The following is a 69,315-nucleotide window of genomic DNA, read 5'->3' as shown; positions in this document are numbered from 1 at the left end:
AGATGCCATGTTGCTATAAAATCCGTTAGAGAACTTTGGATTGTATCTAAAAAGGAGACAGCAAGCTCTGACGCCTCCTCTCTAACTCTGTAAGAGAAGGGCGCAGAGATCGATGGTCGATTAAAAAGGAGTTCAGTCATGGACGTATCATAAAAAACTGATTTAAAAGGATGGTGAGGCATGGATGAAATTTTAAAAGCATAAAGGAGATCTGTGTAAGCTCGCTGACGTTGTAGGTTCCATTTGTTGCACTCCACATAGAGGCTTTCGACCGGGCTAGTGCGGAAGCCGCCACACGCCAGGCGGAGCCCGAGATGGAGCACTGGGTCCAGCATTTTGAGGGATGTTTTACTTGCTGACCCATAAACAACGCTACCATAGTCCAATCGTAAACCTATCAAGCTGGTAAAAACACGTAAGAGAAGTTGTTTGTCAGCACCAAAAGAGATGTGCGACAGAACCTTCAGGATATTCATTGTTTTTAAGCATTTATGTTTTAGTTGTTTTATCTGTGGGATGAATATCAGCTTTTCGTCAAAGATAATACCCAAGAACTTGTGTTCGTTTTTTACACGAATAGAGACACCGTGGAGTTGAATGTCTGGATCCGGCCGGATACCACGCCTCTTGGAAAACAAAATACAAGTGCACTTCCCGGGATTAAATTTAAAACCATTGACATCTGCCCAGCCAGCTAGCTTAACACCAAGCTGGACCTGGCGCTCACAGACAGACAGGTTACAGGATTTAAAGGAGAGTTGAATGTCGTCTACATAGATTGAACAGGAAATCGACGGTGGCAGCGCCTTACGAAGAGAATTCATTTATACAATAAAAAGGGTGCAACTTAAAACTCCACCTTGCGGCACGCCGTTTTCCTGCACATGAACCCTAGAGAGTGCAGTTCCAACTCGCACGCGAAACGTTCTTTCAGACAGGTAACTGGCAAGCGTGTTCATCATGTTACCCGACATGCCAAAGGACTTCAAGTCGCTAAGGATGCCGTACCGCCAAGCAGTATCGTACGCCTTTTCAAGATCAAAGAAGACCGTCATGCAGTACTGCTTGTGGAGGAAAGCATCTTTGATATAAGACTCCAACGCAACGAGTTGATCATTGGTAGATCGCCCCGCCCTGAAGCCCGCCTGGCAGCTCTCGAGAAGACCATTGTACTCTAAGAAGTACACAAGTCTCCTGTTTATCATCTTCTCGAAGAGCTTACACAGGCAGCTTGTAAGGGCAATGGGGCGATAACTGGCAGGAGACGAAGGGTCCTTCCCTTCCTTTAGGACAGCCACTACTATGGCCTCCTTCCAAGAGCGAGGAATGTGCCCCGAAAGCCATATTTTATTGTATAGGTGTAAGAGTGTTTCAAGAGTGTCTGGGTGTAGGTGTTGTATCATGGTGTATGTGATTTTGTCTGCACCTGGAGCTGACGTCTTACATGTGCTCAGAGCAACCTTCAGCTCATGAATTGAAAAACAAGAATTGTAAGAAGTGTGCGACTTGTTGTTATCACGCAGGGACTTCTTTTCTACAGTTGTTTTGTGTTTCATGAAAGTGTTTGTGTAGTGTGCTGAACTGGACACGTGTTCGAAGTGTTGTGCAAGTGTGTTAGCCTGGTCTTCCAGTGTGTCCCCTGTTGTACTAACCAGGGGCAGGCTGTGTGTCTGTTGTCCTTTTAGTTTTCGTATTCGTGTCCAGACTTTGTGTGCGTCAGTGTATGAATTGATGGAAGTGAGGAAGGTGCGCCAACTCTCCCTTTTCGCCTCACGACGCACTCGCTTCCCAAAAGCCTTTGCCCGTTTAAAAGAAATGAGGTTGTCTGACGTGGGGTAGCAGCGAAGGACACCCCACGCCTTGTTCTGGGCCTCTCGCGCCCGCCTGCAGTCCTCGTTCCACCAGGGCCTCCTTGGGCTGCGTGACCCACTGGAGGCCTGGGGAATGGACTTTTCGGCGGCGTCGAGGATGTGCGCCGTGACGAGTTGGGCGGCTTCCTCCACGTGTAGGTGTGTTATGGATGTGTGGTGTAGTTGAGATGTTTGTATGAATGTGCTCCAGTTTGCTTGTGATTCATTAAACCTTTTATGGGAAGATGGACTGCTCGGGCCTATACCTCTATACGTTAATGAAGTGGGGAAATGGTCACTACCATATGGGTCTGTGCCCACACCTCACTCAAGACATGGAAAGAGAACTGCGGAACCAATAGCCAAGTCAAGATGCGAGTATGTATTGTGTCCTAGGTTATGGTATGTAGGCTGTTTTTTGTTGAAAAGGCATGCTCCGGAGGATGTAAGGAACTTCTCTATCAGGCGACCTCGGGCATCCGTTCTGGGGGAGCCCCAAAGAGAGTTGTGCGCATTAAGGTCGCCTGTTAGTATGTATGGTTCGGGCAGCTGGTCAATCAGTGCCTCGAAATCAGAGCTCGGAAGTGCAAAATCAGGAGAGGTGTAAATGGAGCATACCGTTATCAACCTATTAAATATTATGGTACGGATCGCTACAGCCTCGAGGACAGTGTTTAAAGTGACAGGGTGGCATGCTAATGATTTCCGGGCGATAATGGCCACACCTCCTGAAGAGTGGGTGCAGCCAACCCTGTCCTTTCTGAATACCATGTACCTATTTAAGAAATTTGTTTGTTTAGAGTTGAGGTTGGTTTCCTGGAGACACATAATACTTCGCTGACTGGCATGCAGAATCTCATACACATCGTCAAGATTTTTAAGGAGGCCTCTGCAGTTCCATTGGATGATATTTTCTGTTCCCATTATTTAAATTTAAGAATGACTGGAATGTGTGTGTTCATGTGTCGTCTTTCGGGGCTTGGATTCGGCTTTTTGGGCCTTTCTGTAGGCTTGGAAGTCGGTGGCCGCTCCTTGCGCTGCGTTGCAGGCAGGAACGGCCCAACATCCATCTCGTAGTCGGATGTCCGAGGGGTGCCCGACGGACCGGGCCCCCCGGACTTGGCCCCCCGGACTTGGCCTCCCTTCGGGAGCCCTTCGTTTGAGCCGCCACCGTCGGGGGCGCCAGAGGTGGCACAGGCGGTGCGGTGGCGGTGGGAGCCGGTGCCGGGCCCGTGGTGTCCATCACCTCGGTACCCTCCAACGCGCTGGAGGACGGGGAGACAGAGGCGGGAGCGGCACCGGTCCCGACAGGAGTGGTTTGCGCCACAACCGCTGCTGCCTCAGCAAGCGGCGTGGTGCCGGGTTGGGCTGCGTGAGGCAACCCAGCGGGGGGCGGGGGCGGGACCAGGTCAGAATCGCTGAACTGGGTCCCTGTGGACACCAGACGCCGCTCCGCCCCCCGGCGAGCCGCGTCAGCGTACCTCCCCAGAGGGAAAGAGGCGAACCTCTTTCTCGCCTCCGGGAAGGTGATGTTCGCGGTTACCTTGATCTTGATTATCTTTTTTTCGAGTTGGAACTTTTCGCACTTGCGGGAGTACGCTGCATGCGGTCCCCCGCAGTTTACACAAGTGAGGGTATCAGATTGGCAGTTGTCACTAGGATGATCGTGCGACGCGCATTTCGCACACGTCGTTCGGCCACGGCAAGAGTTCGTACCGTGCCCGAACCGCTGGCACTTAAAACAGCGCCGCGGGTTCGGGATGTACGGACGTATTGAGCACCGGATAAAACCTGCATATATATGTTGTGGGAGAACTGCGCGGTCAAAGGTCAAGATGATGTGCTTGGTGGGAATCTCCTTGTCGTCTCTACGGATAGTGATGCGTCTCACGGCAGTGACGCCCTGATCCTTCAAGCCGGCAAGGAGATCCGCATCGGTTTCGTTCAGGAAGTCTGTCTCGGATATCACACCCTGCGAGCTGTTGAGGCTCCGATGGGGTGTGACCCGGATGTCAAGATCAGCCAGTCTAGTCTGAGCTAGAAGCTTTGCAGACTGCCGCTTGTCATTTATTTCAATTAAGAGTTCACCAGACCTTTGTTTTTTGCATTTATACGATTTTCCTACTATGGCTTCAAGATACTTGGCGATCAAGAAGACTGACTGAGATGCAAGAGGGTGGGTTGGATTGAGGGATTCTATCAAAAGAAATCGAGAAAAATGATCCGGTTCAGGAAAGGGTAACGACGGCAATGGAGGAAAGGATACTTCGGTGCGGCCCCTTTTCAGGGACCGATCACGGTTGGGGGCGGTTTTAGACAATTCCATAAAGCATAGTATAAAAGCAGGGGACGGGGGTACTTTCTCCTTTGAACTTATCCTGGTAGTCAAAGAGGTCCCGGAGCTCCCTGCCTGGTAGACAGGCAGGGAGCCCATCGGCCGGAGCTTGACCAAGGCTCCGACGGCCACCGTTTACGGCTTCTACCCTTCACCTTTAAACACGTCGCCACGGTTGGACACGGCTTATGTTGGGAGCTCGGGGTCCGCGGTGTCGCTGCTCACCGTCACCATGAATACTCAAGGTGCCCCGTGCGGGGTTTGTGTGAATGTGATTGTGCTGTAATTACTTTGATGCTTCCAGCTGTACAACGTATACTTCAACTAAAAATGTAGGCCCAGCAGGACAAGCGAAGAGGACAACATGATGAGTGTTTCAGTGATTGGCTTTTTGCAGGTTTAGTTATGCATATATACCAACTAGCCCACCTTGCCATTCTGCTGCACGAAGTATACGTCCATGGTAGTGACGCTGTCCATGTTTGTGCATGTCTCCTTTTGCCACATTTTATGGACATGGCTTCGTCCGTGCATATATTGTCACTTCTATTAACCAAACGGTTAGGATAGACCCAGAAAAATATTTTCCAAGTTCAGATGGGACCTGTAGTTCGCAGATGGGATCTGTGAAGGAGGCATAGGGTGGTGGGAAGCACACGGTAGTGCTTTGTTGCTGGTTTTTCGCCTGCTTCTATTAAGGGCACAGGGTAAGCCCTATACTTCCCATGCATTTTTGGCCATATTGAGGTGCATTTTTCTCGGGATCTAATAAAGGTATCTACTTAACTTATATATCATTTTCTTTCCAATTTTGCGTTCTTTTAACTGTACTAGCATCGTAAAAATTCCTGAAAAATTCAGTTTTTTATAATTTTTTGTCCGTTAGTACCTAAATTTTGGCATTATTTTCGTATTAAATGTTGTGTACCAAAAAAACTCTTACGTGCATATTTTCAATTCTAGTACAGCAGGTGTGGCAAGTTATGAATATGACAGGGAAAAAACATCAGCTCGTTGTCTTGGAAGATATAGGAAATAATGGTACCTATGCAAGAAAAAACATTATTTTCAGATAATTGAGTTTAAAGTACAAAGAGAGGTGAAAAACAATACTTTTTTGCCATAAACACCACTGGAGCCATTTAGTTAAAAAGCACTGCACCATCGTACAGATCTGTTCACAAGGTATTTTGCTTGTGGTCAGCCTCTTTAGGCCACTTGATGGTGGTGTTGCACCCAGATTTTGGTCTGAATGATTTCAAAATGCTGGCTCATGCATTGCTTCCTCATTTATTGAAAGAAAATGATCCAATTTCGCAATCATTAGAGTGTGAAGCCCAAAAAAGATGTTTTCTTGTGCGCAGCTTTGAAGGTCAAATGTGGAAAAAACGTGCAGCAGGGTTTTTAGATTGCCCTCACTGAAAAATCGGCTATGCAATGGTTGCTAAGCAATTTGCTACTACAGCTGGTTCCAGAAAAGCATTTTGATCTGAAACTGGAAGTTTTTTGATGAAAAAAAATGGCAATACACCCTGAGAACATTCTTAAGAGCATGCGGGCACTTACTAGTTGCTTACGGAAAAACTGCTTTTTGGTGAGAAATAAGACGTTTTAAGGCAAGTGTGAATATGAAAAATGTGCACAAGGAATTCAACTTCCCTAATTACGAAGAAAAACAAAAAGTCATTTTTTCAAAATTTTGCCTTACCCTGTGCGCTTAACGGTTTGATTTGCTAGGGTCAAAAACGAAGAGGTGAGAACCGTGCAAACGGCGCGGCGGCTCCCCTCTCTTGTTTCAAATGAGTTGTCAACTGAACTGACTGGGCGACGCCCGTTTTTATGGCATAATTCCAGCATTATGAGATAGATTGTGTAAAACTTCAAACAGATGTCGCTAAGGTGTTTAAGGTATAGCTTCAAGTCCCAATTAACGCAACCACGGGAGGTAAAATAATAAAATGCTTCCTTTGTATAGTCATCAGATATTCATAATGAGTCACAGATTGGTTTCAAATTCAAAATGGTGCCACGAGGGAGTGTAAATATTATATTCAAGGCCCAAATCAGGGGGATCACCTAGGACAAAAATGCGTTATCTTTATATTATGACCTAGTCATGGCAACCAATAGAGTCGGCAGATTAAAACGCATAGCACTAGGGCGTGTGGCGTATAAAATAAAGTACTCAATTAGGGGAATCATGTCTGACAAATGCAGAAATTCTTCCTGATTAAAAACCCCGCACGGGGCGCCTTGAGTAATCTTGGTGATGGTGAGTGGCGACACCGCGTACCCCGAGCCCCCCATACTTAAACTGTCACCTACCGTGTCTAGAAGTTGAAAGGTGAAGGGTTAGAAGCCGTGAACGGTGGCTGTCGGACCCTTGGTCAAGTTCCGGCCGATGGGCTCCCTGCCTGGTAGACAGGCAGGGAGCTCCGGGACCTCTTTGACTAACAGGGTAAGGTCAAAGGAGAAAGTACCCCCGTCTCCCTGCTTTCCAATGTATCATATGGCATTTTCCAACCCCCCCCCCCAGACGTGATCGGCCCCCGAAAAGGGGCCGCACCGAAGTTTCTTTTCCACCATTTCCTGACTTGAGTCCTCCGAAACCGAACAACTATCCTCGCTTCATCGTGATGGAATCTGTAGACCAATCAAAACCTCTTGCTTCACAGTCCGTATTTCTGATTTCAAAGTTTCTTGACGGTATTGTTGGAGGGTCGTATAAGGCCAAAAAACATCGAACCGGTGAAATCCTTGTCGAGGTTAGTAGCCAGGATCAGGCCAAAAAACGTCTTGCTCAAACCAGCATCGCCGATCTGCCAATCCGAGTCATGCCCCACCGTAGCCTAAACAGCTCCCAGGGCATGATTTCCGAATATGACCTACTGAATGAAACTGAAGCCGACTTGCTGGAGGGCCTTCGTAACCAGGGCGTAACAGCGGTCATGCGAATAACTATACGAAGAGATGATAAACACATACCAACAAAGCACCTCATCCTAACCTTTGGCAGGTCGAGCCTTCCGGAATACATCAATGCAGGTTTCGTGCAATGTCCAGTCCGGCCTTACATCCCGAACCCCGCGGCGCTGTTTCATGTGCCAGCGGTTCGGGCACAGCACGAACTCCTGTCGCAGCCGACTTACCTGCGCGAAATGCGCCCAGCACGACCACGCGTCCGAAAATTGTAACGTGCAACAGCCTCTTTGCATAAACTGCCAGGGTCCACACGCGGCCTACTCCAGGAAATGTGAAAAATTTCAACTTGAAAAGAAAATCATAAACATCAAGGTAACTGAAAACATCACCTTCTCAGAGGCGCGGAAGAGGTTCGCCTCCTTCCCTCTGGGCAGGTACGCCGACGCAGCTCGCCGGGGGGCGGAGCGGCGTCTTGTTTCGGCGGGGACCCAGTACCGCGAGTCGGACTTAGTCCCACCAACGCCCCCGCCTGGGTTGCCTCTTGCAGCCCAACCCGCCTCCGCACCGCTCGTTGGGCCAGCAGCGGCTGTGGTGGCATCCAGGTTCATTGGGGTTGCAGCACCCTCTTTTTCGTCCTCTCCGTTGCCCAAAGCACACGCGAGGGCCCGGAGGAGATGGAGACGGAGGAAACCGCAGCAGTTCCCACCTCCGCAGCACCGCGAGTGCCACCCGGGGCGCTCCTGACGCCTTCGCCGGTCGCGGCCAAAACGAAGGGCACCGCAAAGGGTGCCAAGTCTGGGGGGTCCGGTACGCCGAGTACCCCTTCGAAATCAGATGATGAGGTGGATGTGGGACCCTTCCTGTCTGCTTTGCAGCGGAAGGATCGGGTCCCTTCATCTAAACCTCCAGAGGAGGTAAAGAAAACCCTTCCAAGAGTCTACATAAATAGTCACACTCCAGTAGCTCTAATACATCATAATGGGAAGAGAAAATATCGGTCAATGGAACTGCAGAGGCCTTCTAAATACTCTTGACGACGTGTATGAGATTCTGCAAGCCAATCAGCCAAGTTTATTGTGTGTCCAGGAAACACATCTGAATTCCAAACACACAAATTTCTTGAATAGTTACCTGGTATACAGGAAAGACAGGGATGGCTGCACACACTCTTCTGGCGGTGTGGCCATAATCTCCCGCAAATCCTTAGCATGCCACCCTGTCACCTTGAACACCGTCCTTGAGGCTGTAGCCGTTCGCACAACAATATTTAATAGGTTGATAACGGTATGCTCCATATACATTCCTCCTGATGTTTCACTTACGAGCACCGACTTAGAGGCGCTGGTTGACCAGCTGCCCGAACCATACATCCTTACAGGCGACCTTAATGCTCACAACTCTCTTTGGGGCTCTTCCAGAACGGATGCCCGAGGTCGCCTGATAGAGAAATTTCTTACATCTTCTGGAGCATGCCTTTTCAACAATAAACAGCCTACATACCATAACATAGGTCACAACACATACTCACATCTTGACCTGGCTATTGGTTGTGCAATTCTCTTTCCATGTCTTGAGTGGGGTGTGGGCACCGACCCGTATGGTAGTGACCATTTCCCCACTTCATTAACGTATATAGGTACAGGCCCGAGCAGTCCATCTTCCCATAAAAGGTTTAATGAAGCAAGAGCTAACTGGAATACATTTACAGAGACATCCCAACTACACAACACAGCCTCTGGTGCCCCGCGCAACCAGCGGAGGCCGTGGTCGAATGAGGGCTGTAGGCGGGCGCGAGAGGCCCAGAACAAGGCGTGAGGTGTCCTTCGTCGGTACCCCACGTCGGGTAACCTCATTTTGTTCAAACGGGCCAAGGCTTAAGGGAAGCGTGTGCGTCGTGAGGCAAAACGAGAGAGTTGGCGTTCCTTCATAAGATCTATAAACTCCTACACAGACACACCAAAAGTATGGACGAGAATATGGAAACTCAAAGGACAACAAACACACAGCCTGCCTCTGGTCAGCACGACAGGGGGCTAACTTTAATACCAGGCTGACACACTCGCACACCGCTTGCAACACGTTTCTAGTTCAGCACACTACACAAACACTTTCATAAAACACAAACAAAAGGCCGAAAAGAAGCCTATACTAGATAACAATAGATCAACATCTTCTTATAACTCAGAATTTTCACTGCATGAGCTGAAGGCTTCTTTGAGCAAGTGTAAACCCTCAGCTCCAGGCCCAGACAACATCACAATACACAATGATACAACACCTGCACGCAGACACTCGTTTAACACTCTTACACCTATATAACAATATATGGCTTACGGAGCACATTCCAAACTCTTGGAAGGAGGCTATAGTTGAAGCTTTCCTGAAGGAGGGAAAGGACCCGTCATCCCCCTCAAGTTACCGTCCTATTGCCCTCACGAGCTCCTTGTGCAAGCTCTTCGAGAAGATGATAAATCGCAGGCTCGTGTACTTCCTCGAGTACAACGGTCTTCTCGAGAGCTGCCAGGCAGGCTTCAGGGTGGGGTGATCCACGAACGATCAACTGGTTGCACTTGACTCATACATCAAGGATGCCTTCGTACATAAGCAGTACTGTTTAACTGTCTTTTTCGACCTCGAGAAGGCCTACGACACCGCTTGGCGTAATGGGATCCTTAGTGACCTCAGGTCAATCGGCGTTTCGCGTAATATGTTGAACAACCTTGTTAGTTATTTGGTAGAGAGAACGTTCAGAGTAAGATTTGGTTGTGCACTTTCAAAGGTTCACGTCCAAGAAAATGGCGTGCCGCAAGGTGGCGTGTTGAGTTGCACTCTCTTCATAGTAAAGATGAACTCTCTTGGAAAGGCACTGCCAACAACAATCTCTTATTCTATGTATGTAGAAGACGTGCAAATATCTTTTAAATCATGTAATATGTCAATATGCGAACGTCAAGACCAGCTTGGTGTCAAGAAGCTTGCCGGCTGGGCAGACAAGAATGGGTTTAAATTGAATCCTGCAAAAAGCTCATGCGTTGTGTGCTCCAGGAAGCGCGGGGTTCATCCCGACCCAGACATTACTCTTAATGGCGTGTCGCTTCCTGTGAACAAGGAGCACAAGTTCTTAGGTGTTGTGTTTGACCAGAAACTCACATTCATTCCACACATCAAGGAAGTTAAACATAAATGTCTGAAAACAATGAATATAGTTAAGGTTCTCTCCCATGAATCGTATGGTTCCGACAAAGAACTCCTACTACGGCTCTGTACTGCTATGGCTGGGTCTCGTTTAGACTATGCCAGTGTGGTATATGGGTCGGCGACTGAAACAGCGTTGCGAATACTTGACCCAGGGCTACACTTGGGGTTACGGCGTGCTTCGGGTGCTTTTCGCACTAGCCCTGTCGAGAGTCTGTATGCCGAGTGTAATAAGTAAAGCCTTGAGAACCCACGGACGTACATTGACTTACTTTATGATTTAAAATTTCACTGCTGAATAACCATCCTTTTTAACCTGTCTTTAATGACACATCCACATCTGTGCTTTTTGTAAATAGCCCGTCCGTTCCTCTGCCCTTTTCACTTAGAGTAAGAGAGCGAGCCTCGGATCTGAGCGCTTCGTTTTTAGATGTGTACAGATCATCCTTTTCATACAATGTACCTCCTTCGAAAGTTCGTCCTGTGTCCTCCGACCTTTCTTTTATGAAACTTGACGAAAATTGGGTACCGCGAGCTGCAATACTGCAGCATTTTCTGTCTCTGCAGTTTAAATACCCACTTGCAGAATTTTACAGTGACTCGTTTAAAACCTCCAGTATGGTCTCCTGCGCTGCTCATTGTCCGAATTTCAGTGCAGCCAGAACCATGAGCGTCCACACAACAATTTTGTCAGCAGAAGCATATGGAATTTTTGTGATTGTACGACACATACACGAAAATCAAATTCCGAAGACAATCATCTACACAGATTCCTTGAGTGTTGGTCGCGCACTGTCATCGCATACACCCCCCAAAAACCACATAGTTAATCTTGTATTTAACACTGTCAGGTCTGTGTATGCACAGAAGCATCAGCTGCTCCTCTGCTGGGTCCCAGTACACGCTGGGATCGCTGGGAACGAGTTGGCAGACTAGAGGGCTGCTGCTGCTGCACTCAGGAACATTGTAAAATAACAACCGTACCATATACAGACCTCAAGCCACACGTAAAACAACACCTGCGCAGAACATGGCAAACACACTGGACTGAACAGACAGATAACAAGTTACACGTTATAAAACCACGCTTGGGACGGTACACCACTGACACACGCAACAGACACACGGAAGAGTCCTTGGGTAGGCTGCGGATAGGGCACATCAACGCAACGCACTCGTATCTGTTGATGGGATCCTCTAGACCCCAGTGCAGCAGGTGCAAAGAGGCCCTATCCGTAGTGCACATACTAATCACATGCAAGGCACTTCACACACCACGACACAAACACTTCAGAGAACTCTACAGACAGCATATTCCCCTACATCCATCTTTTTTTCTAGGTGACGATGCCATTGTTTTCGTGAAACGTGTGTTTGAGTATTTGTCAGACGTCAAGTTTTTAAACGTCATTTCCTATCATGCAAAATCAAATCTGGTCCTAAACACAAGCCATCTGCATTGCCATTAATTGATTTTATTGTTGTTCTGGCGTTAGTAGCCACTATTTTTTTAAGATACCATTGTTTGGCACTCTTTGCCCCAGCTGGCTTTGCGCCAAAAAACTCCAACCATCATCATCATCATCATCATTCTTGGTTAAAAATATGAAATAGTCATATTAGGTCATAAATGGGGTAAAATTCAAAATGATGCCACTAGGGTGTGCGGGGAATCCAATTTAAGGTGGCTGTGAGTCAAATCACATGGCACAAAAATGCCGTATGGCTAAATTTTGAGATAGTCATGGTTAGTCATTGTTTGGGTTAACCTTCCATTTCGTGCGACTAGGATGTGTCTGGTATCAAAATCTTGATCTCGATAAGAGGAATCTCGTGGGACAAATATAAAACTCCTTACTGGTTCCAGTCATGAGATAGTCATAGCGAGTATTATATTTGGTTGAAATTCGAAGTGACCCCGTTCGGGCGTGTAGGGTATCAAATATGCGATCTTGATGAGGGGAATCACGTGGGACAAATAAAAACGGCTTCGTTGGTCTAATGATGACATAGTCATGGTTAGTCATAAATTGGGTTAAAAATCAAAGTAAGGCCGCTAAAGCAAGTCGCGTATCAAAATCAAGGTCTCACTTAGGGAATCAAGTTGGACATATAAATAATGCGTCCTGATTACAGTAATGTGGATCATGGTTAGCAGATTTGAATACAATTCCATATTATCCTACTAGGTTGAGTGGGGTATCATAATTTATGTCTCGTTAAGGTCAATCACGTGGGACAAACATAAAAATGCTTTCTGGTTATAATTGTGAGGTAGTTGTGGTAAGTCTCAGATTGTGTGGAAATTTAGTGTGACCCTAATAGGGCTTGTGGAGTATTAAGATAAAGGTCTCGATGAGGGAAATCGCGTGGAATAAATAAACAAATGCGTCATCATGATATCACAGTCATAGTAATAGAAAGTCAATGAATGATTTGGTTAAAATAAACGTGATGCCGAAAGGGCGTGTAGGACATCAAAATGTAGTCTTGGAAAGTGAAGGTGGATCGGTTGCAACCGCCAGAAATCATGGCACTGAATAATGACCAAATAAGTAAATAATATTATTCAGTGCCCGAAAGTTATAATTGTACTCGTTAAATGTTGGCCCGCCTTATTTAAAGCGTGGTTGGTGCGACACCTTGCAGCACTGAACATCCACCAACAAGCCTGATCACTTGAAGCAGCTTAGGAACTACTGGTCTGATATGCCTCCTACGTATACGCTAAGAAGTAAGTGGGTGGACGCAATCAGATCGCGTGCGAAATAGTGCGAATTTCCAAGCACATGGCTTGGTGCGGTTTTGCGCGAAAGGGTTGACATTTATTACGCGCTCACATACCTCATTCTGAGTTGGTTCTTAACCAATGCCATGAAATACTGCATTATTCTGCAGGTCATAGACGTACATGCTCATAAAAGTAGAATAAACACTATTTCACGCTACGAAACAGGGGCAACTCTTTTGATACACGAAGATTTCTCAGCCATTTGCTTGCTAAGAAGAACTTGAGTGTTTAAGTACTAAGTACGAATTACTGCTTACATTTTCAGTTTTAGTACATTCCTAGTTTGGAGTACATTTTGAGTTTGAGTACGTTTTGAGTTTAAGAAAATTTTGAGTTCTTAGTACATTTTGAGTTTGAGTACAATTTCTGTTCTGGGTAAATTTGGAGTTGGAGTAACATTCTGAGTTTTAAATACGTTTTGAGTTTGAGTACATTTTCAGTACTGAGTACGTTTTGAGTGAGAGTACATTTTGAGTTCGTAGTACATTTTGAGTTTGAGTACATTTTGAGTTCTGAGCACATTTTGAGTTGGAGTACATTTTGAGTTTTGAGTTCAGTTTGGTTTAAAGCCCGAGTGAGTGTGTTTTGTGCTCACTGTGAGTTTGAGTTTGAATGGTTGCAGGTCTGCTGCTCAGCATTGAGTCTGAGGTAAAGTAAGTGTTCATCGGGAAAAAAAATGTGTGAGTTAGTTTGAGTGAGGCGCGCCAAATATGCCGAGGTATGGGACTCATGGGCGGGCAACTGCTACCTTCGCATTACGGCTGCTGGAACCGTGACTCTTGGCAGCCTTTTCGCAAAATATCATCATCATCATCATCATCATCATCATCATCAGCCTATCTACGCCCACTGCAAGGCAAAGGCCTCTCCCACTATTCTCTAATTACCTCGGTCCTGTGCCAACTGTGACCAATTTATCCCCGCAAACTTCTTGATCTAATCTGCCCATCTAACTTTCTGCCGCCCCCTGCAACGCTTGCCTGCTCTAGGGATCCACTCTGTTACCCTTAATGACCAGCGCTTATCTTGCCTTCGCTTTACATGCCCTGCCCAGGTCCATTTGTTCTCCTTAATTTCTACTAATATGTCTTTAACCTCAGTTTGCTCCCTGACCCACTCCGCTCTCTTCTTGTCCCTTAATGTTACACCTATCATTTTCCGCTCCATTGCCCGCTGAGTCGTTCTCAATTAAAGTCGAACCCTCTTAGTGAGCTTCCAAGTTTCTGCCCCGTAGGTGAGTACCGGTAAGATGCAGCTGTCATACACTTTCTTCTTCAGCGACAATGGTATGCTGCTATTCATTATCTGAGAATGTCTGCCATGTCCACCCCACCCCATTCTGATCCTTCTAATCATCTCTGCCTCATGGTTGGGATCTGGGGTCACAATTTGGCCTACGTATATAAATTCGCTTACCACTTCCACTGCCTCGCCATCTATCTCAAACTGCTGTGCTTTCCCGAGGTTATTGATCATTATTTTTTTTTTCTGCATATTAATTTTCAGGCCCACGGTTCTACTCTGTTCGCCCAGTGCGGAAAGCATGCTTTGCCATTCGTCCCCCGAGTTACTTAGCAAGGCAACGTCATCAGCAAATCTGAGGTTACTGAGGTATTCCCCATTACCCTTACTCCCACCTGTTCCCAATCTAACGTTCTGAATACTTCTTGTAAGCAAGCTGGGAATAACATTGGAGAGATTGTGTCTCCTTGTCTGACACCCTTCCTTATGAGTATTTTACTGCTCTCCCTATGGAGGATGATGGTAGCTATAGACCGATTATAGATATCCTCTAGTATTCTTACATAATGTTCATCTACCCCCTGGTTCCGCAATGCCTGAATGACTGCTAGGGTTTCGACCGAGTCAAATGCTTTCTCATAATCTATGAAGGCTATATATTGGGGTTCAGTATACTCAGCGCACTTCTCTATCACCTGATTGATCGTGTGAATATGGTCCATTGTTGAATAACCTTTACGGAACCCTGCTTGTTCTTTAGGTTGACTGAAATCTAAGGTTGCCAAAATTCTGTTAGCGATTACCTTGGTAAATACCTTGTAGACGACGGACAGTAAGCTGATTGGCCTGTAATTTTTCAAGTCCTTCATGTCGCCTTTCTTATGGATTAGGATGATGTTCGCGTTCTTCCAAGATTCCGGTACCATTGCGGTCATTAGGCATTGCGTATACAAGTTTGCCAGTTTTTCAAGTACAATTTTTCCGCCATCCTACAAGAGGTCTGCTGTTATCTGGTCCTCACCAGGTGCTTTGCCGCCTTTCATTTCTTTCAAAGCCTTCCTTACTTCTTTGGTGGTTACTGGTGGGATGTCTATCTCCTCTGAGCTACTGTCTCGTTCGGCCGAGAAAGATAGATAGACAGTGTGCAACACCAAAGGAGGCAAAGGGCTGTTGGTAAGCACTTTTATTCTATGGTAATAAAAGTTCAAATTTATATTATCCATAAGAAAGAAAAACCGAACTGAACCCAAGAATTTCAATATGATCCTGCACGCCTTAGCAATTCGGCTATCTGGGCGACTCTGTTCTCTTTCAGTTTCTGGGATATTTGTATTTACTAGGGTTATAACTCATGCTTGAGGGTGGTAGCCAGCGCCACTTTGAATACAGGGGGAGAGGGGTTCTTCTTTTTATTCCTCGGGGCGTGAATCGAAGTTCTACAGCCTGTCAAGAGCAGGTAACTGGCGGGAAGTTCTCTTGTGGTACCTTGGCATCAAGACTGCCAGAACCGAGACCCACGTCAGACGGTAATGAGGGGCTCGCTGAGGGAATACAGAAAGATATGTATGCAGTTTACAATGCCAAAGGAAGCGTGGGGCTTTTGTTAGGCACTTTTTTTTATACGGTTAGTGATATTAACATGTTTAACTATACGTAAGACAGAAAGTAAAACATGCGCCCATGGCAGGCACCGAACCCACGAATATCGTTTTTATCTCGAATGCCTTATCAATTCGGCTATCTGCGGAAATGTGTTTTTCACTTCCTGGGGTATTTTTATTACTAGTACTGTATCTCACGCTTGAGGTTGGTCACCAGCGCCACTTTGAATACACGAGAAGATGGGGACCTTTTTACCCTTATGGCGTGACTCGAACGTCTGCAACCTGTCATGAGCGGGTAATTGGCGGGAAGCCCTTTACTGCTACCTTGACATCCAGACTGCCAGAATCGAGACTCTCGCCAGGCTTTTCGCCAAATTATATAGTTAGAAAATGAGGGGCTCGTTGAGAAAATAGAGAAAGATATGTCGGCTACCTACAACGCATAATGAGGCAAACAGGTATTATTAGGCTCCTTTGTTTACTACAGTCCGTGAAGTTAACATTTTTAATATACACAAGAGCGAACGAAATAAATAAATAAAGAAAGAGAGAAAGAAAGAAAGTAAGGAAGACAGGAAGAAAGAAAGAAAGAAATAAAGGAAGAAAGAACGAAAGGAAGAAAGAAAGAAAGAAAGAAAGAAAGAAATAAAGAAAGAAAGAAAGAAAGAAAGAAAGAAAGAAAGAAAGAAAGAAAGAAAACACGCGCCCAGAAAGGGGACAGACCACGCATTTGTATTTGATCTCGAATGCCTTACCAATTCCGCTATCTGGGCGACTGTGTTCTCTTTCACTTTCTGGGGTATTTATATTTACTAGGACTATATCTCACGCTTGAGGGTGGTAGCCTGCGCGACTTTGAATACACAGAGAGAAGGGGTCCTTCATTTTAAACCCCGGGACGTGACGCGAAGTTCTACAGCCTGTCAAGAGCGGGTAACTGGCGGGAAGACCTCTCATGCTACCTTGATATCAAGACTGCCAGAACCGAGACCCTCGTCAGGCGGCAATAAGGGGCTCGTTGAGGAAATACAGAGAGATAGGTAGGCAGTCTACAACGCCAAAGGAGGCGTAGGGCTGTGGTTAGGCTCTTTGTTACTACGGTTAATGTTGTTAACATTTTAAACTTTTCGTAAGAAAGAAATAAAGTAAAACATTGGTCCAGTGCTGGTACCGAACCCACGCATATCGATTTGATCTCGAATGCCTTACCGATTCGGCTATCCGCGCAAATGTGTTTTTCACTTTCTGGGGTATTATTATTTATTTGTACTGTATCTCACGCTTAGGCGTGGTCACCAGCGCCACTTTGAATACACGGGGAGATGGGAATATTCTTTTTAACCCCTGGGCGTGACTCGAACGTCTACAGCATGTTATGAGTGGGTAACTGGCGGGAAGCCCTTATTTGCTACCTTGACGTTCAGACTGCCAGAACCGAGACCAACGCTAGGCTTTTCGCCGAATAATATAGTTAGAAAATGAGGGGCTCGTCGAGGAAATACCGGAAGATATGTCGCCAATCTACAACGCAAAAGGAAGCATAGGAGTGTTGTTATGCTGTTTTTTACTACGTTAGTGAAGTTACATTTTTAAATATACGCAAGAAAGAAAGAAAACACGTGCCCAGAGAGGGAACCAGACCACGCATTTCTATTTGATCTCAATTGCCTTACCAATTCGTCTATCTGGTCGCTTTGTTCTCCTAAACTTTCCGGGGTATTTATATTTAATAGAACTGTATCTCATTAGTTAGGGTGGCAGCAAGCGCCCCTCTGACTACTCGGGGAGATGGGAAACCTTCTTCTTAACCCATGGGGTCAGGCTTTAATGTCTACAGCCTGTCAGGAGAGGGTAACAGGAGAGAAGCGCTATCATGCTACCTTGGTATGAAGACTGCCAGAACCGAAACCCTCGCCAGGCTTTTTGCAAAGTAATATATTTTGAAAATAGGGGCTTGTTGAGGAAATACAGAAAGATAGGTCGACATTCTAAAACCTCAAAGGGGCCATAGCGGTGTTTATGGGCTCTTTTTTACTGCAGGTATTGAAGTTAACATTTTGAAATATATGCAAGAAAGAAAGAAAAAAAGAAAACGGGTGCCTAGAGAGGGGACCCTACCACGCGTTGATACTTGATCTCTAATGACTTACCAATCCGGCTATATGGGCGACAGTGTTCTGCTTCACTTTCTGGGGTATATATATTTACTAGAACTGTATATCATGTGTGAGGGTGGTAGCAAGCGCCACTCTGACACACGGGGAGTTCGGGGAATTTCTTTTTACCTCCCGGGGCGTGACTCGAACGTCTACAGCCTCTCGAGTGGTTGACCCGCGGAACGGCATTTTAAGGCTATCTTGGAATCAAGGCTGCATGAACCAAGACCCTCATCAGGCGTTTAACAGAACAATATACATAGGGAATGAGGGGCTCGTTGAGGAATTACAGAAAGATAGATCTGCATTTCAACGTCAAAGGAGCCATATGGGTGTTATTAGGCTGTTTTATACTTCAGTTAGTGTAGTTAGGAATTTCATATACACGCAAGAAAGAAAAAAAGTGAAAGAAAACACGCGCCCAGAAAGGGGACCGAACAACGCCTTTCTATTTGATCTCGAATGCCTCGCCAATTCGTCTATCCGGCTGACTGTGTTCTTCATTTTCTGGGGTATTTATATTTACTAGTACGGTATCTCACGCTCGAGGGTGGTAGCAAGCGCCACTCTGACAACACGGGGAAAAGGGGGACCTTATTTTTATCCCCTGGGGCGTGACTCCAACTTCTACAGCTTGTCTTGAGAGGGTAACTAGCCGAACGCCCTTTTTATGCTACCATGGCGTCAAGGCTGCCTGAACCGAGACCCTTGTGGGGCTTTTTGCCGAACAATGTACATAGAGAATGAGGTGCTCGTTGAGAAAATGCAGAAAGATAGCTTGGCATTGTACAACGCCATGGATTCCTTAGGGGTGTTATTAGGCTCTTTTTGGTACAGTTAGTCAAGTTAACATTTTGAAATATACGCAAGAAAGAAATAAATAAAGAAAAAAAGGACATAAAGAAAGAAAACTGGAAGGAAGAAAGAGAGAAAGAAAGGAAGAACGAAAAAAAGAAAGAAAGAAAGAAAAAAACACGCACTCAGATAGGGGACCGAACCACGCATTTCAATTATCTCGAATGCCTCACCAATTCGGCATTCTGGGAGACTGTTCTGTATCACTTTTTGGGGTATTTCTATTGACCAGAACTGTGTCTCATGCGTAAGGATGGTAGCAAGCGCTACTCTGACTACACGGGGTGAAAGGGGACCTTCTTTTTATCCCCTGGGGCATGAATCGAACATCTACAGCCTGTCCTTAGTGGGTAACTGGCGGAACGCCATTTTTATGCTGCCTTGGCACCAAGTCTGCCTGAACCGATACCCTCGCCAGGCTTTTAGCAGAATAATATAGTTAGGGAATGATTGGCTCGTTGAGGAAATACCGAAAGATAGGTCGGCAGTCCTCAACGCCAAAGGAGGCCAAAGGTTTTCTTTAGGCTCTTTTTTACTATACTTAGTGAAGTTATTATTTTTAAATATACGCAAGACAGAAGGAAAAATACACGTGCTGAGAGAGGAGACCGAAACCACGCATTCCGATTTGATCTCCAATACCTCGGTCTTCATATCATAAATGATCTGTTATGGCAGGTGCATGTTGACTATATAACAAACCATTCTAATCGCATGCTCGGATATTTACACCATAATTTTTCATCTGAACCTTCATAACTCAAACTAACTATTTACAAAACGCAAGAATATCCAAAATAAAATACGGATGAACCATCTGGGATCCTTTCAAACATACTCTCAACGTCTCCCTCCAATCGATTCAAAACCGCGCAGCTGGTTTCGTATTTTCTAACTACTCTTGCCATTCCAGAGTAACTGGAATGAAGAAGTCGATAAACTTGCCTGATCTGTCAGTCCGTCGTAAGTGTACACGGCTTTCTCTTTTTCACAAAATCTATATTCACAACCCCATTTTAGAAGAACAGCTTTTCACAAACCCATCCAATATTTTGTCCCGTTTGGATCATCGTTTCAAATTTAGTGTGCAATCTACTGGAACTAATTGTTATCATGATTCTTTCATTCCACGAAAAAGCAGAGACTTGAAGCACCTTCCGGGCGCAATCGCCTCCACCACGGACGTAAATAATTTCCACGTCATCACCAATCAAAAAGTGCTTTGCATATATTGTTTTCACATTTTTATTTCTCAAACCCCACTACTTTCTGTAATGCCTCGGGCACTGAAAGTAAACAAACGAAATAAACTTACATGAAATGAAATAAATATCTTACCAATTTGGATATCTGGGCGGCTGTGTTCTCGTTCAATTTTAGGGATATATATATGTTTACAAGAACTGTATCTAGTTCTTGACGGGATAGCAAGTGCCACTCTGACTACACAGGGAGAAGGAGGACCTTCTCTTTATCCCCCGAGGCGTCCCTCAAATGTGTACAGCCTGTCTTGAGCGGGCAACTGGGGGAACGCTCTTTTGATGCTACCTAGGCATCAAGGCTGCCTGAACGGGAACCCTCGTAAGGCTTTTTTCTGAAAAATATATTTAGGAAATGAGGGGCTCATTGAAGAAATACAGAAAGATAGGTCGGCAGTCTACAACGAAAAAGGAGGCATATGGGTTTTTGTAGGCTGTTATGGGTTTTGTAGGCTTAGTGAAGTTAACAATTTTAAATATATGCCAAAAAGAAATAAAAAAACACTCACAGAGGAGACCAAAACCATGGCTTTCGATTTGATCTTGAATGCTTACCATTTCGGCTTTATGGACGACTATGTTCTCCAAATTTTGGGTTATTTATATTTACTAGGACTGTATCTCACGCTTGGGGGTGGTAGCTAGCGCCACGCCAACTAGACAAGTGGAATGGGAACTTCTTCATAGCCCTCGGGGTGTGACTTTAACGTCTACAGCCTGTCATGAGCGGGTTACTGGCTGGAAGCCCTCTCATGCTATCTTGGCATCAAGACTGCCAGAACCGAGACACTAGCCAGGCTTCTCGTACAATAAAATAGTTAGGAAGTGAGGGGCTTGTTGAGGGAACACAGAAAAATAAGTCGGCAGTCTACAACGCCAAAGAAGCGTAGGGTTGATGTTAGGCTTTTTTTTACTGCGGATATTAAAGTAAACATTTTTAAACCTACGTAAAAAAGAAAGAAAGAAGTAAAAACATGCGCCAGAGTTTGAACCGAACAAACGGATTTTGTTTGATCTCAAATGATGCACAAATGCGGATATCTGGGCGACTATGTTCTCTTTCGCTTTATCATTACTAGAACTGCATCTCATGGGTGAGGGTGGTAGCAAGCGCCACTCTGACTACACGGGGATGAAGGGGAACCCTATTTTATCCCCCGGGGTTTGACTCGTAAGTCTACAGCCTGTCTTGAGCGGGTAAGCGGCGGAACGCGCTTTTTATGCTATCTTGGCTCAAGGCTACCTGAACCGTGACCCTCGTAAGGCTTTTCGCAGAACAATATAGTTAGGGAATGAGGGGCTCGTTGAGAAAAAATAGAAAGGTATGTCGGCAGTCTACAGCACGAAAGGAGACATAGGGTTGTTGTTAGGCTCTTTTTGACTACGGTTACTGAAGATACCATTTTAATACACGTAAGAAAGAAAAAAGAAATACGCGCCCAAAGTTGGAACCGAACCACGCATTTCGATTTGATCTCGATAGCTTTACCGATTCGGCTACCTGGCCTACTGTGTTCTCCTTAACTTTCTGGGGTATATATATATATGTACTAGAACTGTAGCTCATGCTTGAGGGTGGTAGCAAGCGCCACTCTGACGACACGGGGAGAAGATTGACCTTCTTTTTAACCCCCGGGGCGTGACTTGAACGTACACAGCCTCTAATAAGTTTGTAACTGGAGGAAATCCCCCTTATGCTACCTTGGCAACAAGGCTGCCAAAACCGAGACCCTCGCCAGGCTTTTTGCAGAATAATATAGTTACGAAATGGGGGGCTCGTTGAGGAAATACAGTAAGAAAAGTCGACAGTCTACAACGCCAAAGGATTTTTAGGGTTGTTGTAAGGCACTTTTTAAAGACGTCTTTCTTGGGCTACTTAATCCCAGAAGTTTTGTTCTGTCTGCATGTCGGTTGGTCTGTGACTCGATTCAGCCTCCCGGCGAAAGCAAAGTAACATTTGCGCAATAGTCTTATATACTCACAGCCAAAGTGAAACGTCTAAGGCCGGTTTATATTTTCATACTTGCCAACTTTGTGCAAGTAGAACAGTGCAGCGAGTAGTAGACTTCCAGCGAGTAGTAGTAGACAGTCCAGCGAGTAGTAGGCTTGCCCCATCTTCTAGGGTCATTCCGCCGATTGAAATCAGCAACACGCTCAAAATGCGTGAGCCAGCCTTCATCATATTCGAACACCTCACCATGGAACGCGTTCCGAGTTCAGTGATGATGGATTATCACCAGGGAGGTGGCCATCACCGGAGGTGGTCAAGATTAAGGCTGAGGTGTTGACACCGGAGGTTGACTCAGCGGCACGTTGTGAGGAAGGCCCGATAGTTCTGGGGATAGACCGAGCCTGCGGTGACATGTCCGATGCGCGGGGGTGTCGACGAGACGAGGCCTTTATGGACTGGTGTTCGACTGGGATCCAGCGTGGGGGTACCCGGCTCCTCCACCAGTGTTGCGTCCGGATACACGGAGACAAAATCGGCTGTACAGTGTCACACGGATTTTTTATGCGGGGCGCCTAGAATAGAATCTCAGCAAAAGATGGCTGACCGAATCAAGCGCGCAACGCGCAGGGCACGCGTTTATGCCGTCGGCTTCGTGCTAGCCATGTGACCAGTAAACAAGGCACGTATTCATCCCTTGGAGATTGTACCAAGCGCAATTGCTGGTACACAACTTGACCAGGGGAATACCCTGCTTAGCATAGAATGCACGCAGCAAGATATATATTTATATATATATATATATATATATATATATATATATATATATATACTGTAGAGCGAACAGACGAACGGGTAACAAACATAATAAAGTTTGTTTGTTACCCGTTCGTCTGTTCGCTGTACGGTATTTTCACCGGGACCATTGCATCATCTTCTGACGTATAAATATTGTGAGGCACAGGCCAGGTGTAGTCGGGCACCGGTTTATTAAACTAATCCCGTAGAGAGCGACAGGCTAGCGAGCTCAGGTCGAGCGCAGATATTCCAGAACATCCCGATGATGATAGCACGGACGACGATGTGCGCGGCGAGCGAGGCTGGTGGCACATAGCATCTGGCGCATAGCCACTGAGTAGAATGTCCACATACGGCTGCTAATGTCTGTCTTAGTCGAAATGGCGAAATGCTTGGAAGGTGCTTTGAAGCTTACAACATTTCCCTCGGGGCTGAAGCGGCCGACTCGGGCGCTTAAGGCGGATTCCGGGAGTTGAAAGGCTTCAGCCGGGAAACGTGTACAACTTCAGTGCCGCGACAACGGCGGTCGGTGACAGTAGAGGTGGGCGTAACGCGGTAATTTACCGGTGAAGTCTGTTCCTGGATAGTGTAAGGGCCTACGAAGCGGGGAAGGAACTTCTCGCACAGTCCTGGGGTCCGGAGCGGAGTGGAAAGTAAGACCTGATCGCCAGCTCAAAACGAGTTAACGCGGTGCGAAGTGTCGTAGTTTGACTTGCGGTCTTCCTGTGAGGCTGTCGTCCTGAGACGAGCGAGATGGCGGCTGTAAGACAGACGAGAAATAAAGTCATCGATACTGTTGGATGCAGAGGCCACAGGCACAGTCAAGAAAGAAGTATCGAGAACAGTTGAAGGTGGGCGCCCATGGACAAGGAAAAATGGCGAAAATCCCGTGGTTCGTTGAACCGCTGTATTAGAGGCGTAGGTGACGAAGGGGAGAATGACGTCCCAGTTTTTATGGTCGGGCTGAATGTAACAGGAAATCATATTCGAGAGTGTGCGATAAAAACGTTCGGTCAAACCATTAGTTTGAGGGTGGTAGCTGGACGTGGTTCTATGTACAGTTTTGGTGGCGCGAAGAACTTCTGCAAGCACGGCCGACAGAAATACCCGGCCTCGGTCACTAAGAAGCACTTTGGGCGGTCCATGTCGCAGAAATATTGTCTTCAAAAAGAATTCAGCCACCTCTAAAGCGCAGCCCGTGCGAATAGGAGCTGTTTCCGCGTATCGTGTTAAGTGTTCCACTGCGGTAATGACCCACCGATGTCCAGCCGAAGTGACGGGAAGAGGACCGTAGAGATCGATGCCAACGACTTCGAAAGGAGAGGAGGGGCACGGTAGTGGTTGCAGTGTGCCTGTAGGTCCCGAAGTTGGACGTTTGCGGCGCTGACACAATACGCACGATGCAACGTGTTTGGCAACAGAGGTGGATAGGCCGGGCCAGAAGAAGCGGCTCTTGATACGGTCATACGTTTTGTGGAAGGCAAGGTGGCCCGCGGTAGCGTCGTCGTGAAATGTCTCTAAAATTTTGCGTTGGAGGGCACGGGGAATGACGGGCACCCATCTGTCGCCTGTTGGGTGGTAGTTGTACCGGTAAAGGGTTCCATTACTGAGTCGAAATTGGTGGAGCTGGCGGCGTGAACGACTATTGCGTGGTTGAGCGGAACCGTCTAACAGGTCAATCAGGTTGCGACAGTAAGTGTCGGTCCTTTGCTGAGAGGCCAATTCAGGAAGTGGTTCCGTGCAAGTGTCCACAGCGGCAATCCGTACGGCTGTCGTTGATTCAGAACGCGCTTGAATGTCATCTTGAGCGGGGGATACTGGGCAGCGTGAAAGAGCGTCTGCATCCTCGTGCGTTTTGCCACTCTTGTAGACGACGGTGAAGCTGTACTCTTGTAAACGGAGTACCCAACGGCCTAGCCGCCCGGTCAAGTTCGTTAGGGAAGATATCCAACAAAGGGCGTGATGGTCCGTGACCACAGTGAAGTGACGCCCGTACAGATATGGACGAAACTTTTGAACTGCCCAAACTACAGCGAGGCACTCCTGCTCTGTTATTGTGTATTTTTCTCAGCAGGTGTCCATGTCCGGCTGGCGTAGGCAATTACCTGCTCAACAGAAGATGTCCTGCGCTGTAACAGAACAGCCCCAATGCCGTGTCCGCTGGCGTCGGTGTGTAGTATAGTGGGCGCTGTTTCATAAAAATGCCCGAGTACGGGATCAGAGGTTAGGGCACACTTCAGTTTCTGAAAGGCAGCTTCGCAGTCATCGGACCATAGAAATGGTGTGTCAGAAGACAGCAGTTTATGTAGAGGGAAAGCGATTGAAGCGAAGTTTCGAATGAAGCGGCGGAAGTAGGAGGCGAATCCTAAGAAGCTGCGAAGTTCTTTTTGACGGTTCGGGCGAGAAAAATTTAGTACGGCATTGATTTTGGCAGGGTCGGGCCGGATTCCCTCTTTGCTCACCAGGTGACCTAATACCTTTATTGACTTGCTTGCAAAGTGGCATTTCTTTGTGTTAAGGGTCAGGCCGGCGTTTGAAAGGCAAGTTAACACTTCGATAAGCCGACGGAGATGTTCGGGAAAAGTAGAAGAAAGTACGACTATGTCGTCAAGGTAACATAGGCACGTCTTCCACTTTAAGCCGCGTAAAACCGTATCGATCATGCGTTCAAATGTGGCCGGGGCGTTACACAACCCGAACGGCATTACGTTAAATTCGTAAAGACCGTCAGGCGTGCTGAAAGCTGTTTTTTCTTTGTCTTGCTCGTGCATGGGAATTTGCCAGTATCCCGATCTCAAATCCAGACTGGAGAAGTATTCGGCTCCTTGCAAGGTGTCCAAAGCATCATCAATTCTAGGCATCGGATAGACATCTTTCCGAGTTATGTTGTTAAGCGCCCGTTAATCCACACAAAATCGTACGGATCCGTCCTTCTTTTGGACTAGAACAGCGGACGATGACCAGGAACTGGTTGAATGGCGAACTATGTTTTTCTTCAGCATGTCGTCGATATGTTCCTGAATGATTTGACGCTCCTTCAGTGAGACGCGATACGGGCGATGTCGAATGATACACGAGCCATGTGTGTCGATTCGGTGGGTGGCTGCGGAGGTCTGCCGTAAGATGGTAGACGAAGAATCAAATAAAATTTCGTGTTTCCCCAGAAGAGCCAATAGCATTTCCTGTTGCTCTGGGTCAAGATCCGAACTGATTGTTGCACTAAAGGGAAATGATGAAGGCTTAGTGCTCACCGAATGATCGTCCGACGTGACAGATCCCAATGAGACGACATTCACTGCATCGTCGCGCGGAGCACAAGCAACGGTGGTCCCTCGGGGCAAGAAAACCGCTTCGGCAGTAGTATTCACTGCGGCCAGAAGAGCAGTTCCCGCAGAAAAACGGACGAGGCAGGGGGATATGACTACGCCATGAAGGGGGAGTTTCCTGTCGGAGCAATGAGTAGGTCACCGTCGAGAATTTTGTCCGAATTACTGAGAGTATAGTTTCTTGAGCAGGGGGAAGAGTTAAGTCTCAGGACGCCACCAATCGCAGGTCTGCAGTATCCGAAACACTGGCCAAGTCTGTATCATTCATATGAATCATCGGTTCACCACAAGAAATCTCAGCAGACGCCGATTTAAGAAAATCCCAGCCTAATATCATTTGGTGAACGCATGATGCCAGTACTGCGAACTGAATGTGGTGTCGAATGCCGTCGATAAAAACACGAGCTGTACACAGTCCAGATGGTTGAGTAGTAGTGGAGTTCGCACCTCGTAGAGCCGGGCCAGAATATGGAGTTTTTACTTTTCGCAGTAGAGAACATGAACTTTCGTGAATTATCAAAATGCTTGCACCAGTGTCCACAAGAGCTTCAACACTAATTTCTTCAACTAAAACTGATAGCGTGTTCGATGATCGATGAGGAGGACTTCCAGAATTCCGAAGTGATGCAGTTTCGCCCCCAGAAACTGCCGCCTTTAGTTTTCCGTGTTCTGGGAGGCAGGACGAAGCGGCGAGGTAGAGCGGCGGCGGAAGGGCGTTGGGGAAGATCGTCTCGGCGGGCGGGAGCTGCGGTCCTGGTCCTGGTAGTCTGCGGGTGACGGCCAACGTTGTGCGCACGGGAACCTTTGAGAATAGTAGTCGTAAGACGGTTGACTCCTGCTTTGTGGAACGGGGGAGTACGCGAGCCTTTCATCTTGTTGGCGTCTTCGACAGAAACGAGAGATATGCCCCCGGATGTCACAATAGAAACAGGTTGGGCGGGACGGACGCCAAGCAGGGTAGTCATACGCGAACTGAGGAGGACCTGGAAGAAACTGAACGGGACCAGCAGGTGGCACTGGGTGAGGATGCACATGGTCAGACCGGGTGAGCATGGGCGGTCGAGAGACAGGGGTAGACACAGGGGCCAAAGGCGAACATACCGAGTCGGAGAGAGGTGTCGAAATCGGGGCATTGGAAGCATAAGGCAGCGAAGCCAATGCAGCTTGAGTTGAGCCGGGATAAATATCTGTTGCTGATGGGGAGGCCGGCATAAGATAGGCCAACTCTTGTTTGATCATCTCGCGCAGATCCGGAGGAGATGTCTCGCGTCGTGATTCTGAAAAACCAAGCGGTGTCTGCATTACCAGTTCGTCGCGGATAATTGATCTTATCATGGAGCGCAAGTCCGCTTCGTCCATGGAAGCGCGGGAGTCCCACTGTGTTGGCTGCACACGGAGGGACTGCAGGTCGTCGAGACGCTGACATATCGTTACGACCTGGTTAACGCTAGTGGGGTTCTGTGCGACCAGCGCGTAAATGCGAAGGGAGATATTCCTTTCAGGACATGGCGCACTCGGCTGTCCTCCGTCATGTCTTTGTTGGCGCGGTGGCATAATGCGAGAACGTCCTCAATGTAGGATGTGTACGACTCACGAGGTCTTTGTATGCGCTCGTCCAATTTCTTTTTGGGGGCTTCCGTACGCGTAGACGACGTTCCGAAGAATAGGCGCAGCTCGGAAGTAAATCGCTGCCAGTCAGTGAAGTCGCGCTCGTGGTTGTAGAACCACGTGCTCGCTACTTTTCTGAGGGAAAGGGAGACGTTAGGGAGCTTGAAGGCATCGTCCCACCGATTGAAGGAGCTGATTCGGTTGTATTCATCCAGCCAATCCTCGACGTCATCGCCGGGAAGCCCAATGAAGAAGGGAGGGTCCCGCTCGCGGCTGGTTACGAAGCACGGTGGAATGGCAGAACCCGCCACGCTGGCTGGTTCAGCTGTCATCGGCATGGCCTCTTGTGGTAAGCGACGACCTCAACGGAGCTCCAGGGGTAAGTCGGGGGGTCGAGGTACCAAGGATCAGACCGCTTTACCTCCACCACTTGTGAGGCACAGGCCAGGAGTAGTCGGGCACCGGTTTATTAAACTAATCCCGCAGAGAGCGACAGGTTAGCGAGCTCAGGTCGAGCGCAGAGATTCCAGAACATCCCGATGATGATAGCGTGGACGACGATGTGCGCGGCGAGCGAGGCTGGTGGCACATAGCATCTGGCGCATAGCCACTGAGGAGAATGTCCACATACGACTGCTAATGTCTGCCTTAGTCGAAATGGCGAAATGCATTGAAGATGCATTAAAGCTTACAACAATATATATATATATTTATATATATATTTATAGGGTGTTGCACCTAACTTTACCCACAGTTTAAAAACATTTCCATGCACTCTAAGACCATGCAACCAAATGCATATTGCTATCCTTTCTGTGTAGTTGTTCAATCTATTTTTATGTAGCCTAATTGGGTAATTAGTCAATTTTAATTAGCCAACTTTCGAACCGACGAAGCTAGGCAAAAAAATACCAAAAAGAAAGTTGCGGAGCGGTATTTAAAACCTGAGAATAAACACTTTCTCTCATTACAATCGTTAGATATTAGTGTTTTTCAGCGTATTGAAGAGGCCCGCGAACTACAAAAAAATGCCACGTGACGTGCCGGCTCGCGCGTCTTGATGACACCATTTCCAAAGGTTACGCTCATGAACTATACTCGGGGGAAACTTTCTGGGCCAATGTAGCGAAAGCTACGGAGAGAGGCGGAGGGTGAAGCTAACTGCTCTGTGTTGCTGCGCGAAGTAGTTCCCAATAAACTGGTTTCGGTTTCAGTTTCGGTGTGACCAATACGCATTTGATACAGTTCATTTCTTCGCATAAGCTCCATAGTTGAGTGCGCTGAACCACGATCACCAAGCGTCCGTGAAGTGGAGAACTCAGACCGACTGTGGAGTCTGTATCGTTCAGAAAAGAAGTGAATATTGTAAGCGCTGCAGTTATGACTGAATGCACCGATCTCTAAACTCTTCTACTGGGCAGCAGCACCGGCATGTGCGGCGTACTTACCTAGCGCTGTCGCGGTATACCGAAAGAGGAGCATGCACACATGCTTACGCACACGCTCGCTTACGCCGGAAAACTGGCTAACCAAACGGATTGCGAAAACAGCGGAGAGTCCCGGTTGCATCAGTGTCACTTGGGCGTTCACTTTGCAAACCAGTCGCTTCGTTTCTTTAGACAGCGAAGCTTTACAAACCCTATGCCGAGAATGAAGTGACGAGCTGCCGAAAGCAGTCGACAAGAACGCCGTGTTTTTTTTGTCGGGAGGGAACCATTGCGACGCCAGCGGCGACTGCCGTAACCAAAAATATCCGAAAATGTAAAAAAATGCTCTCTGTTTCATATACTCTGGCTAGCAATTTACTAGCATTATAAGTCTAAAACTTCAGAACTAAATATTCTGGAATTGCTTAGGTTACCGCCAGGCAAATATTTTTGTTGAACTACTTCCAGGTGCGCAGTGAAAAGGCGTGGTCCGGCTCCGTAGCCTTGATTGCATTGCCATAGAAAGCTGTCCCCGAGTATACCATAGGCAATCTTCGCTTAAAAGGCGTCAGGGCAGCAACGCAGGCGTTGGCTGTAACATTTACGCAAGCGATGTTCTTCTTTCGTGACAGATCGCTAATAGCGATAAGCAGACGCAGCGGTTATCGCTTCTTCTGCCAGAATCAACAGGCTCGTCATCTGCGCTGTCACGTTTTAAACGGCGGAGCGCCGATGGTAGTTTCTGCGCGCAACGTTTGGAAGCGCTGTTATCTAGACGGGCGCCGGCACGTCACGTGGTATTTTTTTGTATTTCGCGTGCATCTTCAATACGGTTAAAAAACACTAATGCCTACTGGATATAGTGACAGAAAGTGTTATTTTGAGGATATGAATACCGATCTGCAACTTGCTAATTGGGATGTTTTGCTTATCATCGTTGGTTGGAAAGTTGGCTAAATAAAATTGAATAATGACCTAATTAATAAACATACAAAAAATAGCGTGAAAAACTGCATAGAAAATGTAGCAACATGCATTTGTTGCATGATTTTAGATTGCATCAAAATATTTTTAAGCTCTTGCTAAAGTTAGGGGAAACACCCTGTATGTGTATATATATATATATATAGCGAATCAAATAGGAAATGAGGGGCTCGTAGAAATATCACAGAAAATAAGGTTTGTCAGTCAAGAAAATCCCGCAGAGCAAAGGGGAGGTTGTGGTAGGTCAATGAATCAGATAAAGAATTTGGAAAGAAAGAAAGAAAGCGGAGAAAAAATGCCCTCCAGGTGGGAACCGAACCTGGCGGCATTTTTTCTCCGCTTTCTTTCTTTCTTTCCAAATTCTTTAGCTGTTTAAATGACCTACCACAACCTCCCCTTTGCTTTGCGGGGTTTTCTTGACTGACAAACCTTATTTTCTGCGTTATATATATATACATGTATATATATGCATATATATATATATATATATATATAGCGAATCAGAAAATGGGAAATGAGGGGCTCCGTGAAATAAGACAGAAAATAAGGGTTGGCAGTCAAGAAAACCTCGGAAAGCAAAGGGGAGGTTGTGGTGGGTCATAGAAAGAGATGAAGAATTTTTTGAGTCGAAAAGAAAGTGGTGAAAAAATGCCCGCCGGGTGGGATCCGAACCCACGACCTCCAGAATACCGGTCTGGTGCGATAACCACTACGCTACCGGCGGGGCTGTTTCCCCAGCACTTTCTCGGGTATTTATGTTAAGGTATTTTTGTTTCCTGCACTTGGGGGTGGTAGCCAGCGCCACTCGGACTACTCGGGGTGAAGGGGACCTTCTTTTTAACCCCCGGGCCGTGACTCGAGTGTCTACGACATGTCGAGAGTGGTCGACCAGCGTTGAACCCTCTTAAGCTCCCTTTGGCACCAAGACTGCCAGAACAGAGGCCCTCGCTGAGCATGTAGCGAATCAGAAAATGGGAAATGAGGGGCTCCGTGAAATAAGACAGAAAATAAGGGTTGGCAGTCAAGAAAACCTCGGAAAGCAAAGGGGAGGTTGTGGTGGGTCATAGAAAGAGATGAAGAATTTTTTGAGTCGAAAAGAAAGTGGTGAAAAAATGCCCGCCGGGTGGGATCCGAACCCACGACCTCCAGAATACCGGTCTGGTGCGATAACCACTACGCTACCGGCGGGGCTGTTTCCCCAGCACTTTCTCGGGTATTTATGTTAAGGTATTTTTGTTTCCTGCACTTGGGGGTGGTAGCCAGCGCCACTCGGACTACTCGGGGTGAAGGGGACCTTCTTTTTAACCCCCGGGCCGTGACTCGAGTGTCTACGACATGTCGAGAGTGGTCGACCAGCGTTGAACCCTCTTAAGCTCCCTTTGGCACCAAGACTGCCAGAACAGAGGCCCTCGCTGAGCATGTAGCGAATCAGAAAATGGGAAATGAGGGGCTCCGTGAAATAAGACAGAAAATAAGGGTTGGCAGTCAAGAAAACCTCGGAAAGCAAAGGGGAGGTTGTGGTGGGTCATAGAAAGAGATGAAGAATTTTTTGAGTCGAAAAGAAAGTGGTGAAAAAATGCCCGCCGGGTGGGATCCGAACCCACGACCTCCAGAATACCGGTCTGGTGCGATAACCACTACGCTACCGGCGGGGCTGTTTCCCCAGCACTTTCTCGGGTATTTATGTTAAGGTATTTTTGTTTCCTGCACTTGGGGGTGGTAGCCAGCGCCACTCGGACTACTCGGGGTGAAGGGGACCTTCTTTTTAACCCCCGGGCCGTGACTCGAGTGTCTACGACATGTCGAGAGTGGTCGACCAGCGTTGAACCCTCTTAAGCTCCCTTTGGCACCAAGACTGCCAGAACAGAGGCCCTCGCTGAGCATGTAGCGAATCAGAAAATGGGAAATGAGGGGCTCCGTGAAATAAGACAGAAAATAAGGGTTGGCAGTCAAGAAAACCTCGGAAAGCAAAGGGGAGGTTGTGGTGGGTCATAGAAAGAGATGAAGAATTCTTTGAGTCGAAAAGAAAGTGGTGAAAAAATGCCCGCCGGGTGGGATCCGAACCCACGACCTCCAGAATACCGGTCTGGTGCGATAACCACTACGCTACCGGCGGGGCTGTTTCCCCAGCACTTTCTCGGGTATTTATGTTAAGGTATTTTTGTTTCCTGCACTTGGGGGTGGTAGCCAGCGCCACTCGGACTACTCGGGGTGAAGGGGACCTTCTTTTTAACCCCCGGGCCGTGACTCGAGTGTCTACGACATGTCGAGAGTGGTCGACCAGCGTTGAACCCTCTTAAGCTCCCTTTGGCACCAAGACTGCCAGAACAGAGGCCCTCGCTGAGCATGTAGCGAATCAGAAAATGGGAAATGAGGGGCTCCGTGAAATAAGACAGAAAATAAGGGTTGGCAGTCAAGAAAACCTCGGAAAGCAAAGGGGAGGTTGTGGTGGGTCATAGAAAGAGATGAAGAATTTTTTGAGTCGAAAAGAAAGTGGTGAAAAAATGCCCGCCGGGTGGGATCCGAACCCACGACCTCCAGAATACCGGTCTGGTGCGATAACCACTACGCTACCGGCGGGGCTGTTTCCCCAGCACTTTCTCGGGTATTTATGTTAAGGTATTTTTGTTTCCTGCACTTGGGGGTGGTAGCCAGCGCCACTCGGACTACTCGGGGTGAAGGGGACCTTCTTTTTAACCCCCGGGCCGTGACTCGAGTGTCTACGACATGTCGAGAGTGGTCGACCAGCGTTGAACCCTCTTAAGCTCCCTTTGGCACCAAGACTGCCAGAACAGAGGCCCTCGCTGAGCATGTAGCGAATCAGAAAATGGGAAATGAGGGGCTCCGTGAAATAAGACAGAAAATAAGGGTTGGCAGTCAAGAAAACCTCGGAAAGCAAAGGGGAGGTTGTGGTGGGTCATAGAAAGAGATGAAGAATTTTTTGAGTCGAAAAGAAAGTGGTGAAAAAATGCCCGCCGGGTGGGATCCGAACCCACGACCTCCAGAATACCGGTCTGGTGCGATAACCACTACGCTACCGGCGGGGCTGTTTCCCCAGCACTTTCTCGGGTATTTATGTTAAGGTATTTTTGTTTCCTGCACTTGGGGGTGGTAGCCAGCGCCACTCGGACTACTCGGGGTGAAGGGGACCTTCTTTTTAACCCCCGGGCCGTGACTCGAGTGTCTACGACATGTCGAGAGTGGTCGACCAGCGTTGAACCCTCTTAAGCTCCCTTTGGCACCAAGACTGCCAGAACAGAGGCCCTCGCTGAGCATGTAGCGAATCAGAAAATGGGAAATGAGGGGCTCCGTGAAATAAGACAGAAAATAAGGGTTGGCAGTCAAGAAAACCTCGGAAAGCAAAGGGGAGGTTGTGGTGGGTCATAGAAAGAGATGAAGAATTTTTTGAGTCGAAAAGAAAGTGGTGAAAAAATGCCCGCCGGGTGGGATCCGAACCCACGACCTCCAGAATACCGGTCTGGTGCGATAACCACTACGCTACCGGCGGGGCTGTTTCCCCAGCACTTTCTCGGGTATTTATGTTAAGGTATTTTTGTTTCCTGCACTTGGGGGTGGTAGCCAGCGCCACTCGGACTACTCGGGGTGAAGGGGACCTTCTTTTTAACCCCCGGGCCGTGACTCGAGTGTCTACGACATGTCGAGAGTGGTCGACCAGCGTTGAACCCTCTTAAGCTCCCTTTGGCACCAAGACTGCCAGAACAGAGGCCCTCGCTGAGCATGTAGCGAATCAGAAAATGGGAAATGAGGGGCTCCGTGAAATAAGACAGAAAATAAGGGTTGGCAGTCAAGAAAACCTCGGAAAGCAAAGGGGAGGTTGTGGTGGGTCATAGAAAGAGATGAAGAATTCTTTGAGTCGAAAAGAAAGTGGTGAAAAAATGCCCGCCGGGTGGGATCCGAACCCACGACCTCCAGAATACCGGTCTGGTGCGATAACCACTACGCTACCGGCGGGGCTGTTTCCCCAGCACTTTCTCGGGTATTTATGTTAAGGTATTTTTGTTTCCTGCACTTGGGGGTGGTAGCCAGCGCCACTCGGACTACTCGGGGTGAAGGGGACCTTCTTTTTAACCCCCGGGCCGTGACTGGAGTGTCTACGACATGTCGAGAGTGGTCGACCAGCGTTGAACCCTCTTAAGCTCCCTTTGGCACCAAGACTGCCAGAACAGAGGCCCTCGCTGAGCATGTAGCGAATCAGAAAATGGGAAATGAGGGGCTCCGTGAAATAAGACAGAAAATAAGGGTTGGCAGTCAAGAAAACCTCGGAAAGCAAAGGGGAGGTTGTGGTGGGTCATAGAAAGAGATGAAGAATTTTTTGAGTCGAAAAGAAAGTGGTGAAAAAATGCCCGCCGGGTGGGATCCGAACCCACGACCTCCAGAATACCGGTCTGGTGCGATAACCACTACGCTACCGGCGGGGCTGTTTCCCCAGCACTTTCTCGGGTATTTATGTTAAGGTATTTTTGTTTCCTGCACTTGGGGGTGGTAGCCAGCGCCACTCGGACTACTCGGGGTGAAGGGGACCTTCTTTTTAACCCCCGGGCCGTGACTCGAGTGTCTACGACATGTCGAGAGTGGTCGACCAGCGTTGAACCCTCTTAAGCTCCCTTTGGCACCAAGACTGCCAGAACAGAGGCCCTCGCTGAGCATGTAGCGAATCAGAAAATGGGAAATGAGGGGCTCCGTGAAATAAGACAGAAAATAAGGGTTGGCAGTCAAGAAAACCTCGGAAAGCAAAGGGGAGGTTGTGGTGGGTCATAGAAAGAGATGAAGAATTTTTTGAGTCGAAAAGAAAGTGGTGAAAAAATGCCCGCCGGGTGGGATCCGAACCCACGACCTCCAGAATACCGGTCTGGTGCGATAACCACTACGCTACCGGCGGGGCTGTTTCCCCAGCACTTTCTCGGGTATTTATGTTAAGGTATTTTTGTTTCCTGCACTTGGGGGTGGTAGCCAGCGCCACTCGGACTACTCGGGGTGAAGGGGACCTTCTTTTTAACCCCCGGGCCGTGACTCGAGTGTCTACGACATGTCGAGAGTGGTCGACCAGCGTTGAACCCTCTTAAGCTCCCTTTGGCACCAAGACTGCCAGAACAGAGGCCCTCGCTGAGCATGTAGCGAATCAGAAAATGGGAAATGAGGGGCTCCGTGAAATAAGACAGAAAATAAGGGTTGGCAGTCAAGAAAACCTCGGAAAGCAAAGGGGAGGTTGTGGTGGGTCATAGAAAGAGATGAAGAATTTTTTGAGTCGAAAAGAAAGTGGTGAAAAAATGCCCGCCGGGTGGGATCCGAACCCACGACCTCCAGAATACCGGTCTGGTGCGATAACCACTACGCTACCGGCGGGGCTGTTTCCCCAGCACTTTCTCGGGTATTTATGTTAAGGTATTTTTGTTTCCGACACTTGGGGGTGGTAGCCAGCGCCACTCGGACTACTCGGGGTGAAGGGGACCTTCTTTTTAACCCCCGGGCCGTGACTCGAGTGTCTACGACATGTCGAGAGTGGTCGACCAGCGTTGAACCCTCTTAAGCTCCCTTTGGCACCAAGACTGCCAGAACAGAGGCCCTCGCTGAGCATGTAGCGAATCAGAAAATGGGAAATGAGGGGCTCCGTGAAATAAGACAGAAAATAAGGGTTGGCAGTCAAGAAAACCTCGGAAAGCAAAGGGGAGGTTGTGGTGGGTCATAGAAAGAGATGAAGAATTTTTTGAGTCGAAAAGAAAGTGGTGAAAAAATGCCCGCCGGGTGGGATCCGAACCCACGACCTCCAGAATACCGGTCTGGTGCGATAACCACTACGCTACCGGCGGGGCTGTTTCCCCAGCACTTTCTCGGGTATTTATGTTAAGGTATTTTTGTTTCCTGCACTTGGGGGTGGTAGCCAGCGCCACTCGGACTACTCGGGGTGAAGGGGACCTTCTTTTTAACCCCCGGGCCGTGACTCGAGTGTCTACGACATGTCGAGAGTGGTCGACCAGCGTTGAACCCTCTTAAGCTCCCTTTGGCACCAAGACTGCCAGAACAGAGGCCCTCGCTGAGCATGTAGCGAATCAGAAAATGGGAAATGAGGGGCTCCGTGAAATAAGACAGAAAATAAGGGTTGGCAGTCAAGAAAACCTCGGAAAGCAAAGGGGAGGTTGTGGTGGGTCATAGAAAGAGATGAAGAATTTTTTGAGTCGAAAAGAAAGTGGTGAAAAAATGCCCGCCGGGTGGGATCCGAACCCACGACCTCCAGAATACCGGTCTGGTGCGATAACCACTACGCTACCGGCGGGGCTGTTTCCCCAGCACTTTCTCGGGTATTTATGTTAAGGTATTTTTGTTTCCTGCACTTGGGGGTGGTAGCCAGCGCCACTCGGACTACTCGGGGTGAAGGGGACCTTCTTTTTAACCCCCGGGCCGTGACTCGAGTGTCTACGACATGTCGAGAGTGGTCGACCAGCGTTGAACCCTCTTAAGCTCCCTTTGGCACCAAGACTGCCAGAACAGAGGCCCTCGCTGAGCATGTAGCGAATCAGAAAATGGGAAATGAGGGGCTCCGTGAAATAAGACAGAAAATAAGGGTTGGCAGTCAAGAAAACCTCGGAAAGCAAAGGGGAGGTTGTGGTGGGTCATAGAAAGAGATGAAGAATTTTTTGAGTCGAAAAGAAAGTGGTGAAAAAATGCCCGCCGGGTGGGATCCGAACCCACGACCTCCAGAATACCGGTCTGGTGCGATAACCACTACGCTACCGGCGGGGCTGTTTCCCCAGCACTTTCTCGGGTATTTATGTTAAGGTATTTTTGTTTCCTGCACTTGGGGGTGGTAGCCAGCGCCACTCGGACTACTCGGGGTGAAGGGGACCTTCTTTTTAACCCCCGGGCCGTGACTCGAGTGTCTACAGCCCCGCCGCCCCGCCGGTAGCCCCGCCGGTAGCGTAGTGGTTATCGCACCAGACCGGTATTCTGGAGGTCGTGGGTTCGGATCCCACACGGCGGGCATTTTTTCACCACTTTCTTTTGATTCAAAAAATTCTTCATCTCTTTCTATGACCCACCACAACCTCCCCTTTGCTTTCCGAGGTTTTCTTGACTGCCAACCCTTATTTTCTGTCTTATTTCACGGAGCCCCTCATTTCCCATTTTCTGATTCGCTACATGCTCAGCGAGGGCCTCTGTTCTGGCAGTCTTGGTGCCAAAGGGAGCTTAAGAGGGTTCAACGCTGGTCGACCACTCTCGACATGTCGTAGACACTCGAGTCACGGCCCGGGGGTTAAAAAGAAGGTCCCCTTCACCCCGAGTAGTCCGAGTGGCGCTGGCTACCACCCCCAAGTGCAGGAAACAAAAATACCTTAACATAAATACCCGAGAAAGTGCTGGGGAAACAGCCCCGCCGGTAGCGTAGTGGTTATCGCACCAGACCGGTATTCTGGAGGTCGTGGGTTTGGATCCCACCCGGCGGGCATTTTTTCACCACTTTCTTTTCGACTCAAAAAATTCTTCATCTCTTTCTATGACCCACCACAACCTCCCCTTTGCTTTCCGAGGTTTTCTTGACTGCCAACCCTTATTTTCTGTCTTATTTCACGGAGCCCCTCATTTCCCATTTTCTGATTCGCTACATGCTCAGCGAGGGCCTCTGTTCTGGCAGTCTTGGTGCCAAAGGGAGCTTAAGAGGGTTCAACGCTGGTCGACCACTCTCGACATGTCGTAGACACTCGAGTCACGGCCCGGGGGTTAAAAAGAAGGTCCCCTTCACCCCGAGTAGTCCGAGTGGCGCTGGCTACCACCCCCAAGTGCAGGAAACAAAAATACCTTAACATAAATACCCGAGAAAGTGCTGGGGAAACAGCCCCGCCGGTAGCGTAGTGGTTATCGCACCAGACCGGTATTCTGGAGGTCGTGGGTTCGGATCCCACCCGGCGGGCATTTTTTCACCACTTTCTTTTCGACTCAAAAAATTCTTCATCTCTTTCTATGACCCACCACAACCTCCCCTTTGCTTTCCGAGGTTTTCTTGACTGCCAACCCTTATTTTCTGTCTTATTTCACGGAGCCCCTCATTTCCCATTTTCTGATTCGCTACATGCTCAGCGAGGGCCTCTGTTCTGGCAGTCTTGGTGCCAAAGGGAGCTTAAGAGGGTTCAACGTTGGTCGACCACTCTCGACATGTCGTAGACACTCGAGTCACGGCCCGGGGGTTAAAAAGAAGGTCCCCTTCACCCCGAGTAGTCCGAGTGGCGCTGGCTACCACCCCCAAGTGCAGGAAACAAAAATACCTTAACATAAATACCCGAGAAAGTGCTGGGGAAACAGCCCCGCCGGTAGCGTAGTGGTTATCGCACCAGACCGGTATTCTGGAGGTCGTGGGTTCGGATCCCACCCGGCGGGCATTTTTTCACCACTTTCTTTTCGACTCAAAAAATTCTTCATCTCTTTCTATGACCCACCACAACCTCCCCTTTCCTTTCCGAGGTTTTCTTGACTGCCAACCCTTATTTTCTGTCTTATTTCACGGAGCCCCTCATTTCCCATTTTCTGATTCGCTACATGCTCAGCGAGGGCCTCTGTTCTGGCAGTCTTGGTGCCAAAGGGAGCTTAAGAGGGTTCAACGCTGGTCGACCACTCTCGACATGTCATAGACACTCGAGTCACGGCCCGGGGGTTAAAAAGAAGGTCCCCTTCACCCCGAGTAGTCCGAGTGGCGCTGGCTACCACCCCCAAGTGCAGGAAACAAAAATACCTTAACATAAATACCCGAGAAAGTGCTGGGGAAACAGCCCCGCCGGTAGCGTAGTGGTTATCGCACCAGACCGGTATTCTGGAGGTGTTGGGTTCGGATCCCACCCGGCGGGCATTTTTTCACCACTTTCTTTTCGACTCAAAAAATTCTTCATCTCTTTCTATGACCCACCACAACCTCCCCTTTGCTTTCCGAGGTTTTCTTGACTGCCAACCCTTATTTTCTGTCTTATTTCACGGAGCCCCTCATTTCCCATTTTCTGATTCGCTACATGCTCAGCGAGGGCCTCTGTTCTGGCAGTCTTGGTGCCAAAGGGAGCTTAAGAGGGTTCAACGCTGGTCGACCACTCTCGACATGTCGTAGACACTCGAGTCACGGCCCGGGGGTTAAAAAGAAGGTCCCCTTCACCCCGAGTAGTCCGAGTGGCGCTGGCTACCACCCCCAAGTGCAGGAAACAAAAATACCTTAACATAAATACCCGAGAAAGTGCTGGGGAAACAGCCCCGCCGGTAGCGTAGTGGTTATCGCACCAGACCGGTATTCTGGAGGTCGTGGGTTCGGATCCCACCCGGCGGGCATTTTTTCACCACTTTCTTTTCGACTCAAAAAATTCTTCATCTCTTTCTATGACCCACCACAACCTCCCTTTTGCTTTCCGAGGTTTTCTTGACTGCCAACCCTTATTTTCTGTCTTATTTCACGGAGCCCCTCATTTCCCATTTTCTGATTCGCTACATGCTCAGCGAGGGCCTCTGTTCTGGCAGTCTTGGTGCCAAAGGGAGCTTAAGAGGGTTCAACGCTGGTCGACCACTCTCGACATGTCGTAGACACTCGAGTCACGGCCCGGGGGTTAAAAAGAAGGTCCCCTTCACCCCGAGTAGTCCGAGTGGCGCTGGCTACCACCCCCAAGTGCAGGAAACAAAAATACCTTAACATAAATACCCGAGAAAGTGCTGGGGAAACAGCACCGCCGGTAGCGTAGTGGTTATCGCACCAGACCGGTATTCTGGAGGTCGTGGGTTCGGATCCCACCCGGCGGGCATTTTTTCACCACTTTCTTTTCGACTCAAAAAATTCTTCATCTCTTTCTATGACCCACCACAACCTCCCCTTTGCTTTCCGAGGTTTTCTTGACTGCCAACCCTTATTTTCTGTCTTATTTCACGGAGCCCCTCATTTCCCATTTTCTGATTCGCTACATGCTCAGCGAGGGCCTCTGTTCTGGCAGTCTTGGTGCCAAAGGGAGCTTAAGAGGGTTCAACGCTGGTCGACCACTCTCGACATGTCGTAGACACTCGAGTCACGGCCCGGGGGTTAAAAAGAAGGTCCCCTTCACCCCGAGTAGTCCGAGTGGCGCTGGCTACCACCCCCAAGTGCAGGAAACAAAAATACCTTAACATAAATACCCGAGAAAGTGCTGGGGAAACAGCCCCGCCGGTAGCGTAGTGGTTATCGCACCAGACCGGTATTCTGGAGGTCGTGGGTTCGGATCCCACCCGGCGGGCATTTTTTCACCACTTTCTTTTCGACTCAAAAAATTCTTCATCTCTTTCTATGACCCACCACAACCTCCCCTTTGCTTTCCGAGGTTTTCTTGACTGCCAACCCTTATTTTCTGTCTTATTTCACGGAGCCCCTCATTTCCCATTTTCTGATTCGCTACATGCTCAGCGAGGGCCTCTGTTCTGGCAGTCTTGGTGCCAAAGGGAGCTTAAGAGGGTTCAACGCTGGTCGACCACTCTCGACATGTCGTAGACACTCGAGTCACGGCCCAGGGGTTAAAAAGAAGGTCCCCTTCACCCCAAGTAGTCCGAGTGGCGCTGGCTACCACCCCCAAGTGCAGGAAACAAAAATACCTTAACATAAATACCCGAGAAAGTGCTGGGGAAACAGCCCCGCCGGTAGCGTAGTGGTTATCGCACCAGACCGGTATTCTGGAGGTCGTGGGTTCGGATCCCACCCGGCGGGCATTTTTTCACCACTTTCTTTTCGACTCAAAAAATTCTTCATCTCTTTCTATGACCCACCACAACCTCCCCTTTGCTTTCCGAGGTTTTCTTGACTGCCAACCCTTATTTTCTGTCTTATTTCACGGAGCCCCTCATTTCCCATTTTCTGATTCGCTACATGCTCAGCGAGGGCCTCTGTTCTGGCAGTCTTGGTGCCAAAGGGAGCTTAAGAGGGTTCAACGCTGGTCGACCACTCTCGACATGTCGTAGACACTCGAGTCACGGCCCGGGGGTTAAAAAGAAGGTCCCCTTCACCCCGAGTAGTCCGAGTGGCGCTGGCTACCACCCCCAAGTGCAGGAAACAAAAATACCTTAACATAAATACCCGAGAAAGTGCTGGGGAAACAGCCCCGCCGGTAGCGTAGTGGTTATCGCACCAGACCGGTATTCTGGAGGTCGTGGGTTCGGATCCCACCCGGCGGGCATTTTTTCACCACTTTCTTTTCGACTCAAAAAATTCTTCATCTCTTTCTATGACCCACCACAACCTCCCCTTTGCTTTCCGAGGTTTTCTTGACTGCCAACCCTTATTTTCTGTCTTATTTCACGGAGCCCCTCATTTCCCATTTTCTGATTCGCTACACGCTCAGCGAGGGCCTCTGTTCTGGCAGTCTTGGTGCCAAAGGGAGCTTAAGAGGGTTCAACGCTGGTCGACCACTCTCGACATGTCGTAGACACTCGAGTCACGGCCCGGGGGTTAAAAAGAAGGTCCCCTTCACCCCGAGTAGTCCGAGTGGCGCTGGCTACCACCCCCAAGTGCAGGAAACAAAAATACCTTAACATAAATACCCGAGAAAGTGCTGGGGAAACAGCCCCGCCGGTAGCGTAGTGGTTATCGCACCAGACCGGTATTCTGGAGGTCGTGGGTTCGGATCCCACCCGGCGGGCATTTTTTCACCACTTTCTTTTCGACTCAAAAAATTCTTCATCTCTTTCTATGACCCACCACAACCTCCCCTTTGCTTTCCGAGGTTTTCTTGACTGCCAACCCTTATTTTCTGTCTTATTTCACGGAGCCCCTCATTTCCCATTTTCTGATTCGCTACATGCTCAGCGAGGGCCTCTGTTCTGGCAGTCTTGGTGCCAAAGGGAGCTTAAGAGGGTTCAACGCTGGTCGACCACTCTCGACATGTCGTAGACACTCGAGTCACGGCCCGGGGGTTAAAAAGAAGGTCCCCTTCACCCCGAGTAGTCCGAGTGGCGCTGGCTACCACCCCCAAGTGCAGGAAACAAAAATACCTTAACATAAATACCCGAGAAAGTGCTGGGGAAACAGCCCCGCCGGTAGCGTAGTGGTTATCGCACCAGACCGGTATTCTGGAGGTCGTGGGTTCGGATCCCACCCGGCGGGCATTTTTTCACCACTTTCTTTTCGACTCAAAAAATTCTTCATCTTTTTCTATGACCCACCACAACCTCCCCTTTGCTTTCCGAGGTTTTCTTGACTGCCAACCCTTATTTTCTGTCTTATTTCACGGAGCCCCTCATTTCCCATTTTCTGATTCGCTACATGCTCAGCGAGGGCCTCTGTTCTGGCAGTCTTGGTGCCAAAGGGAGCTTAAGAGGGTTCAACGCTGGTCGACCACTCTCGACATGTCGTAGACACTCGAGTCACGGCCCGGGGGTTAAAAAGAAGGTCCCCTTCACCCCGAGTAGTCCGAGTGGCGCTGGCTACCACCCCCAAGTGCAGGAAACAAAAATACCTTAACATAAATACCCGAGAAAGTGCTGGGGAAACAGCCCCGCCGGTAGCGTAGTGGTTATCGCACCAGACCGGTATTCTGGAGGTCGTGGGTTCGGATCCCACCCGGCGGGCATTTTTTCACCACTTTCTTTTCGACTCAAAAAATTCTTCATCTCTTTCTATGACCCACCACAACCTCCCCTTTGCTTTCCGAGGTTTTCTTGACTGCCAACCCTTATTTTCTGTCTTATTTCACGGAGCCCCTCATTTCCCATTTTCTGATTCGCTACATGCTCAGCGAGGGCCTCTGTTCTGGCAGTCTTGGTGCCAAAGGGAGCTTAAGAGGGTTCAACGCTGGTCGACCACTCTCGACATGTCGTAGACACTCGAGTCACGGCCCGGGGGTTAAAAAGAAGGTCCCCTTCACCCCGAGTAGTCCGAGTGGCGCTGGCTACCACCCCCAAGTGCAGGAAACAAAAATACCTTAACATAAATACCCGAGAAAGTGCTGGGGAAACAGCCCCGCCGGTAGCGTAGTGGTTATCGCACCAGACCGGTATTCTGGAGGTCGTGGGTTCGGATCCCACCCGGCGGGCATTTTTTCACCACTTTCTTTTCGACTCAAAAAATTCTTCAGCTCTTTCTATGACCCACCACAACCTCCCCTTTGCTTTCCGAGGTTTTCTTGACTGCCAACCCTTATTTTCTATATATATATATATATATATATATATATATATATATATATATATAACGACTATTTTTTCTGAGACGATGGGCTAGCACCCTCTGAAATTAAACTGTTAGCTTACAACACGTACGTAACATCTGTTCTTGAGTGCGCGAACATTGTTTGGTTCCCGTACACAAAAAAAAACATATTTCGAAACTAGAAGGCGTGCAAAGAAATGCTGTCCGATTCATTTATAACAAGTTTAGGCAAACGGACTCACCTACCGAAATGCTTGAAAAAGCGGGCATGCTAACACTGCAAAAACGAGCAAGACTAGCACGCCTACGATTTATGTACCAGCTACGCCATAAGCAAACCAACATCGATGCCTCCAGATACATTACAGTTAAACAATCACGACCCACGCGTAAGCAGCACCCCGAAATACTGCAAGAATACGCATTCCGCACGGAATGTTTCAAACACTCATTCTTCCCAGCCACCACAAGGGAATGGAACGGCTTAGCAGCCATGATTACCAGCAGTAATTCCTTAAATATTTTTTCAACTCTTGTTGAAGCACATTTGCGTTCGGAACCCTAACGTTGCGCTATTGTAGTCATCTTTGCAAAATCGATTGTTTTTAGTCTTTGTTATTTTGACTCTTTCGCACTGTAATCATTTAGATGTAGTACAATTATTGTTAAAACGTTGTTGTTAGAACTTGGTTAGAACTTGTTTGAATTTGGTTGTTAAAAATCGTGAGAACTTGGTAACATCAATGTAACGCGTATCCTAAACGATGTATAACTTACGGATGTTTTTATTGTGTGCTTTTATTGTGTGTTTTCCGATGTCCTCCCTGCGAAAATCCCGACTAGAGATTGGAAGTATTTCTAAATAAATAAATAAATATATACGTGTTCTGTGAAGAACACAGAAGAAGATGACGAAGGAGCGCGTAAGCAAGCGGCTCGTGTGCTTGGTTTCGGTCCCCATATTGCTAACCACGAATTGGTGCTCTCTGTGTTTTTCACCTGGATAGATAGGCACCTCGAGCTATTATTACTTTACCCGAGCGTATTCGCGAAGACAACTTCCCTGTGTCCCTGTTTGACAGGACGCAACACTGGTGGTGGGTGCTATCGCTGCCCCGTACGCCCTCGGACGTAAGGCCCGAAAGACCTTCAGCCATCGACCCTCCGATGCATTGGTGTAACCGACGGAAACTCAGACTTGCTGCAGAACAGGGCCTCCTCTTGAAGTCTGCACTAAGGATCCACGACCCTCAGCCAGAGGTAAAGGCGGAGCCGATGCCTACGACGTTGACGTTTCAGCACCCCCGCGAGCCCATCCACTTCCACGCAGGGGCTTACGAACACGTTGAGGTCTCGCTTGACCAGTTCGACGTGTAGCTGCATTCCTCCCGTGAAGTGCTACCCGAAAGCTCCAACAAGTCTAATTTTGAGTTAAGAAGGGTGCAGAGAACACTGTTTGAGAATTAGGAAGCGAGCCTGCACACTCCGGAATGCTTTTGTCGGGAGGATCAGGCAAAATTCGCAAATTGCGGCCTCCATGAACAAGCACAGTGTCTGATGGAAGCACGCAGTCAGAAACATAACGTCAGCGTGGCTGTCTTCGAGGAGGACATAGCCCGTGGGTTCAGGCGAGACGATACAATGGCAGAAAGCGAAAAATTATGCAATATTATGAATGGTGTTAAAGAACACCTTTTCGCCGGTCTCGTCCGACATCTGCCACGTATGGTCAAAGAATTCATCACCGAAGCTACTGCCATTGAGAGAGCACTACAACAACGTTCCCCACTATACGACCGCATGGGCACCAAAGCATTGTCGAGTATATTTGCTGTCATGGCTACTGATTAGGACAACCGCCTGCGGGATCTCATCCCCATGGTATTGAGAGAAGAGCTCTTTAAGTGTGGCCTCACCCCGTCGGGACCCATGCATGCCTCCGTCGCCGACTTAGTGCTCGATGAAATATGGAACACAAGACGTTGGAAGCAGTTTTGCCTTACGTAGCGTTCGCGTATAATTCGGTACAACAAGAGACAACGCAAACGACGATACTTGCTGTTGTGTACGGTAGGAAAGCTTCCACAATTCTTGAAGCGATGCTGCTACCCAACACCCACGAGGACTAAGATGGCCTCCTTCACGAGTTTGGGCGCGCGCCGATGAAGAACGCGCAATGGCACGCCAGCGAAATCAAAAGCAACAGCGTGGTGATGCCGCTCGCAAAACTCCTAGCTACCGACATGCAACCTTCTCCCCTGTGGAGTTGATCTGGATGTGGACTCTTTTAGGCACCGGGGACTCTAAGAAAAAAAATTATTCAGTCTTACTTCGGCACGTACACGGTGTTACGACAGCATGGCGATGTTGCCGATGAAGTCACTCGAAGCAGGCCAAGCGCAGCAGGACGCTCCTGATTTTGCCCAGTAGTTGTGTATGTCGTCCGCATGAAACAATACTTTTCGCGATGATCAGACAATCCATCTAGCAGCGGAATACATTTGCCGCGCACAATGGTAGCACCGAGTCGATGCTTCTGAGGAGAGGGGGTAATGTCACGTGCCAAACTGCGGAATGGCCGCATTATCATTTTTGTCACTGCCCCGTTCTTGTATGCTCAAGGAAAAAAAAGTTCGATTTGGTTTGTTTTCATCAAGTAGGACGAACTTGCCAACGGCCATGCTATTCCCCTGCGTTTGTATGTGACTTGTGATGCGGCAGAGCACAGGACGACGAAAGAGCTCGTTAGCTAGCGGCTCGTGTGCTTTCTTGTCGGTTGCCATATTGCTAACCTTGATCTGGTGCTGTCTCTCTGTTTCACCTGGCAATTTATACACCTCGCCGAATAATTATTTTGCCCCTGCGTCTTCGCGAAGGCCACTTCCCTCTGTCTCTGTTTGACAGGACGCACCAATGTACATAGTGACTTAGCAACTGTAAAGACCGAACCGGACAGCTTGATCACTGGGTATTACGTCTACAGAAACATATGTTTACCATCGGCTATAGGTCGGGTGACTGCATAAATGCGCAGACTGTCTATTACGTGACCCTGTCGGGCCGCCTGATTCTACCACTCTCGCCGTTGTCGCTTGCGTCTCTGCATCAAGTGAGTTTCCCAACATCACTGAAGAGAGCTGTGTAATCCATGGCTCCATTCACATATTTAACGTCTGAGCTCTGCGCCGCCAGACCCTTCTGGAAACTTTTTACCCCTCGAAAATGTAGTATTATATCGCCATAACTTCCGTTGTGACCATGGTGACCTCCTCGGCATTTTCAGAGTCACTGCTTTGCATCGTCTTGTGCCATCTACACGACGTACCCATTGCAGGTAACCTCGGCATAACCCGAGCATGCGACAGAGAGTGCAGCGTCGTTTCTTCTTGCCAGGTGTTTACCAATCAGTACGCCTATATGTTGCATTGTGTCACAGCTGCCAGCGTCTGAAAAATCCTCCACTCTTCCTGAACAAGATCTTCAACCCGTTGGCATTCCCCACAAGCAGATGTTTCGGGAGTGTCTCGATTTACTTGGTCATTCCTAATGTCATTCCGAGAAACAATTAGGTCGAATATGCGACAGAATACACGACCTGGTACGCCATACCACGCGCCATTACAACAAGCTGCACTTCTGACGCCACTGACTATCTTCTTTACGACGTTATTCTGAACCACTGGGTTTCACGGCGCTGGGAGCGCATGACGCTGTCCCAGCCTAATGCTGACCGGGGCAAAAACTTTGTCAAAAGTTATCGGTAATATCCCCTGATATTGCTCAACAAAACACAAGCTTGCCACGGTCTGCCACTTTCTAAATAATGGAAAACCCAAGCGGCTTACCCGGCGCTGAAGAAAATGATGTCCTTGTACGTGAATTGGGACCGCCCAGATTGGGTCCTCGTATTACCATTTCTCACTTTCGGATACAACACCGCTTTCTCCCCATTTTGTGTACCATTTATATGGAAACCGCCTTTTTCTTTGGAGTAACTAAACTTTTCCTCGGCGGTAAATCACCCGCTGGCTGTGCGTCGGTCATCATCATCATCCTAGGAATTTACCGTACCATTGAAATGATCAGCCCGCTTGGGCAGGCGTAGCACAGGTCTTGCTTTCGTCATTCTTACGTTACATCAATCTCTGAATATCCTCGCGATTCTATCGTTTCGCTCAATGAAGGTCGTCACATGCCTCGCGACACTCTTGTTTCGTAGGTGTCCCGGCAGGACGAATGTCACCGGGCTGGCCAGGTTCCCTCGTCCTGCTCTGTCCCCTGCACTTCGTGCTAATCTCTACGAAAAACTGCTTCAGCGAATTATGGACTATACAACGTATTGCGCCACGTCACTGACGGGACGTATAAGAGCGTTCCTACCTTCTCTCCTGGAGCCTCGTCTGCTACGGTCCCGCCTACGAGTATTACCCCTTTCGACCACTTAACACAATATCCCATACCTCCAAACGGGCCTCCTTTGAAAGATTCGAGATGGTGCCTGTTTTACCGGGGGTTATGGTTCGGGGCAATTCCTGCTAGAGGCAAACTTATAATCGTTGCTATGGCACAGTTTTAAGGGGACAAGAACGTGGATGCACAATACCGAACTCTTGCTTCGGGTAACCCTAACGATTACCGGCTTATTCCGCCTTTTATATAGTTGCGAATATATGTGTGCTTGCGGCGTAACCTTAAATAGTGTACTAAAACAATGCAAGCAGTCAAATTGCGGAAGGAAAGAATAGAGGAAATGTTTGAAATTTTTAATTTAGTGGAATGGCTTTAGTGTTAATATACATTTACGTTAAGAAAGAAAGTATGGGTTAACGCACGTCTAGAGTAGGCAATCACAAAGAGCAATCCGATTGCAGGTACGATCTCTACAATTTCGGTTATCTGGGCTATGCTTTCGTCTCGACATTCACGGTATATATTATTATTATAATGTATTATTTGATTGACCGTGGCAGCCAGCGAGCTGCGCAGCTCAAGGTGTAGATGACGTTTTTCGGGCACTGAGCTGTGACTCTACCGTCAATAGCCTAAGAGGAGTCGACCTAACAAAAGCCCCGAATTTTGCGTTTGATATATTTGCTTCAACACCCGTTTGTGTTCCTGATCTAAGCTTTCAATTGGCGTTGCAGATATAAGATTTGTTTTTTTTTTTTTCATTTTGCAGGTAGGGAACCGAAAGTTGGCATCGACATTCGTTCAGTCACGGAAAGGGCCGAGCTGTGATGGCATTGTTGCTGGTAAAGCTTGCGACCGTGAAAATATGTAATACCAATAAAAATTTCACAACACCGTCATGCACTTCCGGTCGCGGAAAAAAGTTGACAGTTACTTTTTAGCTTCCGCTGTCCCAAATCCAGGCTTGAGATGGCGGGTCGTCGTTCCTGGTTGGTGGCTACGGCGTTTAGTTACGTATGCGTGGTACAGTTTTCTTTTGACCGCTAGCGGCTCCTAAAACACTTTTTACAATACGCTTACGCATGTCATTTAAACTAATTTCTGTATCTGAAGTAACAATTTTTGAACTGGTAATTGCTATTCTACTATAAGAGCTTTTGGGCAGTGTGTAAAGCTTTCTGTACGTGCAGTGTATGGATTTGTAAAGAAATTTTCTAGCATGAAACAAAACCTCGGTAATTTTTTCTGGGAATACGTCAGTACGGTTCCTACCTTTACGGTATATTTTTTGCTAAGAAATTTGCTAAAATATGTTGGGTATAGCTTGAAGAATATATTGTTTTTTTCAGTGGGATGACTTTGTGAGTAATGGCTAACATTCCTCGGCCACAACAATTCGTGGCATGGCAAATAACGAGTTGAAGCTAATTCCGCTTCCACGCTTTCTCAGCCATGTTTTCATATGAATGGGTTGAAAGACATACTCTTTGTGGCCACTGCATTTTATTAGAACTATACAATAGCACACCCAGCATCCACAATAAAGTGCCCAACTAATGGAAAGAGCCACATTACTACACAGAAAGCCAATTTAAAGTGAAAATATTCGTTTACAGTGCAGGTTACCTAAAAAAAGCAACATTGCGCAAATGCAAATTAAAGGAATATATTTCGGGTTATAATCTTCCGGATATAGTAATTACTTTTACTGAATAATATGAAAAAAGGTTGCTCTGCTCGGAACTTCATCTCTCTGCTACACATATATTATGACTGTGGTGATGCACTGTGGCGGAATGCGGTGGTGTGTGGTTGAACACAACCTAAGAAGGACGAGGAGTGTGCTACGGACGAAGAAGAAGAAAAGGACGACGTGCACTAAGCTTCTCGTGATTAGATAACAATTCCATTCATTTTAACCATCCTCTGTTGATTGGCCAAATCCCCTGATTTGGTATGTGCCATACCTAGAGGCGCAACAACCACAGCAACAGCAGCACTCGGGTTTTGCTGGTGGCTGGAATCACGTCCTGGGACGATTGCTGCGTGGTGTTCTGGGTTCCTGAATTCGGACTGCCAGAGCTTCCCTGTTCCCGTGCGGAGACCTGGGTCCGCGCCTAGCACCCGAGGCCAGACGTGTGGTCTACCCTGCAAATGCACCAGGCCGCACGTCGTCAAGCGACCCCCGCTCAACGTCCACGGGCCAGCGGTCACTCCTCGCGGCATAGACCCGAGGCCCCACTGCAAGCACACAAAGTTACACAAAGTTTGAGCGGGAGAGATTGTGCGCTCTGTACGCTTAACCTTCGGATACCCAACATTCCTTCATGCATTTTGCGTACATACCTGCATATAAAGAAAAAGCAATCGGAAATATTGTGGGGAAGTCTGACGCGTAAGTCAGATGTGACGTCAAGTTTTGAAAGCTCATTGATGGCACAGCGTGCTTTTCGACACCATGATGATGATCCTCAAAATATCTACCCTGGTTTTGTATGTCTATCGAAGAGTGCAAAAACTCAATTTTTAAGGAAACAAACGCAATGTCAAAAATTATATTGGGCATTGCCCTTGCGGATATCTAAGTATCAGCACTCACTCATGATGGCACAGCATCAAAATTGCGCAACTTTTGTTTTACAAGTGGCAATTTCGTATTTAGCAAACCTAAAAGCTGCAATGTAGATTGTCCTACTGGATAAACTGGGGTATTTGATTGCTGAATTTTATTCACACATATTTTCAAAGATCTGCGATTATCTACTCATCATAGAGTACAAGCATTGCCAATGCCTTCATTTTAAAAGTATAGGTGACACTGCTGCCGTTAGATAACTAATAAGCAATATAATATCAGCATGTCGTAGACGTTCAATTCACGGGCTCTGATGAAGAAATAAGGTACTCCTCACTTCAAAGATGTGGAGATCGGCCGGCTACCACCCATGAAAAGGAAAACAGGCAGGTACCAGAAAGCAATCATTCGAATGCACAAATATTGCACGGGAGTAGCCCACTTGCTCAATTATAGACTTGTTATTTCCGTGAGTTTTGACCGAATCTCACCGCTGCCAGTTCATTTCGATAATTTAAAAGGTTTCTGAATGCATTTCCCACACATCTTTGATAGACATGTTGAGCCAAAAGCCGGCGTGGCAAGAAGGTTTCAGCCGGAGACAATATACCGTAGCGCTACCTCGCGTATTGTTAAAAAATACTAGGGTCCCAAGGCAATGCTGCAATGATAGATTTGTGGTTACGAGCAGGAGTGAAAAGGCAGCTCGCTAAGGCTGCAATAGATAAAATTTTATTAAAGATTTCTCGCATTGAAATAGATATAGAAATTTATTTCAGACAACGAAGATACAAGTTGCCTGGGGGACCGGCGTAAAGGCCAAGAAGGCCTGACAAAGCGCCGATTCACCCGATTACAGGCTCAAATCACATAAACATAAATCACATAAGTATCATAAATTGCATAAAAATTTATTGACCCTATTTGTTAGCCGAAGTGCAGGCTTGATGAGTGGAGTCCTCACTCCAGGACTCCAATGGTGGACGCTATCCGGAAGGCCCGCTCGATGAGGCGTTGCGGGTCTTGCGGGGCCGTGCTGTACAGAACATCCTCCCAAGAAGAGAGGGCGGCGATGCGTATAGGGGTGATCCCGTGTGCTGGACGCGCACCTCACATACACAGTGGTAGAGGGTGAGAGTGGGGCTCTGGCATGCAGGGAGAAAGTTGCTAAACTAATGGGGGGGAAAGAAGGTGTGTTTGTGGTGTAAGTTAGGCAACGTGTGTGTCTGGAGCTGCCGCCACGACGTGGCATCCGCCCGTGACAGGGAGTGGTGGGGTGGAGGCAGTGTTCTTTTTGAGCGGTAGTAAGCGAGTGTGAGTGTATAGTTGAGAGGTTGGTGGGAGGGGATGATGGAAGCTGATGTCTTGGAGTCACCGTTAATCTGCATGGCCGCTTGCTCTGATGCCCGGTTGGTCATTTCTCGCTCGAGCGCGTGCGCTTGCTAGTTTCCATGATGGGGGGCATTTCCACGGGTCCAGACGATACGAATAAAGCGAAGCTTGGATGGGTGGGAGTGTCGTAGAAGGTTTTTTGGTTGGATGGCGAGGATTCCAGAATATTATGCACAGCAGGCGGCTTGCGACTCTGCTATAATTAACCGGGTATCGTCGTCGTCTGCTTCCGCGAAACGGGTGGTGGTGATGTGGGAAACAGCCAATGCTATGGCTGTTTCGTCGGCCACCCTGATAGAATCGGTGCGTACAGAGAAAGTGCTTCACACATTGCCAGCAACTGCAGAGACCACTGCCAATTTAGCGTTGGGGATGGCTGGGAAACTGGCTGCATTGATGTAAATCACATGTGGGTCATGGCCGCACTTGCATGCTAGCGCTTCGGTTTGGGTGCGGCGTCGGCCCTGGTTGGTCTCCGCTTGCATGTTCTTGGGGAGCGGGGAAACGTGTAAACATTTGCGAAGGACAGGGGCGAGAGCCACAGTGTTGGTGGGAGAGGTGACGACGGCGGGGGGTGTAGGGCGAGCCCGTGACGACCGGTGCGGGTGATGCTAACGCGGATAAGCTGACCAGCTCGATGTGCCTCAATAATTTCCTCTTTCATGTTGTGGACACCAAATTGAAAGAGACGTTGTGAATAAGTGTAGGGGGAAGTCCTAGGGTAGCTTTGATTCCCGTTAGGAAGGTTGTGTTGTGGCGGTGGAATTTGGAGCGCAGCCAATTATGGAAGGCGACGTGGCAGGCAAGACGGCTGATGAGTAGGGAACGAACTATGCGGAGGGTGTCTGTTTCCTTGAGGCCGGCGCGTCTTTTGGAGAGTAGGAGGAGATAGATTTTATAATCAGGAAGACTCTAGGTCAAGTGGGGGAAGCAGGAGTGGAGGGTGGGATGTTCGGACCATCGGACATCTTGAAAATAAACCGTTTAAGTTGAAGCTGGCTGGCTCCGTACGATGTGACGGATCATGTGCGTGATTTGCGTGATTTGGGTTTTGAGGAGGTGAACTGTGTGCTTTGCGGCGCCGTTAGACTCTAGATGGAGTCCTAGGACTCGGATTCGGATGACGCACGGGATGAAATTACTGGTACCGTAAACGGATATTTCTGGCTTGGTTACAGGTCGCATGCGGGGAGGCAACACAAGAAGACCGGACTCCTCCGCTCCGTGAGACAGGCCCCCCATAGAGGCATAGTTCAGAACTACATCTGCTGCCTCTTCTAGGGCGTCCTGTATTTGGCAGTCCGATCCGCGTGTTGCCCCCATGGTCACATCGTCCGCGTACAGCCCGTTTCGAAGCTCCAGAGTTGGATTGAGTAGAGGAGGCAGCAGCTATTGCCAGATTTAAGAGTATCGGGAATAGAACTAATCCCTGGGGCGTTCCTCTTCCAGTCAATAAAAAAGGCTAACCCTAAGGTGGCTGTCCAATCAGCCAGAAAGGCTCTGAAGCAATTGCTTGTGCGTTCTCCAGAATTGGATGATGCCAGGTTGTTAAGAATGAGGTCGTGTGCAACGTTATCAAACGCGCCTTTTAGTTGGAATGCCAGGACAGCGGGAGTTTCAGCTCTGTTTGATGATCCAGGATGTCATGCTTGAGTAGGAGGAGCACATCCTGTGTGGCCGGAAATTGTGTTGGAACCGAACCGAAAACCGAACATTGTGTCGGGGAAAATGTAGGTCACTTCGAGTTGTGCTTGCAGCCTAGCAGTAATTATAAGTTCTGTTCGAGAGTCTTACCCAGACACGAAGTAAGTGAGATGGGGCGGAGGTTGTCAAATGAGAGGGGTATGCCCGACTTGGGTATCAGTATGATGTCCACGTGCTTCCAGTCCTGTGGTAGAGTGCCCTTGCACCACGCATCATTGTAGTAAGTCGTCAACTGGGTTATGGCACTGTCGTCCAGGTTGCGAAGTAACTTATATTGGATGTCGTCCGCTCCAGGCGCAGTGTTTTTTCTAAGGTGTTGAGGGGCCGCTCTGACTTCCGCCTTTTTGATGTTGGCATCGAGCAGGACATTTGCGTCAGAGGTCTCTGGGAAAGGCCAATACTGGGGGTGGGGACTGACGCCGATATGGCGCTGTTTCAGAGTAGCGAGAAGGGTATCTTTGTCAACGTTTTTCTTGTGGAGTAAAGTACGGATGGCTTTCGTGGTTTCTGTTTTGGTCTTCTTTGGGTTGAGGAGACTTCGTAGCACCTACAATGTCTTTGCTGTTCCAAGGGAACGTTGTACCTGGTTACAGACATTTTGCCCGTTTGCCTTCAGCAGAGTAGCGTAGTCAACTCTGCAGCGTAGCGTTTGCCTTCGACGGTGAACAAGGCGAACCGTTTACGAAGATTCCGATTTTTTCTTTGCCCTTGCCATTGTTTGCCGAGGCTACGGCGGGCATCCCAAATTTTAAGAAGGTGGTTGTCCGCGTCTGGCTAGTGAGGAGTTGTTTGTACAGTTCTATTAGTGTCTGCGAGATCGCCTTGAATTCGTTTAATCTACTCTGGGAGGGAAGGAAGACGTTATTGCTGGGGGTCTGCAGTAATTGACGTAGGGTCAGTGTCGGGTGGGCTATCGCCAGTCGGCAGGGCACGAAGCTTGCAGAAGGCGACCCAGTCGGTGATTGCCACCGATCGGTTGCAAACCTTGGCGCTTAATTCCGCTAGCTCAGTGAACAGGGTGCAGTGATCATTTCCAAGTTACTCTCAAAGGTTTCACCGCCTGTGAATGTTAAGGCCTTTGGTTAGAGTGAGGTCCGTACATGTATCCGTGTTATGCTGTTACCTAGGCGAGCGGGCTGGCCAGTTTATGTCAGAACCGTAAGATGGCACCTACTATTTCAGGGATCGCTTTCGTCCCTTGGGATTTTCTGTCGTGTAGCTCCAACTACGGTTGGCCGGGTTGAGGTCGCCCAGTAATATTAGGAGCTGTTCGTCTGTTTTGCTATAGAGAGGGGGCTGTCGAATAGTTGGTCAAATGTGTCTCGGCTGAGCCTGGGGCGTACAATATGTTGGGGACGTATACACTTGCTTGCTTGTAGGTATTCGGGTTCAATTCTGGTAATACGTGCTGGTTGTGATGCGGATTTGTTGGAGACTGATCAATGACTACAACCCTCTTGCCAGCAATTGTTCTCACGAGAGGCGCCTGGTCGTCCTTTGTAGAGTTGGAGTACGGAGTATAGCCTTGTAGGGTGGGATAGCATCTGACTTTTCGAGCAGCAATTTCGTCTGGCGAACTTGAGTGCGTGAAAATATATTGCAAAATTTCCCCCTTCTTGCGGCGGTAGCCTCAACAAGTGAATTTTTGTGAATAGCCAAGTGAATAGCCCTCGCCCGCATACCAAGCAGCTACCCCACAATATATTCACTTATTCGGAGACGGCCATTCAAAACTTCATTCGTGATAGCGTTTCGGCTACAGCACTTAAGATTCTCCAGGATCCCATACTCAACCACTCGACATCGTCTGGACCCCGGCCCCCACTGGTGTGGGTGGCAACAAGGCGCCCCCACAACAGCACGAGAACTACCCAGTCTTGCTGGGCTCACTCCTGCTTTCTAACACAGTGCTCGGTTGGCCCGCGATCGTCTGCTCTCGTACCCAGATGCCACGGAGCATTATATCGTATCTCCCGCCGCTGTTTTCCCACTGCCCACACATTTCTTAGCTACGCTCGGAAGTGCCTATGCCCACGCCTTCAGATCAACTTCCTCGCCCGTCTATCCCTCCTCTACAAGACCTACTCCTCCGAGTTCCCTGCGACCAACTGTCCCCTCTGTGAGTCCCTGGACGCACTAAGCCACGGCATGTGGTCCAGTCCTCTTAACCCATTCCACCCCATCTCAAGCATCGAGCAGTGGGAGGACGCCCTCGGATGATCGCAACTGGGGGCGCAGCTACTGCTGGTTGACCGTGCCGCCACTGCTACCGCCAGGTCTCGGCCGCCATCCACCACGCCTTCCCGCCGAATTTGCTTAAAAAATAAAGTGATTTCTTTTTCTTTCTCTCTTCATCCGTCGGAGAGCCGGCTGTTGCACCTGACATGAATTTCCTAGCTTGCGCCTAAAAGCTCTTCATGAGTGGCCGGCCGGGATCATTTTGTCAGTTGGCTTAAACATATTTAACAAGCTGGAACGTGTAGCACGCGCTCGAACCGGCATCCTACCGTGGTCGCGAACTCGGCGTCTGCAGTGCGGGCTCTTCGGTGATGCCAATTTCTGGAGAGACCGTATGTTTACTGTCGAGTAGTACAGCGCGCGATAGATAACGTCAAAAACGCTTGGCAGAGTGTTCTAGAAGGGCAATTTGAATGATCCCGGGTGCTCGTCCCGAGGCGCAGGCTCACGTGCACTCGGTATTTTCTTTTCTTTTTTGAGTGCCCCTCACGTGGCGTAAGCCCACGCGTAAGCCTGGATGATGCCAGGCTCTGCTCACGTGATTCACGCTCACATGCACTTGTATTTTGTGCGCTCAGTACTTTCTTTTTTGTGAGCACCTTACGTGGCGGAAACAAACAAGAGTCTGTATGATGCCGTGCGCTCTTCACGAAATGCGCGCTTACGTGCGCCCGGCATTTTGTTGGTATTTTTACTCTTTTAATCAAGAGCTTAATAAAACGCGTGGTGGTGAAAAGATCCGAAATTTTAGTAAAAATATCAAAACGAATTTTATTGTCCTTCAATATTTTTCTGTAAAAAACGCTTTGCAATGTTTTGATAGCAAGTCTACCAAATCCCTGCCGAACATACGGCTTTAGGGCATGTATGATACCCTGTTTGAAAAAGGTATCGCTGAATATAAAAACCAGCAGACCTTCAAGGTTGGCCGGTACTTTAGGATTTTGTAACTTGAGAGCATTTATGATTCGTGGGAGTTAATTTTATTCCTCAGCTTTGCTATACCACTTCTGGAGCATGACAATTATACCACAACTATGGAAAGCTCATTGTCCTTTAAATTGTTTCGTGTGAGTGGTTAAGTTTTCTAACTGCGAACCACCGTTCAACTTGGTTTCAATATTAAAATATTTTGCGACTCATACTGGAGTGGTCACTTATTAAAGAGGTGAAGAAAACATTTTCCGGTAAGTGATGTCAAGACGGCATGCACTTCCTGCATTGGGCACAGCTATTTTATATGGCTTAGTAAAATTCTATGCTTCCCCCGAAATATAGGAGTGTACATGTGTGTTTCGCAAAAATCTGACACCTTTTGTTCTTTTGCGCCTTAATAGTCAGTAGGAAAATACAACATTCCTAATCATCATACACGCGTGTTTCAGAAATTCTAAAAGCAAAAGCAGCCGATAATAAAGCTAGCGCACTTCCCTGAAAAAAAAAAAAAAAAAACGTGTGGTGCAGTCGGGATCATTTGGAGGCTTAATAAGCTGCTGGGATGGGAAATGGACGTGCCTAGTATTGGTTTATTAAGTTTGAAGTTAGCGTTATGCGTTATATTTTCTTTTTATTCTTATATACACGTAATATTTTGAGATATTAAACGTACAACCTGCGCGCTTTTCATTTTCTTAAATTTCGCCCCATTTGTGTTTGCTGTCCTACTCCAAATTGCAATGCAAGATTTAGGCAGATATATCATTTTTGTTTTATTTTATTCAGTTAGATCTTTTGTAACAAACGGATTTTATTTAGGGCTCGAGGTTCGCGGCCAACAATGTTTTTTTTTTATTTGTATCAGAGCCATGAGCGCCGTCTGCTTTATTATACCCGCAATACCCAATGTGGGGCATGAATTCCCCAAGCCTGGGTGAACTCACTTTCCCATAATGATGTTTCTCTCTCTCTCTCTCCCGTTGTCTTGATAAAAACCACATAAAATACAAAAAATCTGTACTAATGCTACGGTTCGAATCTTTGAAAAGTTCACTTTTGGACATGTTGTTTTGAGACCGCAAAATAACGCCGCTGCTATAAAGCCAGGTCATATGAACCAATCCAATCCACTGGTCATAAAGGTACGAGCAACGAGTAATTTTCATGCTTGTTCTGCGCAGGACAGATTAAGGGTGTAGCAGGGAGACAGCCTCGAATTTTATTCAAATGCTTCCTGTTCCTACTGTGAATGAATGAAGACTGTGTGCAGCAGAGTGAATTGTGCTGGGACCTCAATCCGTCAGCAAAAGCGCCGCGATTCTAAAGCGTGACGAGAGTTGTCACCGATGCAATGCTATTTAGACCGTTGGTGTTGCGACCTTCTCATCGCCTTCACCTCGTGAGTATTGTGCATCTCAACGTCACAAGTAATGAAATATCACGCTTTATTTGTTTAGCCACCATATCTGTGAAAGCCACATAGGTTCTACTTTGTTGCTGGCGTTGTGTGAAATAAAGCGGTGTCGTTACAGACGGGACAGAGAAATAAGTATATAAACACTTGCGCTTTGTTACTTCATTTCCCACCCCGTTCGCTCCGTTGGCTTCCGCCGTCTCTCTAAATTATGTAGCAACTAGCCGAAGTTAAAACTCTTGTGAAGCACGCCTCAACAAAAACGGTTGTTGGCGACGCGATCGTAAATGGATTAATAGCGCACGTAGACGAGGACATAGCATGAAGAGAAGAGAGGGCAAAGTGCTGAAGTATAGCTGAATTTTATTCAGACAAGAAAGACATAAACCAGGCAACATCCGATAGGAATGGCCACACGATCTGACGTAAGCATCACCTCGCGCACTGCAGCTACACCCGTTGCTGCTAATGGCGACGCAATGCTGATTTGTCCATATTCTTTAGCGAAGCCCCGTTTCCCAATCGGGCGTAAAGTCGCAACGCCTTAGAAGGTTCTTTGGGATTTGTTTGTGCTCGCAGCATAGAAGGTGCCTTTTGTACCGTCAGTAAAAAAACGGAACGAGAAAATGTTCACCAGACGGGGAAACCCTCATGCGTGGCAGTAATGTAATGAACACGAGTGGCAGGCATTTCTATTTTACATCCTGTGTGTATATATTTCTGCGATTTGGGTGGAGAAACTGTAGAATGACAAAATTTGTGTGATGGTACTCAGCACACAAAGAAACGGAAGCGCCCAAACACTCAGGGCGCAATGGAACGGAAGATGATAGGAGTAACAATAGGCGACAAAAAGAGAGCGGAGTGGATCAGGGAACGAACACGTATTAAGGACACATTAGTAGAAATTAGGCAGAAGAAATGGACGTGGGCAGGCATGTATTGCGAAGGCAAGGTAGCCGTTGGTCGTTAAGGGTAACAGAGTGGATCCATAGAGAAGGCAAGCGTGGCAGGGGGCGGTAGAAATTAAGTTACATTGGGAGATGATATCAAGAAGCTTTCGCTGAAAAATTGGTCGCAGTTAGCGCAGGACCGGGGTAATTGACGATCAATAGGAGAGGCCTTTGTGTTGCAGTGGGCGTAGATTGGCTGGTGATGATGATGACTGACCTTCAGTTCTTCCGCATTTTAAGCATAAGCAGCCTAAAAGAACGCAATTGGGACATTTCTATTCTTGGCACACCGATCTCCTGAATATAGCAACGTTGTTGTCACACAAGGGGGTGCCTCTTATATGTCTAGCGCTGAAGTGCAAATGCAACACCAAACTTGTAACAAGATTGACTGCCAACTTTCACTTGGGGAAGACCTACCCCGAATAGCATGGCATACAGTCAAGTCATTCCAGCTATGCGACAAACACTGCCTTCTGTATGAACTAAAATGACCCAGTGTCAATTGCAGATTGCGTTTATCATGTTTTACTGGACGTGCATCTCCTTTGCATCCTGATTATTTCGTCTACTAGTCATGTTGTTTGCCTAAGTGCCACCAAAGCCCTTATATTTTGCATGTGCTTCATTGCTGAGACAAAGATTTAACTTGTTTTTCCTATTTAGCTGTTGGTGCAAGCCAATTCCACCTCAAGCCCCACCCGGCACTGCATTGTAGAAATTGTGCGGTAGGCATTCTTATGTGGCCTCATTAACTGTGAGTTGATTGAATGTGGCATTGCAAAAATATTCATCTTGCTTTGTATCAGGTTATTATTTGTGTAGGACTAGCCAAGAGAGAGAATGGTTTAATGATACTGACGAGGTTTGTCCAGCAAAAAGCCTGACATGCTACGTCAGGTGAAAAATGAAACGATTGAGAAAAAAAGAAAAAAAGAAAAATAAAAGCAAGAAGGGGAGATAGAAAGAAGAAAAAATCAGAAAAAGAAAAAGGATGGTGACAATTGGTGTCGCAAGCAAGTTCAGGAGTTTGGTAATAAAAGAAAATGTTGAACTATACTCGAGGAAATGTTCGCTTCAAGTTGACAGAGTTCTGAGATCACGGAGTAGTCTCACGGGAACGCGGAACATTCAGCGTTACCATCGCAGCCATGATGAAGACATAAACACGCGAAATGTTCACTTTACATTCAACAGAGTTTAAGAGTTTTAAGATGAGGAGCGTTTTTCTATATCACACGTATCACCGATGTTCACTACTGTTAAAGAGTGTTGACGAGACCTGAACTACGGAGGAAGCTGAGAAAGGCTTTCGTCACACGTGAAGCAATTTTAGCAGATGACCAGGGGCCAAGCACATCATGCAGCGTAAGAAGTGATGTGTGTAGATTGCCCAAAGTTACTGTCAAGGATAGTCGGGGAGTATCGTATCGTCTACACACACAGGTGACATGGTGGACGTCTTCTGGACAATGGCAGTCTTCGCACAAGGGTTGGCTGGTCTGCTGAAGCTTAAAACGGAAAAGGCGTGTGTAGGCAACGTTCAAACGTATGCGGTGTATTACAGCTGCGTCGCGCTTGTTGAGGCCAGGCGGTAACTGGGAAGGACATTCTGGGTCAAGGGAGTAGAGTGGTGCATAGCGGCGTAATGGAGCAGCCCATATGGAAAGCTGTACCTGCCGCAAAACATATGAAGCCAGTGCGGCCGTATATTTCCTGGAGAATGGTGCGGCCGCAATAGGAACCTCGTGATTGTGAGCATGGGAAGCTGTAGCGTCTGCTGTTGAATTGCCTGATACTCCGCATTGAGCCGGAATCCACTGGAGTTCAATGAGGTGGTGAGCACTGACGGCTTGGTAGTGTAAAACGTGATTGTCCCAGCGTAGCTGTTGATTAGGAAACGACTGAAGGCATTGAAGGGCAGCGTGGGAATCTGTAAAAATTGCCCATTGACTGGCTGGCTGGGTGGTGATGTATTGAAGAGCCGCACGTATCGCGGCGAGCTCAGTCGCTGTAGATGATGTCCTGTGGCTGTGTTTTTTGGAGATAGTGGTTTGCGACGCCGGAATATAAGCAGCAATCGTTGACTGAGCCATCAGTATATATGTGGGTATGGCAGGCGTATTTGCTGTGTAGCAGTTGCAGAGTAAAAACATAAGAGCTTGAGCGGCAAAATCTGCTCTTCGCCTGATTCCTGGCACGGTTGTGTGAATACTCATGGGTGGGAACAATCATAGCGGGTAGGAAGGCAGAGATGGCGCCTGGTATTGTTGCGGCAAGAGGTCTTCCAGATCTGGAGTATAGGTCTCAGCCAATGGGTGGTTTGGTTGTCTTGTCAGAAACTGTAAACCCGCATGAAGCAGTTCCTGTTTACGCAGTGCCATCGGCATCAAACGCCGACATTCAATGATAGTCCCCACAGTGGATGTCGTTTTTGGTGCGCCAATACACACACTCAGTATGCGGGCCTGCATGCTTTGTAAAGCCTTTAGATTTCCTTATGAAAGGGGAAACAAGGCAGGCAGGCTGTAGCGTAGTAGCCCTTCGCAGAGTGCGTCGTATAGACGAAGATGCGAGTGTACTGTGCAGCCGCCAGAGTTGCTAGAAAGCATTCCGAATATGTTGAAAAATGATGTGAACTTTTCCTTAAAACTTCGAATGTGTCGTCTCCTTGTCAATAATATGTCAAATGTAACGCCCAGAAATTGGTGATTTGCGACGTACGGTATTGGGATTCCCATTACAGTGAGCTCATACCGTGTAACGTCTCGCTTCGTGAAAACGATTGCCTCTGATTTCGTAACTGAGATTTCGAGACATCGCGCCGCAAGGAACGCTGAGATGGAATCTATTCCCCGCTGAAGCCTCGCACGGAGCACACGCCGATTGCGCCCGGAGCACCATATGCAATTGCGATCTGCGTATAGGAAAATTGCGACAGGTCGTGGCAAACACTTTTCGATTCCGATGAGGGAGATATTAAAAAGTGCTGGACTCAATACTCCACCTTGCGAAACGCCACGAGTTAGGCTGTGCTTTTGTGTGTTCCGTCAGGGGTGGTCATAAACAGGGTTCTGCCGCTGAGATAATTCGACAGCCAGTCATGCATACGGCCTCCAATACCTAACAAACTCATTTGAAAGTGGATAGCGTCATGCGTGACTGAGTCATGCGCAGCCTTGACGTCCAAAAACACCGCTATGACGGTGCTACGCTGTGCTTTTTCGCGCTTGACACAATTTGCAAGGGCGAAAACATTATCGATACTGCTCCTGCCCTTTCGGAAGCCAGACATCTGTGGCGAGTAAACATTTCTGTTGGTGTGGTCCCAATCCAATCGAAGCAGCACCATTTTTTCCATGAGCTTGCCTACACAGCTCAAAAGTGCAATATGTCGGTACGACTGAAGGTCTGTTGGATCTTTGCCTGGTTTTAATATTGGCACAATGCGAGGAGTCTTAGAGGTGGGCTGAAGGCGACCAGTCATCCAGGATTGGTTGAAAATGTCCAGGAGAAATCTCTTCCTGGCATCCCCTAGATGAGCGAGTACAGTGTAGGTGATGCCATCTGACCCTGGGGAAGGAGACTTGTTAACCGGTGATAAAGCCATGGCGCGTTCCGACAGGGTGAATGGGTTATCAACAAGAGAAATTTTATCGGATGGGCGTCCAATATTAGGGAGCGTAAGTATCGTAGGTGACGTTGATGCAGCCGCAACTTTTCTACAGAACATCTCTGCCACGTCTAAGATTGTGAGCTCATTGCGCAGTGAAATCGAATTAAATGCGTGGAGACACGTAGGTGTAGAGCGAAGACTTCTGACCAGACTTCATATTCTGGTAAGCGGCTTCCTAGGGTCCAAGGATGAGCAGAAGGATGTCCGCTCACGCTTAGCGCTTAGCGCCACATGTGCAAATTAGCACATGTGGCGCTGAATGCGCTTCTGCAGGCGTCTGGATGCTCGAATGTCCTCAGGTGACAAAGTTTTGCGCGCTCTTCTTTCTGCTCGCCGGCGTATGGCACGAAGCCTTTCAAACTCTGCGTTGGCGACATTGTATGACTTGGGTAATATTAAAGTCTTCGTGCTCGTTTTGCGCGCCCTAGCCATCGTGCTTACCAAGTCATCGTAGCACAACACTGAACCAAGGCCCTCTTATACTGCTGCGGCGAAAACATCCTAGTTGGAGAATCGGACCTGATGTTTTGGATGACCTCCTGGAACACAATGGAGTGTTATGTAAGTAGGCAGGTGGTCGCTGCCATGGGATTGAATGTCCACAGACCAGCTTATTTTGGAAAGCAGTACATAGGAAACTACAGTGATGTCGAGAGCACTTGAAAGTCCTTTGCGGAAAAAAGTTGGTTCCCCAGTAATAAGTACAGCCTTCCTGTGCTGGTAAGCAACATCTAATAAGCGCTGTGCTTCGATTGTTGTTTAACGGTTGCCCCATGACGGGTGATGCGCATTGAAATCACCAGTGAGTATATGCGGAGGCGGCGTGGCACGAAGGATACCCTCCAAACGGTCGCTATCTAACTCCTTTAGGTGTGGTATATAGGCGGCAATGACTGTGAAAGACAGGCGTTCGATTTGCACAGTGGCTGCTATGTATTCTTTTGCCAAACTTGGCGTCACATTATGGTGTATCATGGTAAGGTCACTTCTCAGAGCTAGGTGTACTCTGGTTGATGGCCAATCAGTTTTGGAACGGAACACTGTCTATCCTGAAAGTCGTACATCTTGAGATAGGCGTGATTCCGAGATTGCTATAACAGGGAAGTGATGCCTGTCGGCAAATCTGCGGAAATCTACCAGATGTGAATGCAGGCCACCCGCGTTCCACGGAAAAATTGTGGCTGTATTGCGAATTTGTTGCATTTTAGGAATACTTGCTGGAGTTGTAACCCCTACAGCCATTGAGTGAAGAAGCGAACTGCACAGTCGATAAGTGTCATTATTGCGGCAGCTTCCGGCGAAGAAAACGAAGCCAGGAATGTACGCATGGCCTCCGCAACAAAGTGAATTATGGAGCTTAGTTTCCCGACCCCTTGTTGATTGGAGGTTTCTGAGAGACTTTTAAGGTTCATACGAGCTGTCGATTTTGAAAGTCCGGCTTCAGTAGTCTGTCCGGCAGTGTGAACAGTGGTTAACTTTGCTGTTGGCGAGGGTAGAGCTCCCGCTGGTGTTGGAACCCGGTATACAACTGGTGATATATGCGAAGTTGTGTCAGGCGGTGCAGCTATACTGGCGGCTTCAAAAGGAGGCTGTGGTGCTGGAGCTCCGGTATGAAGTTTCTCCGACTTCGCGCACTCACGGACAGGTAAAGGTGGAAAATCCTTGTCCATATCAACGAAATGTATCCCTCGGGCGTTTCCACATTCCAATTTGGAGTATGTTTTGCTATTGTGCTCCAGCGGTGTTGCACAATTGCCTTGGCTAACTTGTAATCAGTTTTATTGGTCGTTTTCACCCTTGTGATAGCATTTTCCTTACGGCGAACCTGACGGATAAAGACGTTGACTCGTGCTGCTTAGCACAGTTGGCACACCGAGGATCATTAACGCTGCAGGTGGAGCGATCATGATTTTCCGCAAATCGGGCGCAGCGCATGGTAAATGTGCATGCCGCAGCCACATGGCCGAAACGTTGACATTTGGTGCATTTTCTGGGCGATTCACTGTATTCAAAGACGCGGTACCGTGTGTAGCCTATAATAACGTGCTCCGGCGTAGATTCAGTATCGAAAATAATAAACACGCTTTGTAATTTTTGTCCTTATTTTCGGATGGAACGAATAGCACCCCTCTGACGCAAAGCGTCAGTGATGTCCGAGTGTGATAAATCTGTGACCACACCCCTAATCACACCAATACCACAGTTTCTGGGGTGGGGCTGATAAGCATTAACTGGGATCTTTGCTATAGTAGTAATCTTCAACAGACGCTCCGTGAAAACACTATTGCGCGTATCAACAGCTAGTAGGTTCAATCTGTAGTTTGGTCGTACTTAGAGTACTTCACCAGGAGTCATGGACTCCAAAGGGCTTTTCACAGCAAGAGGATTGAAATGGGTGATAAGCTTTGAGGGGTCTGTGGGTTTTATAATCACAACCAGACCACCTCTGGTTACATATTTACATGAGATACGTGATTTTCGGTGACTTGCTGACACTGTGAGGAGTCGTCACGGCGCTTATTCGGGAGTGGACAGAGTTTGTCAGATTTTTCAGAGTCCGAGATCATGGCCCTATTTACCGGTGGAAAAGCGGCACATCATGCTTCTGGTAGCTGCGGGTTTGCAGCAGGTCACGTTTGATTCGAAGATGCGGAATAGCAAGTGAGCTTACTTGACAAGGAGGTAGTGGTAGCCCACTGGATTCAGAAGCTCGGCTGATAGATGCGTAGGCACCCGTCTGCACTGGAAGAGGTGGTAGCAGTGAAGCGGCAGCCACTGCGGGCTGGTGGTCAACTGCGGGCTGGTGGTGATTGTGAGGCGGGCTAGGCAGCACGCCTGCTGGCGGCACGCCTGCCGCGGGCAGCATAAGCGATGCTCACAGTGCCGTCACAGCGGGTTTACATCTTGAAAGATAGCTTCGAGTCTTTAAATCAGAGAGACAACAAAAGAGGCCGTAGTAGCCAAAGTGAGTGGGGGATGTAATATTTTATTTTCATTCCCATCTGGTTTTTAAGCAATGCCGCCGACACCACAGTCACATTGCCGTTGTTTAAACGTAAATCCCTCTGGAAGAACATAAGCAAAATGCCCATAAATAATTAAAGCCTGCCCAAACAACTTACTACAATCGAAGTGTAACCTAGGCCATTCTAATACAGTGGTCACTAGAAATTGGACGTAGAGTTTAAATTAAGAGAAGACTTTGTTTAAATGTGATTGTGCAGTAAAAAGTTCTTGCACCACTTTGATGCTTACTGCTGTACAACGTATACTTCAACTCAAAATGTAGGCCTAACCGGACAAGCGAACAGCACAACAGGACGAGTTTTTCAGTGAGTTGCTTTATGTAGGTTTAATCCCAACTAGCCCACCTCGCCATTCTGCTGCAGGATGTAAACGTCCATGGCAGTGACCCTGCCCGGGTTTGTGAATGTTACCTTTAGCTACATTTTGTGGGCAGGGCTTCATCCGTGTATATATTGTCACTTCAATCAACCAAACGGTTAGGATAGACCCAGAAAAATATTTCGCAAGTTCAGATGGGACCTGTAGTTGGGCTAAAATGTCCTCAGAGTCCCCATTCACAAAATATGGTTCTATAAATAGTGGTACCTCACATTAGCAGTCATAGATAGTTTTAAGGTTGCCTTATAGTGACAATGCTGACATTAAATCATATCCACTCCACTCTCTTCCTGTTTGTTAATGTTACACCCCTTTTCTAGCGTTCTATCGGCTGCTAAGTCGTGCTTGAATTAAGTTAGACCATTTTAGTAAGCCTGGAAGTTTCTCCCCTGTAGGTGAGTATGGTAAGATGCAGCTGTCATACACTGCCTTTTTCAGGGACAATGGTAGTCGGCCATTCTGTAATTTATCAGTCTTAAAATTTGTATTACAACACGGACTTTTCTGTACCCATACCTAGATTGAAGAACTGGCTTGCAAGGGAGGTGCAACTGCAACAGTCTGTACAAGGCGCCTGCTGAAGAGTCTGTTAACGGTCGACTGAAACAGGAGTTTTCGTGGATTGGAAAAAAGGGAAGCACGCTTTTTTTACCTGCGAGTGGCATCCTGCTTGTGTGTAACTCGATATCTTCGTGTTGTTACAGACGTCCAATTTTTTCACCAGACCATGTATAAAGCCCAGATTATTATCATCAGTCACAAACTGTTCAAATATCAGCTGTGTCGACGACCTGCAGGTTCTTAATTTTTATTGCTAGAAGAGGGATTAAATTTCTTTCCTCCTTTGGACCACAAAATGTTTACTCAATTTCCACCCAATCCAGTCTGCAACTAGTTTGGTAGTTTCTGGCGCAACAAATTTTCAAGAATCCCTCGCATAACTGATGATGAAGGCATGCACCATTGAATCACCATTGAATTATTTCCGTGCTTCCATGTGTTTCTATTTTGCGTTATTGTTCTTTGGGCGTATCACTTGGTGTGAATTACGTAGTCTGTATATTTGTCTTGTAACTATTTTTCAATCATTTACGTGTTCCCCGTTTTATCTTTTGTTCCAAAATATATTACTTTGTGTGAATTATTAAAATAGTGTACTTTGCATTGTTTTCATAACCACAATCCAAAAAGTTGTTTTTAAAATTTTTTGTTGTTTTATTGTTGTTCTGCCATTTCACTAAGTGTGAGGCATTTCATTGTATCAAATTCTACTGCTGTTGTAACCCCCGTACAGTCATTTCTCTATATACACCTTTTCTAGTGTCCATAAGTGTGAGGCATTTCATTGTATCAAATTCTACTGCTGTTGTAACCCCCGTACAGTCATTTCTCTATATACACCTTTTCTAGTGTCCATGAGCATTTCTCTGGTTGTTGATTTGTTTCCAGTAGCTTAAATTTGTATGGCACTCACAACCTCCACTCAACACCACTTATGTGTTTCCAAGGTGCTTTTGTTTTATTGTTCCCCAAACTTTTCACTAGATGCGAACTATTCAGTTTTATATTTTGGTTTGTTTTTGTAACCACCATTGAATCATTTCTTTGTTTCCACACTTTCCTTCTGTTGTTTTCCACCCATTTCACTTAAAGGAGCCATGAAGAGAAAACACAACTTTGCTTAATTCGAAAGATTGCCTCACTAGAACCATACTGACACTACTGTTAGCGTGAACTTTGCCCAAATAAGGTACATAATTAGAAAAAAGGGAATGATCATGCGACCCACTAGCTCATTTCCGGCCACAGAAGCTATGATGTCATACTAGAATGATCTGCGATTGGCAGAGGCCAGGAGAAGCAAACGCAAGTTAGGGAGGGCTTACCAATTTGCATAGTGAGCTATATACCCGTGAAACATGCAGCACATTTCTTTTATGACACTAAGACTGATGGAGTAAACTTTTGCAGTTCCGAACGAACAGGCAAACATCTACGCCAATGCGTACGAATTTATCGCCCGCGGAGCTGGAAATCCCGCAGTCCGGCAGACCAATTTTTGGGTTCGACGCTCTTGACAGGAGGTTGGCATCATATCGCCTAACAACAAAGGTTAAAATGGAAGCGAATGGAGTAAGGAACAGCAAGCAAAGAGTTAGTGCCACTCGTCGCAAAAGTTACGGAATGGTGTTGGCTTGCTGCTGTCGTTACGAGCTCGTTTCCAGTTTACAACCCCTGAAAACTTCAGTTTGTACGAGTACTTTGCAAGGAAATTTCGTTGCTGCGTCTTGAAATGCCCATGTAGTACGGGCAAATCGTCGAGAGAGTGCGACATCTCCACCGGTAAGAGATCTGCTTTCATGCTCCGCCCAACGACTAACCCCGGGAAGCAAGTGGCTACGATTTGTGAACTTTGCAAACGGAGCAGAAAGGGAGCTAAAGAAAGTACGAGTGTGCTTACTTCTGGGAATGCGCTAGGGGCACTATTAACCACCTAATCTTACGAAAAAAACTAACATTTCTTTTGTCTTCATGGATCCTTTATTGTTAGGTATTTCAAGTTGCATAACTGTTTGTGCTGGTACCCTAGGTTTACATGTTTGCTTTTGTTTCGTATTTTCTGTCAACCTTTCTTCTGTGTGCCTTTTATATTTATAGTCATGAATTTTATGTTGTATTCTTGTAATTACACATTGCGTACCCCGTGGGCTTGGGCAGATAGGAATCAAAATTAATGTGGTTGTGTTACGAGAGCATTGTACTTAATTTGGAGGTCAATATAAACTGTTTCATCTCTACTGCTTTGTGTTTTATGTGTACTTTGAAAGCTTTCTTACTACCCAGCTGCACTTACTTACAGCTAGGTTGGCAAGACTATCATTTTATAAGTTTATTTTTGAATTGTTTTTCTGATAGTTTATTTGCAGAAGGCCTGTAAAGCAGTGCTGTGTGGTACAATAAGATGAAGTACTGTGGTTGCCTTATTGTCAACGGCGCTTGTGCTGATCAGGACTGGTTTGCTGCAACTTACTGCCACTTGGTTTCGCTGCGACATTTCTTGTTTAGAGCTGTGCTTCGTCTGCGTCTGCAAGAGTGTGTGGTCAGCTTGGCACTTCACATATGATACTTCGTGCACTATGCAGCACTTCAAAAACAATACACAATACT

At 47.6% G+C, this 69,315-nt stretch overlaps 25 non-coding genes across 25 annotated transcripts; 11 read left to right on the top strand and 14 right to left on the bottom strand.

The window, feature by feature from the left end:
* Positions 1 to 30,951: 30,951 nt before the first annotated feature.
* On the bottom strand, positions 30,952 to 31,024 carry Trnat-ggu (transfer RNA threonine (anticodon GGU)). The gene has a single exon. It is a non-coding gene; the product is annotated as a tRNA-Thr (tRNA).
* Positions 31,025 to 31,415: 391 nt separating this feature from the next.
* Trnat-ggu (transfer RNA threonine (anticodon GGU)) lies at positions 31,416 to 31,488 on the bottom strand. Its single transcript has one exon. It is a non-coding gene; the product is annotated as a tRNA-Thr (tRNA).
* Positions 31,489 to 31,879: 391 nt separating this feature from the next.
* On the bottom strand, positions 31,880 to 31,952 carry Trnat-ggu (transfer RNA threonine (anticodon GGU)). The gene has a single exon. It is a non-coding gene; the product is annotated as a tRNA-Thr (tRNA).
* A 391-nt stretch (positions 31,953 to 32,343) lies between these two features.
* Trnat-ggu (transfer RNA threonine (anticodon GGU)) lies at positions 32,344 to 32,416 on the bottom strand. Its single transcript has one exon. It is a non-coding gene; the product is annotated as a tRNA-Thr (tRNA).
* Positions 32,417 to 32,807: 391 nt separating this feature from the next.
* Positions 32,808 to 32,880, bottom strand: Trnat-ggu (transfer RNA threonine (anticodon GGU)). Its single transcript has one exon. It is a non-coding gene; the product is annotated as a tRNA-Thr (tRNA).
* A 391-nt stretch (positions 32,881 to 33,271) lies between these two features.
* Trnat-ggu (transfer RNA threonine (anticodon GGU)) lies at positions 33,272 to 33,344 on the bottom strand. The gene has a single exon. It is a non-coding gene; the product is annotated as a tRNA-Thr (tRNA).
* Positions 33,345 to 33,735: 391 nt separating this feature from the next.
* Trnat-ggu (transfer RNA threonine (anticodon GGU)) lies at positions 33,736 to 33,808 on the bottom strand. The gene has a single exon. It is a non-coding gene; the product is annotated as a tRNA-Thr (tRNA).
* A 391-nt stretch (positions 33,809 to 34,199) lies between these two features.
* Trnat-ggu (transfer RNA threonine (anticodon GGU)) lies at positions 34,200 to 34,272 on the bottom strand. The gene has a single exon. It is a non-coding gene; the product is annotated as a tRNA-Thr (tRNA).
* Positions 34,273 to 34,663: 391 nt separating this feature from the next.
* On the bottom strand, positions 34,664 to 34,736 carry Trnat-ggu (transfer RNA threonine (anticodon GGU)). The gene has a single exon. It is a non-coding gene; the product is annotated as a tRNA-Thr (tRNA).
* A 391-nt stretch (positions 34,737 to 35,127) lies between these two features.
* Positions 35,128 to 35,200, bottom strand: Trnat-ggu (transfer RNA threonine (anticodon GGU)). The gene has a single exon. It is a non-coding gene; the product is annotated as a tRNA-Thr (tRNA).
* A 391-nt stretch (positions 35,201 to 35,591) lies between these two features.
* Trnat-ggu (transfer RNA threonine (anticodon GGU)) lies at positions 35,592 to 35,664 on the bottom strand. Its single transcript has one exon. It is a non-coding gene; the product is annotated as a tRNA-Thr (tRNA).
* Positions 35,665 to 36,055: 391 nt separating this feature from the next.
* Positions 36,056 to 36,128, bottom strand: Trnat-ggu (transfer RNA threonine (anticodon GGU)). Its single transcript has one exon. It is a non-coding gene; the product is annotated as a tRNA-Thr (tRNA).
* Positions 36,129 to 36,519: 391 nt separating this feature from the next.
* Positions 36,520 to 36,592, bottom strand: Trnat-ggu (transfer RNA threonine (anticodon GGU)). Its single transcript has one exon. It is a non-coding gene; the product is annotated as a tRNA-Thr (tRNA).
* A 391-nt stretch (positions 36,593 to 36,983) lies between these two features.
* Trnat-ggu (transfer RNA threonine (anticodon GGU)) lies at positions 36,984 to 37,056 on the bottom strand. The gene has a single exon. It is a non-coding gene; the product is annotated as a tRNA-Thr (tRNA).
* Positions 37,057 to 38,151: 1,095 nt separating this feature from the next.
* Trnat-ggu (transfer RNA threonine (anticodon GGU)) lies at positions 38,152 to 38,224 on the top strand. The gene has a single exon. It is a non-coding gene; the product is annotated as a tRNA-Thr (tRNA).
* Positions 38,225 to 38,615: 391 nt separating this feature from the next.
* Trnat-ggu (transfer RNA threonine (anticodon GGU)) lies at positions 38,616 to 38,688 on the top strand. Its single transcript has one exon. It is a non-coding gene; the product is annotated as a tRNA-Thr (tRNA).
* An 855-nt stretch (positions 38,689 to 39,543) lies between these two features.
* Trnat-ggu (transfer RNA threonine (anticodon GGU)) lies at positions 39,544 to 39,616 on the top strand. The gene has a single exon. It is a non-coding gene; the product is annotated as a tRNA-Thr (tRNA).
* Positions 39,617 to 40,007: 391 nt separating this feature from the next.
* Trnat-ggu (transfer RNA threonine (anticodon GGU)) lies at positions 40,008 to 40,080 on the top strand. The gene has a single exon. It is a non-coding gene; the product is annotated as a tRNA-Thr (tRNA).
* Positions 40,081 to 40,471: 391 nt separating this feature from the next.
* Positions 40,472 to 40,544, top strand: Trnat-ggu (transfer RNA threonine (anticodon GGU)). Its single transcript has one exon. It is a non-coding gene; the product is annotated as a tRNA-Thr (tRNA).
* A 391-nt stretch (positions 40,545 to 40,935) lies between these two features.
* On the top strand, positions 40,936 to 41,008 carry Trnat-ggu (transfer RNA threonine (anticodon GGU)). The gene has a single exon. It is a non-coding gene; the product is annotated as a tRNA-Thr (tRNA).
* Positions 41,009 to 41,399: 391 nt separating this feature from the next.
* Positions 41,400 to 41,472, top strand: Trnat-ggu (transfer RNA threonine (anticodon GGU)). Its single transcript has one exon. It is a non-coding gene; the product is annotated as a tRNA-Thr (tRNA).
* A 391-nt stretch (positions 41,473 to 41,863) lies between these two features.
* Positions 41,864 to 41,936, top strand: Trnat-ggu (transfer RNA threonine (anticodon GGU)). Its single transcript has one exon. It is a non-coding gene; the product is annotated as a tRNA-Thr (tRNA).
* A 391-nt stretch (positions 41,937 to 42,327) lies between these two features.
* Positions 42,328 to 42,400, top strand: Trnat-ggu (transfer RNA threonine (anticodon GGU)). Its single transcript has one exon. It is a non-coding gene; the product is annotated as a tRNA-Thr (tRNA).
* Positions 42,401 to 42,791: 391 nt separating this feature from the next.
* On the top strand, positions 42,792 to 42,864 carry Trnat-ggu (transfer RNA threonine (anticodon GGU)). The gene has a single exon. It is a non-coding gene; the product is annotated as a tRNA-Thr (tRNA).
* A 391-nt stretch (positions 42,865 to 43,255) lies between these two features.
* Positions 43,256 to 43,328, top strand: Trnat-ggu (transfer RNA threonine (anticodon GGU)). Its single transcript has one exon. It is a non-coding gene; the product is annotated as a tRNA-Thr (tRNA).
* Positions 43,329 to 69,315: the final 25,987 nt, after the last annotated feature.

Source organism: Haemaphysalis longicornis, unplaced genomic scaffold (assembly GCF_048455015.1).
Source record: "Haemaphysalis longicornis isolate Haplotype H1 unplaced genomic scaffold, Haemaphysalis longicornis Haplotype H1 scaffold_8, whole genome shotgun sequence".
NCBI lineage: Eukaryota > Metazoa > Arthropoda > Arachnida > Ixodida > Ixodidae > Haemaphysalis > Haemaphysalis longicornis.
The sequence above is the reverse complement of the archived record's forward strand: the minus strand, read 5'-3'. Positions and strand labels throughout refer to the sequence as shown.